At 45.6% G+C, this 65851-nt stretch overlaps 2 protein-coding genes across 2 annotated transcripts; both read right to left on the bottom strand.

The window, feature by feature from the left end:
- Positions 1 to 21729: 21729 nt before the first annotated feature.
- Positions 21730 to 23694, bottom strand: LOC307233826 (E3 ubiquitin-protein ligase TRIM39-like; the record flags this gene model as incomplete). Its single annotated transcript, XM_080005260.1, has 1 exon — positions 21730 to 23694. One exon carries the CDS (start codon positions 23692 to 23694, stop codon positions 22063 to 22065), a length of 1632 nt encoding a protein of 543 aa, XP_079861386.1. The 3' UTR covers positions 21730 to 22062.
- Positions 23695 to 54710: 31016 nt separating this feature from the next.
- LOC307233520 (E3 ubiquitin-protein ligase TRIM39-like) lies at positions 54711 to 56342 on the bottom strand (the record flags this gene model as incomplete). Its single annotated transcript, XM_080004858.1, has 1 exon — positions 54711 to 56342. One exon carries the CDS (start codon positions 56340 to 56342, stop codon positions 54711 to 54713), a length of 1632 nt encoding a protein of 543 aa, XP_079860984.1.
- Positions 56343 to 65851: the final 9509 nt, after the last annotated feature.

Here is a 65851-nt window from a genome sequence, read left to right as displayed (position 1 = left end):
AGTCCCGCTTAATGTTACCCCTAATGCAGGAAAGTGGAGGTCCTCCGGTGTACCGACCGTACGGGCTGAGTGACCTCCAGGCCCTAGCGGACAAATTACCGCCCCTACACGAGGGGGGCATGGTGTGGTTGGAAAAATTAAGCGGCCTAACGGCAGGCCACACCCTAGCCCTTGGCGATTACCGTGGGGTGGCGTCGCGGTGTATGACTCCGGGGGAGGCGCAAGAGATCGAACGCGACGCTAAAACCACGCATACGGCCGATCAGGAACCGTTACACATGATTGCCCTACCACTTAATGATGCCATACGTAAGCGGTTTCCCCCTACTGTGGCCCCCACCGTCCCTAAGTTTCCCTGGAAGGAAGGACGGTCCCCTAGAGAGCACCTGACGGCATGTAAGGACGAATGGACTCGTTTGACCGGTAGTCACCCTGAAAAGGACCGAAACTCGATCGAATGGTATCGGAGGGCGGTGTTAGAGGGGGCTGAGGGGACAGTAAAGGACGCCATGATGGCAAATCCTGACATCCCGGGATGCCCCTCTACGACCTGGGAAAGACATTTTGTACACCACATGCAGCGAGCGCTCGACTCCAAGGAGAAGGAGGCCGCTGCGGTTAAGGACCTGCAGCTGCAACTACTAAAATTAGAACTAGACAAGGCCCGACGGGATGCGACCGATAAAAAGAAGGCGGGGACCGCCAAACAAATGTCTGCGCAGGCCGGCCCACCGGGTCCAGCCACTCCTGATTTGCACCCGATCCCATTATGGGAGGAACAAGGCCCCTACCCTCCAGGGCCTCAAGGGCGTGGATGGGGCCAGGGGCGGGGCTATGGGGCTCGACCATGGGGACAGCGAGGTATGAGAGGGGAACCTTCGGGGCGTCCGATGCAAGACGGATGCTACGCGGGTGGAGAAAGAGGCCATTGGTCAAGGGAATGTCCATACCAAGGGCAGAAGCCCCAACACCCGCGGGGAATGCGTGGGTCCAGAGAACCTTACCGAGGGGGTCGAGTGGCCCCCAACCCACATCGGGCGCCTGGCCCTGCGGCAGGAGCCTTCCCGCTCCGGGATTATGGATGGGAAGACCCTGAGAACCAGCAGTGACACACCCCACAGAGAGAGCCAAGAGCAGGGGGCCAGGCAGACCCCATACTCCCGATGGAAGTGCTTGGCGAATCACTGCCGTTCTTGGTAGACACAGGGGCCACCCATTCAACTCTGAACCGGCCTCTGTCGCCTCACCATATGTCGCGCAACACCGTGAACGTTGTGGGTTTCTCTGGGATAGGACAACAACAGCCATTATCAACCAGACTGGGGAATCAACGGCTACTCCACCCGTATGTCATGTCTCCCCAAGTGCCCGTGAACCTCATGGGTCGTGATCTACTAATACGATTGGGGGCCAGCGTGTTGTGCTCTACAGATGGACTAATTGTGACTCTCCCTGATGGAATTGAACTGGCCTGCGGCCATGCCCTGACAGAACGGGGCCAGTGGCTATTGGCCTCCCCCGAACCCCAAATGGCAGATATCTACTGGGGTATAATTGTTACCCCCGGCAGACCCCATCCTGAAGGGATCCTCGCCCAGTACGCCCGGTGGAAACCCTGGATTTCTCTGCTGGCACCCGCCCCATGTCACATTATTCTACGATCGAGACCAAACCGAAGTATACGCGGATTTGTTCAGAGATATTGAGGATACTGAGTGGGAAATTGTCACTCACAATATTTACGTCGGTCCCCTAGGTGTCGCAACCGCGGTGGACCTCACGCCCGAGCAGGCAGTCTGGTATCAAATGGCTCCCACCGCGGTTCCCCATGTCTCCTTAGCAATACACCCCAACCATGACGCTAAGGACCTAGGGCCCATGACGAAGACCGCTGTGTCACTGACCGATTGGACTCAGACACAGATCCCCCAGGTGTGTTACTCCCCCTCGACCAAGATATATAGAATCTCACTCACAGGTCGCGATGCCGTCCGTCTAGAACACGACGAAGTAGCTCGTGACCACGGCTGTGAGAGAACTGACCACCCGAGGTTGGCACAGGCTCTGGAAACTTTGCCTCCCCACCTGTGGTCGACCGGACCGATGGACGTTGGCCTGGCTTCTTGCCCCCCGGTGACCTTTGAGGTGACCCCGGGGGGCCCCATTTGGCTCCCTCAGTACTCCAGGAAACCGGAGGCTGAAGCAGGGATAGCAGAGACGATAGAAGGACTAATAGCCTCTGGGGTGTTAGAACCCTCCACCTCTCCATGGAACACACCTATTCTCCCGGTGGAGAAAGCAGGAACAGGGAAATACCGCATGGCACATGATCTCCGCGCAATCAATAACATCCTCAAAACCCCGATCATACCGGTTCCGAACCCTTACACCGCGCTAAATAGTCTCAGTCCCACGCATAAGTATTTCACTTGCATTGACTTGGCCAATGCGTTTTTCTGTCTACCCCTAGTGCAGGGATGTCGGGATTTTTTCTAGTTCACCGACAAAGGTGAACAATTACCAGGATGCCACAGGGATTTGCGGCGTCCCCAGGCCTTTTTAATCAGGCCCTGCGCGAGGCACTGGACGAGTGCCCCCTCCCGGAGGGCTGCACGTTGATCCAGTATGTTGATGATCTCCTACTGGAGGAGACGCCGACTCCTGCTTAGCCGCCACGTTGACGGTTCTCCACCGATTGGCAGACACGGGGTTCAAAGTGAGCAAAACCAAACTACAAGGCGTCCGCCAAACGGTCACCTTCTTGGGCCGCGTGGTTTCCAAAACAGGCGCGGGCCTCACCACGAGTCATCGAGACTCCATTACATCACGCGCGCCCTCAGACGGTGAAACAAATGCTATCCTTCTTAGGATTGACAGGATATAGTCGCGCCTATATTCCAGATTACGCGGGCCGCACACGCCTGCTCCGTGCCCTCGTTAACGCACAAGGCATGCGCAAATTGCGGGCTCCGTTGGTCTGGACCGAACAGGCCGAAGAATCGTTTATCGCACTAAAACAGGCCCTCGCGTGCGCAACTGACCTGTCCGTTCCAGATTACACTCAGCCGTTTTTCCTCGATGTTTCTGAAACACCAGGCGTCGCTAACGGGGTGTTGTTTCAGAAAAAAGGGGGAGGGAGGAAAGTGCTAATGTACGCCAGCAGCATGCCCGACGAAACCGAGAAACGCCATCCACCGTGCACAAGACATGCCGCAGGTGTTGCGAAGATATTACAGAAAACCGCGCACCTGGTCATGGGCCACCCGCTAACAGTGATAACCACGCACAGCGTTGTGGCCTACGTGAATTCGGTAAAATTCACCCTCACCCCTCTAAGACAACACCGATTGAGCCGTTTTTTGACCGAACCAAACTTAGTGTTCACGCACGAGGGCATCAATATGGCAGACCACATGGATGTAGAGGGAGGAAAGCCCCACCATTGTGAGGCGCTGGTACAGACAGAGCTCAAAATACGACCCGACCTTGAGACTGACCCGATCCCCGACTCCGAACAACTGTTCACAGACGGCTGCTGTTACAAACACGACACCTACGGACTACAGGCGGGATACGCGGTAGTCCGACTGACCCCGACTGGACACGAGACGATACGATCAGTTAAAATGGAAGGGCAGCAATCGGCCCAGAGGGCGGAAGTCATGGGACTCATTGCGGCCCTGGAGTAGGCAGAGGGGAAAGCTGTGACCATTTATACCGATTCGGCCTACGCAGTAGGGGCAGCCCAGGTGGAGTTGACATTATGGAAACGGGGAGATTACCGCACAGCAGGCGGAAAACCCATCAGACATGCTCGTGAGATGCAGGACCTAGAAAAGGCTCTCCTCCTCCCACGAAAGGTGGCAGTGGTGAAATGCCGAGGGCATGGGGTAGGAAACAGTGAGGTAGCGAGAGGGAACAGGCAGGCAGACGCCGCGGCAAAGGCTGCAGCCGGCTACCACGTGACGTTTCAGATGGTGTGGGAGGATGGCCTCATGGGAGAAGAGTTAGACGAAGACACAGTTAGTGAGGCCCAAAAGGGGGCGACGGACCAGGAGAGGACATTGTGGACCCAAAGGGGAGCGACATGTGGGGGAGAATTGTGGAGAAGCCCGGATGGTCGGGTAGTGTTACCACCGGGACTCCAACAGAGTGTGGTGGGAGAAGCCCACGGATTGGGACATGTGGGAGCGGCTCAGGTGAAACGGAACCTTTGCCACTGGTGGCACCCCTATTTGGACGAAATAATCAAGGAGTATGTGCGGTCCTGCCCGGTGTGCACCATGTACAACCCCCGGCCGGGGATCCGGCCGGAAATGGGAAAGTTCCTGCTTCCCGAGTGCCCAGGGGGAGAAATCGTGATTGACTACACCGACATGATGGTCCCGGTGAGGGGACAGCGGTACCTCCTCGTGTGTGTGGATGCTCTGACCGGCTGGCCGGAAGCATGCCCCACCAAGAGGGAGGACAGCGCCACGGTGGTCAAGTTCCTCATAAATCAGTACATCCCCCGGCACGGGTTCCCGCGCAAAGTCCGAAGTGACAACGGGACCCATTTAAGAATAAAGACCTCCAGAGGGTGGAGGCGGCACTAGGTCCCAGACACGCGTTCGGGACGGTGTACCACCCACAGTCGCAGGGCAAAGTTGAAAGAATGAATCAGACACTAAAAAACAAAATTGGCCAAAATATGTGCACAGACCTCCCTCAACTGGGTGGACGCCCTCCCAATCGCGCTTATGTCCATACGGAGTTCACTTAATAGGGGAACCGGGTTCACGCCGTATGAGTTACTTACCGGGCGCCAGTTCCCTGGGCCCAGCGCAGCGCCAAAGTGGGGGGAGGAACTGGAAATGTTGCTAAGAAAAGCATACTTTAACGACCTGCGAGCCCTTGTTGCCAGTTTTGCCTCACAGGTGGAGGAGACGAAGGGAAGCCCAGGTGATTCCAAGCTCCACACGGCAGAGTGGGTCCTGCTAAGGGTCATCAAGCGAAAGTGGGCGGACCCCCGGTGGACGGGACCACATCGGGTCACCGAGCGCACCTCCCGCGCCGTCCGGCTCGAGGGAAAAGGGGACACGTGGTATCACTGGAGCCAGTGTGCCCCAGCCTTCAACCCGGGCAGCCAACGACAGATCCTCACAGCACCACAACACAGCCCGACCCCAGAGGAACGGGCGGCAGCCGCCCAATCGAGGCACTCACTGTTAGCTGCAAGGGTGATAGTGCTGGAAACCTCTCCCCTAGGTCATAGAGGAGCGAGGCGGGACGGTCACCATTCCCCGCCCAGAAGCAGACTGTCCAACTGCATGGAACCCCAGCTGCTTCTCCTTCTGAGTGGTTTATGGTCCATGGTGTGGTTGAGATCGAAACCGCGGCGGGGCCTGAGAAGGACGCGTGTTTGAATAAATATGGGGGGCTAGAGTTGAACTACACACAGGGGCACAAAACGACCTTTGTGTTTGATTTATGCATGGTTATTAATTGTGGGCCCCAACCATGGACCCAGGCAAAGAAGTGGCGGGGCTATAAACTGTATGCCTGTTTTGACTCCCGCGTACATCGCCAATGCGCGACAAGAGGCTATACGAGCGGGCCTTGGTGTAGAACCTAGAGCCAGGTGGTAGCGTATACCAGCGGTTCCTGGACCTCCACTAAAATGGCCAGGAAACTGGGAGGAGACATATGGGACAAATTAGAGCTACAACGAAATTACGACTGGATTTCGAATCCCGTGGCCCTTTCATTGGAGTGGGATGTTTCCCCCGCCCAGACCCCGTCCAATAGTAGTTTGTACCTGGTCTTAGGGGTGGAATTAACCGGAAAGGATACCATGGGGCTGATCAAAATCAATTTCTTGCCCCCTCAGCGCACCCCCAACACCCCTGAGGCTAGCAAAGATCATTTCATGCCCTGACCGGGCTCCAGCTCGAGCCGTGGCCATAATCGATGGTACTTTGAAACCCCTAGACGTGATTCAGATGTCCACCGGATACCGAGAGAGTAATCTCTGGTTGAGTTGGATGGCCCAGACGGCCCGAGAGCAGGGGCTGGGGAACTGCATAGCGTGTGCGGCGGCTCGACCTTACCTAGTCACGGATCCTGCGCTGTCAGGACGCCTGGGGATACGGTTGTATGCTCCGATTGACCCGCGAGGCGACTCCACCAAAGTGCAACACCTTAGCTAGACTATTCCCGCCCATGGACAACGAAACACTTTCGGGACCATTTACGCCCCATAAGGGCACAGGTAATTACACCTGTTTCAATTTGACCCACGACAAACCCCAGTTTCAACTAGGACAGATCCCGGAGGACTGGTGTAACACCACCCGAGCGGGAAATGGCGCTATCGGCCATTGGGCGCGGGGCGGCCTCTACTATTACTGCGGGGGTCAACGGCTGTTGACTCGTATCCCTAGTAAAGCGATAGGGATCTGTGCCATGGTTAGACTTGTGGCTCCTCTAACGTTGATAGGGGAAAGGACACGGCCCACAGGGCCCTCTAAAGGAAATGGGGACTTGACCACTCAAGGACGCGGGCACGTTCGCCGCAAACGAGATTCGGGTCAGTTTGACCTCACCCGCGGTTCCCCCACCTACATCGACGCCATCGGAATCCCCCGGGGAGTGCCCGATGAGTATAAGTTAGCCAACCAGGTGGCAACCGGGTTTGAAAATATCCCCATAATCTCTGCCTTATTCCCCGTGACTCCCAATAAGAATGTTGACCGCATTAACTACGTCCATTATAATGTCCAAAGACTGGCCAACCTCACCCGAGATGCCGTGACCGGACTGGCCTCCCAGTTGGACGCCACCTCCCTGATGGCCCTACAGAACCGTATGGCCCTTGATATGTTGTTGGCGGAGAAGGGCGGAGTATGTCACATGTTTGGGGAAGTCTGTTGTACGTTCATCCCCAACAATACGGCACCGGACGGGTCGGTGACCCGGGCGTTGGAGGGTCTGCGAACCCTAGCAGATACTATGAAGGAACACTCAGGGGTGGACAACCCTGTTAACCGCTGGTTGGACCGGTTGTTTGGGAAGTGGAAGAGGATACTTATGCCCATCTTAATGTCCGTGGCCACCTTCTTAGCTCTATTGATCACTTGCGGTTGTTGTTGCATCCCGTGCTGTCGTGCTCTCTGCATGCGCCTGATAATCACGGCAGTGGAAAAGAGGGACAGCACGGTCCCCCACGTACAGATAATGCCGTTGTTGGCCGAGAACTGGGTGGATGACTCCGAGAGAGAAGAGAACCCCCGCGTGGACGAGCAGATGATGTCGTTCTCGATCGAACCCCGGGTAGATGACTCCTATATGTATGAGCTGGAAAGACCTAATTTTAGATGTGACCCCTAGGAGGAAAAGGACATGTAAGCCGGAGTGTTTGTGGGTTTCTAGCGCACAATAGTCGGGTAAGGCTGTAAGAGTCTCCGACTGGGTGTGGATGAAAGTGGTGAAAATGACAACCGCCTTTAGTCGACCCGGGTTCAAGAGAGAAAGGTCAAAACAGCGGAGTAAGCACACCTCGCATGAGGTTAAGAGCAGAAAAACTGTGAGACCCAGTATCACACCCAGGGAGACACTGTTCCATAAGAAATCACCCGGTACTTTTTGTTTGCTCATTATATAAATGCTTAAGTTTAGTATAAGGTTAATAAATGTTTAAGTTTAGTATAAGGTTAACGAAAGTTTAATAATAAGTTTAGTATAAGGTAAAAGAGAGTTAGATCTGTGCAGTTCGTTGAAGATTTTGTTGTTAAACATGGTCCAGGTGGTGAGTGAATGCCATCCTCGCGTTCAGTAATATGGATGTTGGTAGGTTTTCCCACAAAGACAAATGGGGTTTTCCCTACCAATCACTCCTGGTGCCATGCATTGTCATGAATTGTGTAGTGTTTGTTGTACATGTCATTGCGATGTTGTATTTGTTTTCCCCATGGTTATTATATGTTGTAATTACTGTTTTAGAGTGACCTCATATTTACTGAGGTCAAAAGGGGGATTGTTGGATGTAGTATAGCGCTCAAAATGGCGGCTAATAGAAATAACAGGGCATTTTAATTAAAATGGTGCCCAACATATAAAATGTCTCTTTATGACATCTCTCATCTCTCAAAGCCGAGGCCTTCTCCGTGTTCCGCGGCCACAGAACGGGAGAGTCGGGGAAATCCAAAGGTGGAGGCGTCTGCCTAATGGTAAACAACCGCTGGTGTAACGCCAACAACACCAAATTCCTCTCCCACTCCTGCTCGCCGCACCTGGAACAGCTGACCATACTATGCCGTCCATTTTATCTCCCCCGGGAATTCAGCACGGTCATCATTACAGCCGTTTATATCCCACCGCAAGCGGACACCGACGCAGCTCTGTCGGATCTGTACGATGTGTTGTGCGGATTTCAGAACAGACATCCCGACGCGGCTGTGGTGGTGACTGGGGACTTTAACAGGGCCAACCTTAAAAAAGTTCTGCCGAATTTCCACCAACACATCACGTGTGCCACCAGGGGAGACAGAACTCTGGACCATTGTTACACTCCTTACAAGAACGGATACAAGCCCGTGTCGCTTCCTGCTTTCGGGAAATCAGATCACGCCGCGATCTCGCTGCTTCCTGTTTACAGGCCTCTGATCGCGCGGGATCTGGTGATGACGAGGGAAGTGAAGCGGTGGACGGACCAATCGGAGGCTGCGCTTCGGGACGCTCTGACTGACGTAGACTGGGACATGTTCCAAACAAGTTCAAGTGACGTCAACGAGTTTACGGAGGCTGTAGTGAGTTTTGTGGCTACGCTCGCGGATGAAATCGTTCCCACGGTGAAAGTACGGATATTTCCAAACCAGAAACCATGGGTTGATAAATCCATCCGCTGCGCTCTGAATGCGCGCACGGGCGCTTACAACGACGGTCTTGTATCTGGTAACATGGACAATTACAAAGCGGCGTCGTACAATCTGCGGAGGGCGGTGAGAGACGCTAAACGGACGTACAGAGAGACCGTGGAGCTGCAGATGGAGCGGGGGGACACAAGACGCTTATGGGAGGGGCTGCGAACAATAACAAACTACAAGAGCGGCTCCTCCCCAGCCACGAGTGTGGACGCCTCCCTGGCCAACCAACTGAACTCCTTTTATGCGCGGTTCGAGTCTGGCAGCAGCACCGCTAGCTCGCCGGCTAATTGGAGTTAGCGTAAGAGTTCCCCGCTGGGGACGAGCGCGCACTCTCAGTGTCTGTGCACGAGGTCAGGAGGGCTTTGATGCGGGTGAACACCAGGAAAGCTGCGGGCCCAGATGGCATATCTGGACGAGTACTGAAGACCTGTGCTAACCAGCTAGCTCCGGTGTTCACCACAATATTCAACATCTCCCTGGCTGAATCAGTGGTCCCGTCCTGCTTCAAGAGGTCCACCGTCGTTCCTGTCCCGAAGATCGCCTCTCCAACCTGCCTGAATGACTACCGTCCGGTGGCCCTCACCTCGGTGGTCATGAAGTGTTTCGAGAGGCTGATTAAGGATTACATCTGTGCCTCCCTCCCCCGCACCTTGGACCCGTTGCAGTTCACGTACCGGCAGAACAGATCCACGGATGACGCGGTCTCCCAGGTACTGCACACCACGCTCACGCACCTGGATGGCCAGAAGGGGGCCTATGTGAGAATGCTGTTCATCGAATATAGTTCAGCTTTCAACACCATAGTTCCCACCAGACTGGCTGTCAAGCTGATGGAGCTAGTGCACCTGGATCCTGGACTTCCTCACAGGCCGCCCCCAGGTGGTCAAGGTGGGGAAGTACATGTCAAGCTCCCTCACCCTGAATACAGGATCCCCCCCAGGGCTGCGTCCTCAGCCCCCTACTGTACTCCCTGTACACACATGACTGTGTGGCCAGGTCCAGCTCCAACACCATCATCAAGTTTGCTGACGACACCGTGGTCGTGGGCCTGATCACCGACTGCGATGAGAAGGCCTACCGCGAGGAGGTGGCTGACCTGTCACTCTGGTGCCAGGACAACAGCCTCCACCTGAACGTCAGCAAAACCAAGGAGCTGATTGTGGACTTTAGGCGTGGATCACAATCGAGGACGCACGCGCCCCTGTGGATTAATGGGACTTCTGTCGATAGGGTGAGCAGCTTCAGATATCTGGGAGTCCACATCACAGAGGACTTAACATGGACTGTTCACACAGACACTCTGGTGAGAAAGGCGAGGCAGCGTCTCTACCACCTCAGGCAGCTGAGGAAATTCCGGGTCTCGGTGAGGATCCTCAAGTCCTTCTACTCTGGAGCAGTGGAGAGCATCCTGACAGGCAACATCACTGCCTGGTTTGGGAACTGTACTGCCCAGGACAGGCGGGCCCTGCAGAGGGTGGTGCGTTCAGCTGAACGAACCACTGGAACTACCCTCCCCCCCTTGCAGGAGTTATACACCAGGAGGTGTAGTAGCAGAGCCCGTAGGATCATGAAGGATCCTCATCACCCCAACAACGGACTGTTTCAGCTGCTGCGGTCAGGCAAGCGCCTCCGCAGTCACGCAGCGAGAACAGAGAGACTGAGACTGAGTTTTTTCCCGCAAGCCATAAGAACTGTCAATGCTGACCTCACCAGGGGTCCTAACTGAGCCATGCACTAGGTTCCACTACCTACTGTACTGTATGTAGCATACTGTACCGCATACTGTGTCACTGTTCAGGGTTGTTCGTGATGCCGTATTGCTGCGCCGTACTGTTGTATACTGTGCTGTATTATCCCAAACACTACCTCACATTCACATTCACATGCCACTTTAATTCACATGCCACTTTAAATGCACATATCTGTATATACATAGCCATATTCCTTCAACCTATTCCATTTTATTTCAATTTACTTTTATTGTGTTTCATTCTATATATTTTTTATCTTATTCTATAAGTATTCCACTTACTGTATTACGTTTTAGGAGTCAGTTAGTCGGTCTATTAGAAAGGAATTTTCCACTTTTTATTTTATTTTATTTTTTAATTTTTTCCTAGGACATAGTGTGTGCTATCACCGGGTGCGTTGCATTACATTTCACTGCATATATGTATGGAAGTATGTATATGTATGTGACAAATAAAAATCTTGAATCTTGGATCTTGAATCATCCAAAAAGCCTTTATGACGACTTGCCAAATAACCTTTATGACGACTTGCCAAATAACCTTTATGATGACTGGCCTAGGAGGATATATATATAGGAGCGTGTCTAAAGACTCGAGCTCTCTCTCGCTTGGTCGCTCCTGCTTTGGGGTCGTCTCCTGGTCTTTGTCATTGTGCCAATAAAGGATCCATTCTGCATCGCATCCGTCTCCATCTGATTGAAGAATCTCTCGACATCAACAAACCTGGGAGGGATCGGTTTCCCAGATCCCAACAGTTCCTGGGAATATGGATTGATGAAAAGCTCTCATTTAATGTACATATTTCTAATCTAGTCAAGAAACTCAAAATGAAGATTGGCTTTTGTTTTAGAAATAAATCATGTTTCACATTCTCCGCAAAGAAAAAACCTGTGGAAGCCACTTTTCTGTCTGTGATGGATTATGGTGATATACTGTACATGCATGCGGTTCGGGTTAGGGTTAGGGTTAGACATCATTAACTATTCATAGACAGCAACACTGGTATATGTTCATCTATAAAGCTCTCCTGGGTAAGCTCCCAGAATACCTCAGTACCCTTCTCTCTGTCAGCTCTAGTAGTTACTATCTGCAGCCTCCAAGTGGCTGCTCTTGAAGGTTCCTCTGGCTTTGACAGACTTGGGCAAAACACAGTTTTCTTACCATGCGCCACGGTCATGGAATAATCTCCAAAAAACTCTTAAACTAAAAACATTCATATCTATTAATGATTTTAAGAGTATCATAAAGAATGCCGTGACAGAGAAATGTCATTGTTTTTCTTGAGGCCATTGTGCTTTAATCGCTGTCATTCTGTTTTATTGTTCATTTGTATATCATGTACGTGTTTTATATTGTTTATTTTGTATGGCTGCTACCTTGGCTAAGTCTCCCTTGTAAAAGAGATTTTTGATCTCAATGGGACTTCCTGGTTAAATAAAGGTAAAATTTAAAAAAAAAAGAGAATTGTTGGGGATAGAGAAGAGAGCGTTCCTGAGTTCTTCTCGAGTCCTGAGTTCTTCTAGAGTAGGTGGTTGCTTGCTCTGTCGAAAGTTTAGGAAGGTCAATATCATCAAGAAATTAGTGAATGTTTGATATATTAGATTCATTATCTGAGTAATACAGCTAATTATAAAAGTCTCTAAATATGTTATTGATGTCTTGCGGGGAGTATGTTATCCTACCCTGTGGATCTTTGATGGCATAAGTGTTTTTTCTCTATCGTGTTTCAATTGATTGGCAAGAAATGTACATGATTTGTCATTGAATTCAAAATAATTTGCTCTTGTTTGTTGCATGAGGAATTGTGTCTTTTGATGGATGATATTATCAAGTTGAGATGTAATTGTCCGGATCTCATTTCGGATTTGCTCAGTGGATGAGTGGGCTTGTTGGGGGTGCAACTCCTTTAGTCGTTGTTTGAGTTTATTTTGGCATTCTTGTCCTTTCTTTTTTTTGTGAGTGGACAATGAAATAATACGACACCTTGGAACTGCCTTAGCCGTTTCCCAGAGTAAGGATGGTGATATTTCTGGGGAGTCATTCGGTTCAATGAAGGAAGTCCATTCTCTGGAAAAAAAAACACAAACTGCCCTCACTAAAATAGTTAGTGATCTCAGGCTGAACGCTGATGCAAATAAGGTCTCGATCCTTGTCCTGCTAGACCTGAGCGCAGCATTTGATACAACTGACCATGACATCCCAATCAATCGTCTTGAAAGGCTGGTTGGTCTCTCTGGCAACGTGCTCAATTGGTTCAGAACATACATTATAGGGAGGAAGTTCTACGTTAAGCTGGGAGATCAAGTATCAGAGAAACATGACAGCAGCTTGGGAGTGGCGCAAGGAAGGTACCTTGGCCCTTTGCTTTTCTCACTATACATGCTGCCACTTGGGCACACCATTAGAGAGCACGATGTACGCTTCCATAGCTATGCCGATGACACACAGCTATACATCTCGGCAGAACCAAATGATGAGCAATAACTTCCTGAAACTAAATGAAAACAAAACTGAAATCCTTCTGATTGCCCCCCCCCCCCCAAAAAAAAGGGACATGCTATTTAAAAACCTGGGGAAACTGGCACCCTGGGTCAAACCTGAGGTTACAAGTTTGGGTGTCATTCTAGACTCTGACCTAAGCTTCAAGTCCCATATTAACAATATTGGGATTTCCCATATTGACGAAAGTTTCATTTTTTCACCTTAGAAATATAGCAAGAGCCAAAAGGATGCTGAAAAGCTGATTCACGCCTTTGTATCAAGCCGGCTTGACTACTGTAATGCACTTCTCACTGGCCTTCCCAAAGTAACTACTGAAAGGCTGCAGCTCATCTACTGCTGGCCTGTTAGAAGCACCGAGTAATACACAGAAGAGAATCGGGAGTGCAGCCTTCCAAACTTATGCCCCAAAGCTTTGGAATGCACTACCTATAGATATTAGGAAAGCCGGCTCGTTTGCCATCTTTAAAAGAAAACTAAAAACGCATGTATTCACTCTGGCGTACAACTAGAGCTCTCCTGCACTGCTACGTCCACTGCACTGCTACTTCCTACCGGCCGTACCGACTGTTTTACTGCTGTACCTACTGTACCTAGTAGGCCTACCTAGACTTTTATTGTTTTATCAGCACTTTGTAACTCTACGGTTCTCTAGTTGTTTTTCCCTAACGTGTGTCATCACCTTGTGTCGCAGCTGTGGAGAGACAGGGCCAGTAGACATCGACTGCGGAAACTGTGCTTTGGCTTGTTTTTAATCTTCTAATTCTTATTAATGTTTTTGATTTTGAATCTTCTAATTCTTATGATTAATGGCTTGATTTGAATCTTTTATTCCTTATTATTATCTGATTAATGTTTTTCAGTTTCATTGTTGGTTAAATCTTTTACTCTGTAATGCGCTGTTGTACAGCACTTTGAGTTGCATTTATTGTTGGAAAGGTGCGATATAAATACATTTTTACTTACTTACTAACCATGAGCTGTCCTAGCATTAGCCGTATTAGCATGAGCCGTGTTAGAATTAGCCGCATTAGCATTAGCCGTCTTAGCAAAAGCCGCCTTAGCATTAGCCATATTAGCATAAGCCTTCTTAGTCTTAGCCGTCTTAGCATTAGCCGTATTAGCATTAGCCGTCTAAGCATGAGCCCTCTTAGAATTAGCCAACTAACTTTGAGCCCTCCTAGCATTAGCCGTATTAGCCTGAGCCGTATTAACATTAGCCGTCTTAGCACACAGCTGAGGTTGCTGTGTAGTGTATCACTGCTCGTATTGTAATATTGCAACTTGGACTACTGGATTGACTCTGTACATTTCACTGCTATTTGCTGATCTGCCAACAAGCTTGTGTTCCAGACACACCCCCTATTCAGGTAAGTCCTCTCTTATGTGGGCGTGCTCTTAGCCAGGTGCAACCCTAATCACACGAGCAGCTGTATTCTATCACCTATTTATGGTCCTGCCCTTGAAGCGTTAGCTTCAAGCGTTGGCCCATTTGTAGTCGCTCTGTGTAAAGACGCACGTCTACCTCTGCACGTCAACCGAAGCAAGGACACCGAACAAGGCAAACCTGCCTTCTTTCTCTCACTCCATACAAAATGTGCTACTACCGCATCCCTACAACTTCAAGGTCACCCAGAAAGCGTCGTTATACCATACGGCGATGCAATCCGGGTAACCTCAGGTCCCTGCAGCAAACATCTTCTGCAAAGACCTCCTTCTCTGTTGGCTTGTGGAATTGTCGATCTGCAGTTAACAAGGCAGACTTCATTTCTGGTCATGCCAACCAACTCTCCTTAGAGCTCCTTGCTCTCACTGAGACATGGATTAAACCGGAAGATAGCGCAACCCCGGCTGCACTCTCCACTAACTACTCATTCTCCCACACATCCAGACCATCTGGCCGTGGTGGTGGGACTGGCCTGCTAATTTCCAACACATGGAAATTTAATCCACTGCTGCCTTTAAACAACTTTGCCTCCTTTGAATATCACGCCGTCTTGGTGACTGCTCCGGTGAAAGCCTATGTGGTCGTCATCTACCGTCCACCAGGACAACTAGGTGACTTCCTACATGAGCTTGACACCCTGCTGTCATCAATCCCTGAGCACGAGTGTCCCATGCTCGTCCTCGGAGACATGAACATCCACTTGGACAGTGCGAGCTCGGCTGACTTCCTGTCTTTGGTTCGCTCGTTCGACCTAAGACAGATCCCGACTCCACCGACTCACAAGGCTGGCAAAGAGCTTGATCTCATTCTTGCTCGGAGCTGTACCACCGACACCCTATGGGTCACTCCTCTTCATCTCTCTGACCACTTCTTCATCCACTTCAATGTCCAGCTACCAAAACAACCCCCCACTTCCCCACCCATGGTTACTATCCGCAGCAATCTCCGCAACTTGTCTCCCACCCACTTCTCCTCTGTGCTCTCCTCTTCTCTTCCACCCCACGGCACTTTCTCCTCTCTGCAGGTTAATGATGCCACTGACTCCCTCTGCTCCACCTTGAGCTCATGTCTGAATAGCCTGTGTCCACTATCCACCAGACCTGCTCGTTCAACCCAGTCGCACCCTTGGCTGACTGACACCCTCCGGACAACGCGCACCGACCTCAGAGCAGCCGAGAGGAAATGGCACAAATCCAAAACAACTGAGGATCTTGCTAGCTACCAGACACTGCTGTCCTCCTTCTCCTCCAGCATCACTGCTGCCAAGAAGGCCTTCTTCAACGATAGGATCAACGGTGCCACAGACACACGTAAGTTATTCGCCACCTTCAAGTCTCTGCTTTACCCTCCACCACCTCCCCCAGCTACTAACCTCACTGCCGACTGCCTTGCCTCCTTTTTTACTAACAAAGTGGCAGCAATCAGCAGCCAATTCACTAAACAACTTTCTCACAACCTGTCTTCTCCAGCCCTAGGCTCATCGTTCCCTGGTTTCACCCCCTTCGCTGAAAGTGAGGTATCTAAACTACTAACATGTAGCCGTCCCACTACCTGTCCGCTAGATCCGATCCCATCCAACCTCCTTCAAGCCATATCACCGACTATCACCCCGGCAATCACACATGTGATTAATTCTTCCCTAACTTCCGGCACTTTCCCTTCCGCTTTCAAAGCGGCTCGGGTCGCACCACTGCTCAAAAAACCCTCACTCGATCCCAATCAAGTAGGAAACTATCGGCCGGTCTCTCTCCTCCCATTCCTTTCCAAAACCTTAGAGAGGGCGGTCTCTAGACAGGTTACAGAGTACCTGTCAAGAAACAACCTTCTTGATACACTTCAATCTGGCTTCAAAAGTGGTCACTCCACTGAAACAGCCCTGTTGTCTGTGACAGAGGCCTTAAAAACTGCTAGAGCTGCTGCCAAATCCTCGGTCCTCATTCTGCTAGACTTATCAGCTGCTTTTGACACTGTCAATCATTGCATACTCCTGTCCATACTCTCAAGCATGGGCATAATGGGCAGTGCACTTTCCTGGTTCGAATCTTACCTTACTGGGCGCTCGTTCAGTGTGACATGGCGAGGCCAGCTGTCTGTGCCTCATAATCTCACCACAGGGGTGCCCCAAGGCTCGGTGCTAGGACCCCTCCTCTTTGCCATATACACCACCTCACTGGGCCCGATCATCCGCTCACATGGCTTTTCATATCACTGCTATGCGGATGATACTCAACTCTATCTGTCCTTCCCGCCAGACGACCCTACTATCTCGACGCGGATCTCGGATTGTCTCGCTGACATATCCACATGGATGAAGGATTATCATCTTCAACTAAATCTGGCGAAAACGGAACTGCTGGTCTTCCCGGCCAAACAAGGTATTTATCACAACATTGATATTAAAATCAACTCTCTATCTCTTGTTCCTACCAAGGCTGCAAGGAATCTTGGTGTCATTATTGATGACCAACTGACATTCTCGGACCATGTTGCCGCAGTCTCCCGGTCCTGCCGCTTCGCACTACTCAACATCCGAAAAGTCAGGCCGTACCTGACCCAATATGCCACTCAACTGCTGGTACAAACCTTGGTGATGTCCCGTCTCGACTACTGCAACGCCCTCTTAACAGGCTTGCCGGCCTGTGCGGTGAAGCCACTTCAGATGACACAGAATGCGGCGGCGCGACTGGTGTTCAACCAGCCAAAGAGGGCACATGTCACTCCGCTGCTCATCGAGCTCCACTGGTTACCTGTAGCCGCTCACATCAAGTTCAAGTCTCTTGTGCTGCCTACAGAGTGATTGCTGGGAATGCTCCCACCTACTTAAATGCTCTTGTAAGAGCACATGTTGCCCCCCGGATGCTGCGCTCGTCAAATGAGCGTCGCCTGGCTCTGCCGGCCATACAGCCACGGCAACCCAGGCTATTCTCATTTGTAGTTCCACGTTGGTGGAACGAGCTGCCAAAAATGACCAGAGCGGGGACCTCCCTCTCTGTCTTTAAGAAGCACCTGAAGACCCAGCTCTTCAGTGAGTACCTCCTGTCCTAATCTACAATTACTTTGCACCACCTTGCAGTATTTATTGTTACACCAATGTTGTTGTTACACTAATCTCTGTCGCAATGTAGCTGAATGTTATTCTCCCTTGTAAGTCGCTTTGGATAAAAGCGTCTGCCAAATGACTAAATGTAAATGTAAATGTAAATGTCTTAGCATGAGCCACCTTAGCATGAGCCACCTTAGCATTAGCTGTCCTAGCATGAGCCGTCTTAGAATTAGCCGTTGTTAGAAATAATATGACGCCTCTGGTTGGAAACAGTTCTTTGTGACCAGTCGCTCACACATTGTTTCCAGTACGTTTCCTATTGCGTGCATGTTGCTCATGCTGTTTGCACGTACATAGGTCTTTGTGATCCATTTATCCTTTGAGGACCCGCTGAGGGGAGACTTCATAAGGGTCGAGAAAAGAGAGAGAGGGGGTTGAGACCTAGCGAACTGACCCTGCTCGATAGCTCTGTCAGGGAGACAAGGGATTAGACCCAGAGACTCTGTTATACTTTTTGATTCTGCTTGACAATAAATATGACCGACTCCTAGAGTCCTGTTACGTCTTCTGATTGACGCTCCTACCCATCAACGAGCACGCGGAGAACCTCGAAGGTAATTATCATACTTGAATCCATAGTAATTGATTAAAACAGGTTAAGACAACTGAACAACTTGGTGATGCTTCGAGGAGGATATATCTTTTTCTCCGAACACTAACACTAGCACAGCTGGCCTAGCATTAGCCGTCTTAGCATTAGCTGTATTAGCATTAGCCGTATTAGCCGTATTAGCATGAGCCGTCTTAGCATTAGCTCTCTTAGCATTAGCTCTCTTAGAATTAGCCTTCTAACCATGAGCTGTCCTAGCATTAGCCGTCCTAGCCTGAGCCGTCTAACCATGAGCTGTCCTAGCATTAGGCGTGTTAGCATTAGCCGTAGTAGCGTTAGCCGTCTCACCATGAGACATCCTAGAATGAGCCATATTAGCATTACCATGAGCTGCCCTAGCATAAGCCGTATTAGATTGAGCCGAATTAGCATTAGCCATTTTAGGATGAGCCGTGTTAGCATTGGCCGTATTAGCATGAGCCGTCAAACCATGAGTTGTCCTAGCATTAGCCGTGTTAGCATGAACCGTATTAGCATTAGCCGTAGTAGCGTTAACCGTCTTATTAAGAGCCGTCTTAGCATTAGCCGTCTCACCATGAGACATCCCAGCATGAGCAATCTTAGCATTAGCCATTTTAGCATTAGCAATGCTACCATGAGCTGTCCTAGCATTATCCGTATTAAGAAAGAGCCGTCTTAGCATTAGCCGTGTTAGCATGAGCCGGATTAGCATTAGCCGTCTAACCATGGGCTGTCCTAGCGTTAGCCAAATTAGCATGAGCTGTATTAGCATTTGCCGTATTAGCAATAGCCGTATAAGCATGAGCCGTATTTGCATGAGCTGTCTTAGAATTAGCCGTCTAACATGATCTGTTTTAGCATTAGCGGTCTAACCGTGAGCTGAATTAGCATTAGCCGTATTATCATTAGCCGTATTAGCAATAGCCGTATAAGCATGAGCCGTATTAGCATGAGCTGTCTTAGATTTAGCCGTCTTAGCATCAGCTGTCCTAGCATTAGCCGTATTAGCATGAGCCGTATTAAAATTAGTTGTCTTTGCATTAGCCGTCTAACCATGGGCTGTCCTAGCGTTAGCCAAATTAGCATGAGCTGTATTAGCATTTGCCGTATTAGCATTAGCCGTATAAGCATGAGCTGTCTTAGAATTAGCCGTCTAACATGAGCTGTTTTAGCATTAGCGGTCTAACCGTGAGCTGAATTAGCATTAGCCGTATTAGCATTAGCCGTCTAACCATGGGCTGTCCTAGCGTTAGCCAAATTAGCATGAGCTGTATTAGCATTTGCCGTATTAGCATTAGCCGTATAAGCATGAGCCGTATTAGCATGAGCTGTCTTAGAATTAGCCGTCTAACAGAGCTGTTTTAGCATTAGCGGTCTATCCGTGAGCTGAATTAGCATTAGCCGTATTATCATTAGCCGTATTAGCAATAGCCGTATAAGCATGAGCCGTATTAGCATGAGCTGTCTTGGAATTAGCCGTCTTAGCATCAGCTGTCCTAGCATTAGCCGAATTAGCATTAGCCGTATTAGCATGAGCCGTATTAAAATTAGTTGTCTTTGCATTAGCCGTCTAACCATGGGCTGTCCTAGCGTTAGCCAAATTAGCATGAGCTGTATTAGCATTTCCCGTATTAGTATTAGCCGTATAAGCATGAGCCGTATTAGCATGAGCTGTCTTAGAATTAGCCGTCTAACATGAGCTGTATTAGCATTTGCCGTATTAGCATTAGCCGTATAAGCATGAGCCGTTTTAGAAAGAGCCGTCTAAGCATGAGCCGTCTTAGAATTAGCATTAGTTGTTTTAGCATTAGCGGTCTAACCGTGAGCTGAATTAGCATTTGCAATATTATCATTAGCCGTCTGGGCATTAGCCGTCTAACCATGAGCTGAATTAGCATTAGTTGTTTTAGCATTAGCAGTCTAACCATGAGCTTAATTAGCATTAGGCGTCTTAGCATTAACCGGGTAACCATGAGCTGAATTAGCATTAGCCGTATTAGCATTGGTTGCTTTAACATTAGCCGTCGAACCATGAGCTGAATTAGCATTAGCCGTATTAGCATTAGCCGTCTTAGCATTAGCCGGGTAACCATGAGCTGAATTAGCATTAGCCGTATTAGCATTAGTTGCTTTAACATTAGCAGTCCAACCTTGGGCTGATTTAGCATTAGCCGTATTAGCATTAGCCGTCTCACCATGGGCTGTCCTAGCGTTAGCCAAATTAGCATGAGCTGTATTAGCATTTGCCGTATTAGCAATAGCCGTATAAGCATGAGCCGTATTAGCATGAGCTGTCTTAGAATTAGCCGTCTAACATGAGCTGTATTAGCATTAGCCGTATAAGCATGAGCCGTATTAGCATTAGCCGTTTTAGAAAGAGCCGTCTTAGCATGAGCCGTCTTAGAATTAGCATTAGTTGTTTTAGCATTAGCGGTCTAACCGTGAGCTGAATTAGCATTAGCCGTATTATCATTAGCCGTCTTGGCATTAGCCGTCTAACCATGAGCTGAATTAGCATTAGTTGTTTTAGCATTAGCAGTCTGACCATGAGCTTAATTAGCATTAGCCGTATTAGCATTAGGCGTCCTAGCATTAGCCGGGTAACCATGAGCTGAATTAGCATTAGCCGTATTAGCATTGGTTGCTTTAACATTAGCCGTCTAACCATGAGCTGAATTAGCATTAGTTGTTTTAGCATTAGCAGTCTTACCATGAGCTGAATTAGCATTAGCCGTATTAGCATTGGTTGCTTTAACATTAGCCGTCTAACCATGAGCTGAATTAGCATTAGTTGTTTTAGCATTAGCAGTCTAACCATGGGCTGAATTAGCATTAGCCGTATTTGCATTAGCCGTCTTAGCATTAGCCGGGTAACCATGAGCTGAATTAGCATTAGCCGTATTAGCATTGGTTGCTTTAACATTAGCCGTCTAACCATGAGCTCAATTAGCATCAGTTGTTTTAGCATTAGCAGTCTGACCATGAGCTGAATTAGCATTAGTTGTTTTAGCATTAGCAGTCGAACCATGGGCTGAATTAGCATTAGCCGTCTTAGCATTAGCCGGGTAACCATGAGCTGAATTAGCATTAGCCGTATTAGCATTAGTTGCTTTAACATTAGCCGTCTAACCATGAGCTGAATTAGCATTAGTTGTTTTAGCATTAGCAGTCTAACCATGGGCTGAATTAGCATTAGCCGTATTAGCATTAGCTGTCTTAGCATTAGCCGGGTAACCATGAGCTGAATTAGCATTAGCCGTATTAGTATTAGTTGCTTTAACATTAGCAGTCTAACCTTGGGCTGAATTAGCATTAGCCGTATTAGCATTAGCCGTCTTAGCATTAGCCGTCTAACCATGAGCTGAATTAGCATTAGCATTAGGTGAGATGAGGAGACGATTCCATTCGTAGTTTGAAGCCTTTATTGTTCAAACCAAAAAGCAAATGTCCACAGTGAAGCACAAAGAAACCAACGTCATCAAGTCCAAAAACAGTTCTGTTCACATCAAACTAAACATTTAAAAAGAAGCTTTTACGATGGAAACAAGAGAAAAACACCAAAAAAGGGAGAAATGGAGGAAAAAAAGAATGATGTCCATGTTATTTTTACAAACATTATAAGTGATGACATCAAAGTAAAGAACACCTCACACAACATGTTGTAAATGTTTGTCATGTCACTCACTCATTGTAGTGGCTGCAAGTGGCTCTGGATGAAAGCATCTGAACAATGGAGATCAAAGTGTAAAGATACAAATGTGCTGTGGCTGGATGAGAGCTCATTGTTTTCACCTCAGAGCTGTGATCCTCAGTGACGCTTTATTGGAATAAACTAAACCTGGGTTAAACGCTGGATAGATCTTCTCGGTGAATGTGCAGCCTGTGAAGGAGTAGATATGATCCTTTGCCTCCACATGGTAGAAGGAAACTAGCCCTTCCTCATAGTCTACAAACACCCCAACTTTGGACACATTTTGTTTCCAGGATAGTTTAACCCCAGAAGAAGTTATTTTATCTCCATATATAAACCAGCAGCCATCTTCAGTGCTGAGAGATAAACCTTCCTTCCTCTTGACTGACTCTTTCAACACTCCTAAACGCCAGTCCTTCCCTTCCACCTCAACCTCATAATAAAATCTCCCTGAAGTGAAACCTTCTCTTCCCAGAACAAAACTACAATAATTAAATCGTTTTGGATTATCAGGGAGCTGCTGAGGTTTGTCTCCATGTGTCACTTGTTTGCCATCACCAGACACTATCAGCCGTGGATGTGCTGTATCAGGGTCCAGGGTCACATCCACTGTGTACAGCTGCTGCATCAGCCTCAGTCTGACATCTATCGCTGAGTTTTCCAGATCTTCCTCGACCAGAATTCTCTGCACCTCCTGAGCGATTGTCTTCTCCAACTGTGCTACGGCCAATCCAAGCCTCGGCCGATGGAGATGAGTGCGTACGGGTATATCAGACAAGTCCTTGGCATGTGGAGAGGAGAAGACGGATGGGAGGCGCTGGAGGAGCTGGAGGTGGTCCTCAGCGTGTGAGAGATGCTCCATCTCGCTGCTCCTCCGCTGGAGCTCTGTGATTTCCTGCTCCAGCTCTGTGATGCACTCTTCAGCCTGTTTCTCTGCTGCTTTTTGCTTCTCTTCGATGGCTGAGATCAGCTCATCCTGCTTCGTCCGGACGGAGGCCATCAAAGCGGCGACGGCCTCCGCCCACTCCGCTATCTCTTTCTCTGCGACTGTCTTACCCTCCTCCACCGAGCGCTCGATCTCTTTCACCTTCCGTCGTCGTTCTTCTATCATCTCCTGATATTCCGGTATCCTCTTCCCCAGCTGGACCTTGCGGCGCTCGTACTCTTCTTCTACGGGCACCGTTTCGTGACCCTTGTGTTCCGTGCACATGACGCAGACACAGAGCTGCTCAGTCCTGCAGTAGAGATCTAAAAGCTTATCGTGTTTCTTACAGATCCTGTCCTCCAGGTTCTCTACAGGGTTGATCAGCTTGTGTCTCTTCAGGGCTGCCACCCTCTGATGGGGCTCCAGGTGAGTCTCACAAAAAGAGGCTGAACACACCAGGCAGGACTTCAGGGCCTTGAGCTTGGTGCCTGGACAGAAGTCACAGAGCACCGCCCCTTCCTCTTGGTTGTGGTGGTTGGAACCGGCAGCTTTAACATGAACAGCCATCTTGAAATGAGCAGCCACCACCTCAGATATTAAAGTATTGACACAGACATCGGGTCTTTTTTCAAATGACTTTTTACACATTGGGCAATTATACTCTTCACATTCGTCCCAATATTTGGTGACACAGGCCTTGCAGAAGTTGTGTCCACATGAAATGGTAACAGGTTCGGCAAACACGTCCAGACAGATGGAACATATGAACTGTTCCGGGTCCAGGAGATCGGTGGCTGAGGCCATGGCTGGAGGAGAGGAGAGAGGAGAGAATGACACAGAGACATGGGGAGCAGATGACAACAAGAGCAAAGCTTATTTTTGTTTCCGTGGTTTAGAACCAGGAGCTCATTCACAAGGTCACCGACTTCAACCTTTCAAACATATATTTGGTGGTGAATTGTGTTGTCAGAACAGTCTTTTTTCAAAAAATACTCAAACTACATGATGACTGACATGAAATGGAACAGGATTTGACCATTTTACTAAAATGACTGCAAGAATAAAACACTTCCCCCTCCACCCTACTGCTTGTTTCTGTTGATGATCTCAATGAACGTCACAAGTTTATGCTCCACAAAGCTCCCAAAAACCCTCTGCTCAACACGTCACTTGATCAAATATTTTCATTAAAAAAAAACAACGACCGACCAAGAATCACAGACATTTAAGACAGAACTGACCTGTATCCTTCGTGTGACTGTGAAAGAGAAACTGGATTCTTTTAAGTTTCATTTCCTTGAAAGTGAGAAGCACCACCTACATAGCTCCACCTTTTACTGACAGTCAGCCCACCCCAGCAGCCAAAAAACAAATAAGATTGATTTAATATATCAAAGTTGTTCTTATTATTACAATGTATTATCAATATTATTATTATTATGATTTCATTATTGTTATTAGTAATTTGAATTTATTATTATGCTTATGCTTTTTTATTATTATTATTATTACAATACTTATATATTAACTTAAAATAATACTACTATCGGTAAACTGGTAAATAAAATTATAAGAGAAATAACAAATTCTTTAGCAAACATCACTGACATCATCATTGATCATAACTAGAGCTGTCAAACGATTAAAATCATTGACAGCGATGACAGGTGTGAGATTAATGACATGTTTTTGTTTGGCCAGGGCTACATTCATAGAGTAAGAGGACGAAGTCATATCAATATTGGATCATATTGAATTATTTTAAGTTCAATTTCTGTGACAACCGACCAAGAATCAGACAATTAAGACAGAACTGACCTGTATCCTTCGTGTGACTGTGAAAGAGAAACTGGATTCTTTTAAGTTTCATTTCCTTGAAAGTGAGAAGCACCACCTACATAGCTCCACCTTTTACTGACAGTCAGCCCACCCCAGCAGCCAAAAAACAAATAAGATTGATTTCATATATCAAAGTTATTATTATTACAATGTATTATTATTTCAATGTATTATTACGATTATTATTTAATTATTATTTCATTATTTTTATTAGTCATTTGTATTTCTTATTATGATTATGCTTATTATTCTTATTCTTATCATTATCATTTTATTATTATTGCAATACTTATATATTTACTTATAAAACTACTATTAGTAAACTGGTAAATAAAAAAGTATTAGAGAAATGACAAATTCTTTAGCAAATAACACTGACATCATCATTGATCATAACTAGAGCTGTCAAACGATTAAAATCATTGACAGCGATGACAGGTGTGAGATTAATGACATGTTTTTGTTTGGCCAGGGCTACATTCATAGAGTAAGAGGACAAAGTCATATCAATTATCTTAACAATCCAGCAGGTGACAGTAAAGTGCAGTAAGTCTACAAAACAACATTTAGGGTCAGGCATATTCTTTGGCTCTTTAATGCTTTTTGGTTCTTCCCAAATACATTTAATATATGATCCCATTTCTTTTTCTCCAACTAAAAATTGGGCTTTGGATGTGATCAAATTTCCTTTAAATGTGACAAGAACAGATGGAAGTGGTACCATCTGTGGATGATGTTAAATGAAACCTCTTTCATCTTATTGGTTAATGAGTATTTTTCCGTTGGAGTCCAAACTCTCTTCCGGCAAGTATCTATCCCAGTGTTCCGGAATGCATGTACATACGGGACGGACACAATGTCATTCTGGAACAAGGAACCAACTTTGCTGTTTTTACATAAAGGTTCAATAGATATTTGTATTTATTTTGTTCTTTTAAAGGCAAGGCTCTTTGCAGCCATTGACTTTTTCCAGAGTTTTTTTCTAGAATAAGAGTGAAATTCAAAGAACACCTTCTTGTTTGGTCTTTAGTAATAAAACATTCCCAGGTGGGTAACCCAATCTTTGACTGGAATAGAACAAATTGAATGCATGTTACCTAGTAATTCACACTTATTGACATTTAGACAAAGAGCAGATGCTTTAGAAAATACATGGACTCCATCAAGTGAACTGTTGTCTCTGTGTTGTCACGATGAGCTGCACTGAGGCCTCACAGCAAGTTCAACTGTTCTCCACTCAACCCTCCAAGGAACAGGCAGATTGTTGCATCTGGCAGCTTTTCAATGCAGGAAGGTGAAAGGGAAAACATACAAGGTAAAAAACACATCAATCACCATAGGAATTGGATTCCAACAGGAAGGTAATAAAGGTAAGTATGATGTTAGTTATTTTCAGGGTGACACGGTAAGTATAAAAGACATAACTACACAACAACAATTATTTCCCCGCTACAGGTAACGTTCAAACAAGTATTTCACAGTAACTAAAACATTTTCTCCATAGAACATAAATCCTTTGTCAGAGGCTTATATCACTTGCATATGTTCATTAAAATACTCTTGGAAATACTGCAGACTTTACCTACGCTAAAGCCAGGAATGGAGGCATTTAGCATTCCAAGTTACAACAACACATTGACACATTTTCACCGTATAATGTCATTTTCCACATTGCAAAGACAAGAGCGTTGTTGTCAATTACAAATGTAAACCTTCACACAAAGATGTACTTAATTCAAACAGCGGTCGGAGTTAAAACCACTGACATAAATAAAGTTAGAAGAACTGACTTTGCAGAGAACGCAAAAAATGACCCTGTATTTCAAGAATAAACTCGGAATTCCGAGTTCGTAGCCGACTCGAGAATAAACTCGAAAGAACCTTTCGAGAATAAATTCGGAATTCCAATTCGGGGGGAAGCCCCGGCCATTCCACACCCCGAGTTTTCAGGCCCTAGCCCCCGGGGCCGGGGGCAGAGGTGGAACCGATTGAAACCTGTGTCTATCGCAGGGTCATTAGACCCGGGACTGAGACCAGGGATTTTCCTTTCCCACTGATGACAAATGGCAGATGTTGGCAGGTGTTACCAGCTTTTTGGTGCAGTGGGAAAGGGGTATTAGTTCTAGCTGTCTTGCTTGCAGTTGTGCATTAGATGCAAATCAATATGAACTGTCTGTAAACACATCCTCCGGCCTGACCACACTCCCTATGAATGAAATAACTTCAATGAAATCATATTTTCTGACAGATGGCCTGCCCTCCATTCACTCGCATTGTTGTGGTTAAATCTTAACCAAGTTGTTCTGGCAACATCTTGGTTCAGATCATTGTTCAAGAGTTGCTAAACAAGGTCAACAAAGTTGGAGTGACAAATGTATTGGTTTTGCCTGCAAAAAGTGACAGATTTCAGTTTGAAAAGTCTGCGATGATCGCAACAGTGACAGAAAGAAGGAATGATGTTGAAAGCCTTTTCATTTTTGCGACAGGGAAATCACTTCCGGAACTCTTTATTTGGACACAGTTGACGTCAATTGGCAATAAATTGATGACTCACTTACTTGTGCGTGAGTGTGTGCTGCTTGCATGGCAACAGCTGTTACAAATCTAGTGCATGGGAGTGGATGAAGGGCGACGGGGGTTCGTATCAGGGCTGTGATACTGGGAAACGCCTCGCCCACATGGCCCCGCCTCCTTTCTGGCAAGTTCACCAGTTAAGAGACAATTTTTGTCAATCAAATTACCCAACAAAGAAAAACATGTTGGCGGCGGCGACATCTTTTCTTCTCTTCAGTTTTTCTTTTGCTGAGCAAGCTGAGCATTGTACAGCACGTCCAGGTGTGGGTGCAGTCCATAAGCTGGTGAGCTGTATGTCATACGTGGCATTGCCCTGCCAGGTGTGATGTATGTAGTCTGAAGAGATATGAGTGATGTCAATATCACATTTCTTTACACTTTTTTAATTTGTTTTTACAGTATAAGAGCACCTCTACAAGCTGCCCTAGCAGGCCAGGACCGCAAGCTTCTCTCTCTCTCTCTCTCTCTCTTTTTTGTTCATGAATTCAAATGTTCATTTGACTTGAAAGTGATTGTTGGTTCTAGAGTTGCTCTTCTCCCCTAAAACCATTTTTGGGGTTTTTGTATATAGTTTGTGTGACGTCTTCAATAAATCTTTCAAAAGAAAAAACATTGCTTACATTTCTTGAATTGCCCCACTCCCACTCGCCTACAGCCTCATTCCTTTGAGAGTGTGACAGAGAGAGGGCCCAGCCTGCTGCAGAGCCACACCTCTAATGGCCCCCACCAGGGGGTCGTGCATTTTCAGCTTGTGGCTCATTTCACACCTTGGGTCAAATAATATAAAGTTGTGATAAAACCTTGTTTTTATCTATTTAGAAATCAGATTTGATCAACTATTTTGACTTCATTGAACAACATGAACAACTTTTGTGTTGACAAAACAGTTTAATATATTCTCGTGTGTTGCTATGACAACATTTCTGGCGGCAACACAAAATACAAAAACATACTCTTTATGTCTTGTGTGTTTTAGATCCTCCCAAAAGCTGCATAATGATACTGACAAAACTTGATGGCACATCAATGTAGCTGTGATTTTCCCTCAAATAGATATATCAAGCACTTTGGAGTCAGAGTGTGTTAAGTTGATTATATTTAGATAAATATCAGACCACACCAAAATCACACTCATCATGCTTCTCTGACTACAGCTTGGTCTTCAGAGGGTTAATGGCCTTTTCACTGTAAACAGGCCGCCATCGTTCTCCTTTTCCTTTGCACACAAAATACAATGAACCTAAACGAATAAAAGAAATAAATCATCATTTTGCTGTCCAGTTTAAGGTGGGACGTGAGATAGAAGCAGTTTGTTGTTTTGTTTGACGTTTTCTCAGGTTCCGGTTTCGTTTGCATTTGAACAACAACGGGTGCAGTTGTTTTTAGTTATGGCGGAAGGTGCAGTGCTTTGTCTTTACCACGCGGTGGCGGCAGCGAGATTGCAGCGAGGCTCGGGGCAGGAAGTGGCGTCTCTGAAAGGCTTCATCGATCACAAGAGTGACAAGCATTTTGGATATTCCTTTTGAGAAAGGGGAAGAAAAAAGGACAATGAGGAAATGGCAGCAAAGATGGGACGGGGCCAATAAGGGACGAACACACTACCATTCTGTGTGAAGCTCCGTCTCTTTGAGACACAACTACGCAACTTCAAATGTTGCAAACTTCCCCACGCTGTCCGAAATCAAATTTGCTTTTCCAAAAGGCCAAGCTTTCTGCTCAAAAGGGGAAATGTGTGTCTGTGATCACGTCTCTCATGACAGAATTCAGTCAGCGCATCCAAGATTTTACCATCATCGAGGAAGAAATCAAGCTGTTCTCGACTCCCTTCCTGATGGATGCAGAAGAAGTGGAAGAGAGTCTGCAATTAGAACTTATCGAAATGCAGTGTGATAATTCTCTGGAGAAGCAACATCAGCTCTTCTCTCTTCCCGACTTCTAGTGGAGCTTGGAAGAGGCCGAGTTTCCTCCGATGAGACGCCACGCAAAAAGAATGATGAGTCTGTTCGGCTCAACATACATATGTGAGCAAACATTTTCTCTTTTAACTCTGAACAAAAGCAGATTGAGAACCAAAATGACCGACGGTCATCTCTGCGATGTCCTTCGCAACCACCAAACTTACTCCTGACCTGCCGGCCATCCTTCAGATCAAAACACAGCATCACTGCTTCCACTGAGCGCAACGCAATCCCCATTATAGGTGAGTTAAAAATATATGACACAGTATTCATGTGTTAATAATCCCAATTACTTTATCAATTCAGTCAATTAAAGTTGATAACATTTTCCAACAAAAATTAGTTGATGTGTTAACAAGCCCAATAACTTATTTGCATAACAAGCTTGAAATATACCCATCCCCTTTTCCCCTTATTTGTCCCCCTTTATACAGGGCTGTGAAGAGGGATCACCATCCTGACCAACAAGCGATCTAGGGCTGCTGTTTGGAGAATGTGCTGCCAATCATTTTTGTAACTAAATGAATGAAAAGTCATTAATAGAAAGCTGAGATGTAGGCTGTTTTTTTTCTTTAAGCATATTCAATTATCAAGCATAATTTACCTACATTTGATTGATTTTTCTAACTTTAATACACTAGAGGTGAGGCGATATAGCTCACCTCTAGTGAGTGGCCCAGCCCTTTGCCTATTTTTCTGTATGTGGCCCTCAGTGAAAAACATTTGGATACTCCTGGTCTAGACCAAGCAGGCATGCCCCCAGAATATCAACCAGCCACACTCCATGCATCTCTGAACACACCTCCAACAGCTCTGGGTCTGTGGATCAGCTGGGAGCCTGGGGGCAGACAGAGGCGGGGGTAGAACCTGTGGCCGCCCAGACGCAGGGTTGCAGAGCTCTCCGCTCCATCCGAAGCCCTGTTCCATCACAGAAATTCCACTCCACCTCTTGGGCTCGCTCACTCAGCAGTGTTCCACATCTGGACTCCTTCAGGGCTGGGGCTAGTGGGCTCACTGCTCAGACCTGTTAGCGTTGTTGAAGAAAGCTGGTGTGGAGGCCGTGGCAGTCGTTGGACTGGGAGGTTGGTGAGTAACGAGGCTCGGGCTATGCATGGCGAGGGGGCTAGAGCACTGTAGGACAGCTGGGCTGGGGTCAGGTTGTACGTCATAACCGTGCGGCGCGGGGCAGGTAGGCTGCTATAGGGGCTCATTTGGCCGTATTAGCTGGGGGAAATAACCTTAGCGGCACCAGCGTCTGAGGGCCCCCCACGCACGGGGGTTAACTATCAGTCACCGTCTTTCTCTCTTTGGTTACCATTTCACCCTATGTAGCCATGAGCCACTCCCTAAACATCTTTCTGTCGCGTTTGGCGGCAACTTTTGTCTTTCAGCGGGTGGTACTTTAACGCTGGTTTTACCTCAGAGCAATACGACGGTGACGCTGTGGCGACTTGGGAGACCATGGCTGTTTTCAGTTCCCAGCTCCATCTCGGCACACCTCTGTTCCGCAGCTTACATTGCCCCCCCGGCCAATTACCAAGTATTTAGTACATCCTGGACACCTCCCCACCAATCAAACGAAGCCAAGAACACAACAACCACCCAATAAACCTGAACCCCCCCCTCCAGCGACTTTCACCACGGTTGGAAACACACACAGCGTTGCAATATAAACACCATGTCAGCTTAACATCAAATAATAGCATGCACAGCATGTGGATTAACATTTCACTCAAGCAAAATACCAACAAACAAACAAAATACCTTTTTGGCTGCATGCTAGAAGGAGGGAAGTAGACTTTGAATCTTCCTTGAAACCATTGACATCCTCCCCTGACGATTCACATCTTATATTCAAGTCCTTCCAACCAGTTAACTTTTCACCCACACATCCACCAAGTTGGTGCTCGCCGCTTCTGACTGCAATAGAGTAAGCGTCGCACGTCGCCTTCAAAATAAAAGTAATACTAAATTAGGCAATATATAAATAAATGACAGCAACTTAAATCAATACTCAATTACAAATTGGTTTAAAAAAAGTAAACAAATATTGTAGGCATACAAACTATGACAAATGTAACCAATATAATGTCAACAATTACACTCCCACCAAATCATACAAACCTTAATGTGGGATTTCCCTAAATGAAATGTTGTCGCATGTAAACACTTCAACTTTTCAATAAAACATTTCCTGTTATTAACCGGACGATGTCATTCACCTTCAAGTTCCTTCTATTCTTGTGCCACTTTTGTCTTGGTTGTAAGTTCAAAAGATATTCTTTCTTCCATCAAGTCCAAAATTCATTAGCCAAACGCTGTACTCGGTGCCGCCTCTTTTGGAGATAAAGCTCTTTTCTGACAAATTGTCCAGGAGGGGGCAGAACGGTTGTGGACTTCATTATAAGAATGTGATTCGGAGATAAGGGTTCTGGTCAGGATGGGTCATTCAAATGTTCAGCGGTTAATGATGACCATAACCTCCTACAAGAATGTCCTTAGAGAGCTGCTGTGAAGGTTTTTGTGCTGATTGCAAGCACAAAGCAAATTGTTTTGAAAAATGTGTTCCAGATAAGTAATTCCTTGTCTTTTCCAAGACCTAAAGATTATTGGTCTGTTTTTAACCAGAAAATCCTGGTTGTGCCAGATTGGCATGAATTTGTTTGGAGATAGAGAGCGACCACTGTGTTTGAGGAATTTCCACCAGGCTCACAGAGTTGTTGCGATAAATGGGTTTTTACAGCAATTATGTTTCCTTATTGATTAAGTAAGGAATGCTAGATCAGATATTATAACTCCTGACATTCTGTTTGTTCAATGTCACGCCATCCATGGCCCAGTCGTTGCTCTGGTTGTAACCTCTTAATTTTAAATTGACGATGTTTTGCTAGATAGTAGTATCGAAAGTTTGGGGCTGCTAGGCCTCCACAGTCTTTGTTTTTCTGTAGTGTTGCTAGTTTAATTCTCGGTTTCTTGTATACCCAATAAAACGTATTGACTATTGAATCTAGAGTATTAAACCAATGTACTGTTGGTTGCACTGGGGTCATTGAAAATATAGAGTTTATTTTTGGGAGTATATTCATTTTCACTGCTGCTATCCTACCAATTAGTGAGATGGGTAGGTTGTTCCATCGAATTAGGTCTTCTCCAATGGATTTGAGCAATGGAGTGAAGTTAAGGTTAAACGAATCTGACAGATTGGCAGACATATCAATATCAAGGTATCTAATATTGCCCGTTGTGATGGTTAAGGGAAGTTTCTGAGTTGCAGCATTGCAGTCCCCCCCACTTAGTGGTAAGTCCGTGGCTTTAGTCAAATTTATTGAATAGTCTGAGATAGCTGAGAATTTAGATATAAGATTGAACAACTCCGGTTGGGATGATATTGGGTTCCGTACGTACAACAAGACATTGTTTGCATTCAAACTGATTTTGTGAACAGAGTTTCCTGTTTGTATGCCTACGATATTACTGTTTTAATGGATGGCCGCTGCGAGGGGTTCAATAAAGATGGCGAATAGTAAAGGGGAGAGCGGTCATCCTTGTCTTGTGCCGCATTGTAGATTGAAACGCTGTGAAGTGTAACCATTAGTGAGGACAGAAGCAGATGGGGAGTTGCAGAGGACTCTGATCCATTGAATGAGTGACTCTCCAAAACCAAATTTGTTGAGGATTGAAATGAGATATGTGCAATTATCTCTGTCAAATGCTTTTTCGGCATCTACATGGGCAATAATAGTATTTAAGTAGTTCCTTTGAGATATGCTGATCAGATTGAATAAATGGTGCATATTGCTGGATTGAGTGTCTGCTTTTGACAAACACTGTTTGGTCTGGGAGAATTATAAATGGAATCACTTTTTTGAATTCCGTTGGTTAGTGATTTACTTATAATCTTAAGGTCGCAATTAATAAGGCTTATGGGTCTATCACTGGAGGTGAGGGTTGGGTCCTTATTGGGTTTGAGCAAAACCAAAATGAGAGTGGTATTCATGTGCGGAGGCATGGTGGAGGTTGATTAAATCTCTGTTAGCATTCTGATGTATAATGGGGATATAAGTGGCCAGAAGTGTTTATCGAATTCCACTGGGTAGCCATCTGATCCAGGTGATTTATTGTTGGGCATAGAGAAGAGAGCGTTCCTGAGTTCTTCTAGAGTAGGTGGTTGATTTAACGTGGTAGCCTGCTCTGTCGAAAGATTAGGAAGGTCAATATCATCAAGAAATTAGTGAATTTTTGATATATTAGATTCATTATCTGAGTAATACAGCTAATTATAAAAGTCTCTAAATATGTTATTGATGTCTTGAGGGGAGTATGTTATCCTACCCTGCGGATCATTGATGGCTGTAATAAGTGTTTTTTCTCTATCGTGTTTCAATTGCTTGCCGAGAAATTTACCTGATTTCTCATTGAATTCAAAATAATTTTCTCTTGTTCATTGCATGAGGAATTGTGTCTTTTGATGGATGATATTATCAAATTGAGATGCAATCGTCCAGATCTCATGACATTTTGAGTGGGCTTGTTGGGAATGCAACTCCTTTAGTCGTTGTTCATGTTTATTTTGGCATTCTTGTCCTTTTTTTTTCTTGTGAGTGGAGAATGAAATAATACTACCTCTTGGAACTGCCTTAGCCGTTTCCCAGAGTAAAGATGGTGATATTTCTGGGGAGTCATTCAGTTCAATGAAGGAAGTCCATTCTCTGGAAAATAAATGGTTAAATTCTTTATTTGTGAGGCGTTAAACTGCCACCTGGCGGGAGGGTTCCAGTTTGTTTCATTTATGAGGTTGAAACTAATCGGCCTGTGATCAGAAATTACAATGGGGTGGATTTCAAGATTAGTGGGCTTTTGGACATTGCGGCTTTCCTTGTCAAGAAAAGGTCGATTCTACAGAAACTTTGGTGGGGTGGTGAATCATATGTGTATTCTCTAGAATGTTGGTTATTTGATCACCAACAATCCCCAAGAGCAAGATCACTCACATATTGTTTTATAGCGCCGACGAACGCCAGGATTTGTGAATATTTCTGGCTTGAGAACGGTCTAAACTTGGATCCAGTACTGTGTTGAAGTCTCCTCCAAATATGATAAATGATTGAGAGAATTCTAAGAGTTTTAAAAATATGTTGTGAAAGAAATTTGGGTCATCCTCATTGAATAAATATTAGCTATGGTTAATTTTACCTAAAATTCCATTACTCATTATGTAACGCCCTTCTGGGTCTGATATTGTGGTTTTATTTTGATATGGGATACTTTTATTGATCAATATAGAAACACCTCTTTTTTAGATTTTTTTTTGCGTATGATGCAGAAAACATCTGATTAAACCCACTTAGCTCTGAGTTCGAGGTGCTCGGATGCAGTGAGGTGAGTTTCTTGCAGTAGACAGAAGCTGGGGTTCATCCTGGTGAGGTGACTTAGAATTTTGCTACGTTAGCAGGTGAGCGCAAGCCATTCACATTCCACCTCACAAACTTAATGGGTGTCATTGAAGTTAGTTAGGGGGTGATGGTACAGTGCATCCAAGGCAATAGCTATACTTCCTTTCCCATGCTTTCCCCTAGATAAGTCTGGGATTTCCTCCTTTACATTCCTTTTTACTGTCCTAGTATTGCAGGAAGCTTGTAGGGATACATATCTCCATAAACAAATGGCAAGTAGACAATGATAAACATTGAACATTGCAGGATTAGACAAACTGTACATATAGTAAGAGACAGAATAGAGTAAGAATGATGGGAGAAGTGGGGAGAGAGGGATTAGGGAGGTTAAATGACAAGAGAAGTAGGGAGGGGGGATTAGGAGGGTGAGATGATGAGAGTGAGCAATATTTAAAATGCTGACAAAGATAGCATGCTAATTTCTACATCTTGCAGGATTTAATTACCAGAATTACAAGCATACATACATAATGATCAAAATAACCAGGTTGTGGTGGAGGAGTCTCGGAATAACAGACCTTCTATATATGTGACCCACCACAGCAAAAGCCGCCATCTCGCGCATTTCTAAAATCGCCAGGAGCAGCCAAATAAATTGAAAAAAACTTTCTTGAAGGAAAATTAGATTTTTCCAGGATCGGGTTGCTTTGTTTTTTTTTTTTATCTCTCAACGTATTTTCAAAACCGAGTTTGATTCATAAATAGTAGAAAAATGTTTAACCATGGAGTTAAATATTCCCTTAGAATACATGGGGAAATGCAGTTCACTTACAGAGATGCTGAACAGCACTGAATGATGCAGATCGATCCTTTACTTTAAAGTGACCATCCAGGTGAAGATCATTCCTCCATAATCCATGTGATGTGAAGTCACAATGTGAAACCGTTTTGATAGAGTTCAGCCTTTAAATATTACGTGTTTTATACATACACGGAGACAACGTTGTGGAGGGGGCGTGTCACTGACGTCATCTTCACTTCCGGAAACAAGACGAGGCTCCGGTTTTACTTTGAAAACTCTGTTTCATTAGGAGAAGCGGGTGGAGGAAGATCTAAATCATATTGCGGACCTTAATCTGACCATTGCGATAGATCCAAGTCAGTTTAAGCAGCGCGCGCTAGACTTAATTTTCCACGATGATAGTTAGTTCTCCGACAGCGACTGAATCTGATATTACTCCGGACCTGGAGAACAGTTCAAACAGCGGATTTCATCCCGAATGTGATGATAAAACAGAATATTTTCAAGAACCACCGGAAAATAAATTACACTTTAAAAAACATTATTCTTACTGTTAAATAAAAGCTTTTTTCCAAAACAAAAATACGTTCAACGTTCCCTCAAAACACAAGAACAAAGCAGTGATTGGCCCATTCAGCAGTATGTTAAGTAGCCATGTGGCTCTGGCTACCCCATTTGCATTCTGGGAGCTAAGTGAATGAAGCCAAGTCTTGGCAAAACTTTCAAGGTGATTATCTCAGAAACACAGTTTGCCACACCCTTGTCATTAACAAGTCATAGCTTTAAAAATATTTGCTTGATTTGCACAAGTGACACCTTGTTTGGAAGCTCTGATTCTTCTCTAAAAAAGACAAAAGCCCCCAAATGACCCTAAAATATGCGGTGGGTCACATATAGTTTATCAACAACCATCGATACGCATTAACCCTTCTGCCGGTTCTCCTTCAGGATGGGGTACAGCACCCTTCCGTCGGTCGTTGATCTCACGGGGGAAATGGTCATTCATGCCCAGCGTGGTTCCTTTCAGCTCCCGTCCTTTGCTTTTAACCAGCTCCTTGTGCTTGAAGTGTTCAAACTTGGCAATGATGGAGCAGGGTCCTCCACTTTGGTTTCGCGCATTATACCCTTTTTTAAATGCATATATATTAATATTATTTGCAATTCGCTTTGTTATCTGTCTGAGTTGGAGCGGATTGCCGGTGTGTTAGTCAGTGTAGCAGGGCGCCCCATTGTTGGATCTTTACTCACTTCCGTCTTCTCACAAAATCACAGCATCCTCCCGTTCTCAGAAGCTCTAATCTACTGTTCTTGTCTTGTTGTTAGCTAGTTTCGGTCTTTCCTCTTTGAACGTTAATGGAATTTCGTAGTGACCATTGCCTTTTTGTGTGATGTTTTCTCTTAACTTTGACAAGAACTTGAGATCTTGAGACACAGGCTCACCTTCTACAGCTCATTATGAGAAGTCTGGTTCGAGGACTCTTGATGATGTCTGAGGAAGTAATTTCCTTTACTTTGGTACAGCGCACATAGATCACATAGTCAGTTTGAGATTGACAAAAGGCTCCACACCTGGTGTCACTTGTCTCACTACTATGCGATGGCTGATTCCAATGGCGTCGCCGTAGTCTACCCAAGGCTCCTTGTAGCCAACAATACTCCATCCAAGGTCTGTATGCTGCGCATAAGGCTGATTTTCTTTGCCAGATACAACTTCCCTTGGAAATAGGGCTTGTGAACCGTTGTACCCAATGTGCAGACCTACTTTAAAGTCCTGCAAGTTTGGCATGACGCAGGACGTCTGGCAGTCGGTTATCTCTCCACCTGCCTATCAAACTGTCTGTGAGTCGTCTCAGGAGCAGCGGTCGGAGCCCGTCGCAGAAGTCCATTTTGAGGATGGTCTCGAACGTGGATTCCTCACCACCATCGAATGAAGCAGGACAAACGTGTCCTGAGAAGGACGTGCAAACGTCCATTGCGCGATGATAAAAATCAGTGACTGATTCGTCTAGCTTTTGGTAGCAGTCTCTGATCTTTCCGAGGTCGAATTTGGAAGTTGTGTTCGATGGATCTGAGCACTGATTCAACCCATATTTCCCACAGGCCAGTAACGTCCCAAGCCGCGGTGCGTGGTCGGAGCAGGTCTGGGTCGTTGTTGTGGCAATTTCTGTAATAAAGGATCGTGAACAAATTTGTTGTTGTGTGTATATTTATTTTAGAAGGACAGAGTTAGTCTTTGCAAAGAGAGGAGAGGGAGAGAGCGAATGGCAGGACGCAGCCTGTAGTTGAGCTCACCCCGTCCTGCTGGATATAGGAAGAGCATGCGTATATATGTGGTGCGATGTGTAAGGCACTTAGGGTGGAGTGATGTACTACCGCATCTGTGCGATGTGCTTGCCCTATCTATGTGATATACTGCCCTGTCTATGTGACGTGCCTCCCTATCTGTGATGTACTGCCCATGTCTATGTGACGTGCCTCCCTATCTGTGTGACGTACTGCACTGTCTGTTGATGACCTGTAGGTCACTGCCTTAGACCATGGGCCTTTGTGTGTTCCGAAAGTGGGTCACAGGTGTTCCTTGTTTATGGGAATAGAGAGTCCTTGCTTGGGATGCATGCTGTTAAGATAGTGCTTGACAAACATGCTATTGTAGAAAAGGAAAAGTAGGATTTTGCCTATACAATTACAATTATCTTGGAGGTGCTCTAGATGGGACCAAGCTTTTGCAGATTCATTGGTTGGTATGAAAGTTCTGTTGGTTGGAATAAACTCACACGTGTAGATCGTGGTAAGGAAATCTTCCCACTGGAGTTAAAGCCTCGGACTTGGAGGTCATTTACTCTTTGAGAGCTTACTACTGTGGTTCTTGAAGTCACAGTAGACAGCTTTAACTTGACTTGGTCTTTGTTTGCTTCCAAAGCTTCAGCTACTTCACTTAGAACAAAAGTTGTGCCACTCTGAAAATCCAACAGAGCATATACAAGGACTTCTTGTGCTGGCTGAGTTGTGGATGAAAGCCAGACAGGAATTATTGCAGCTGTTTGCATGTTAGCTTCTTCACGTATTACTCTATTTGAAGTAGCGGCTGTGGTTGTTTCTTTGTGTTGTGTTGATTGATGTCTTTCTTTGTTCTTTTCTTGACTTGAACTTGGCTTTTCCTGACTTGGATTTTGCTTGTGGCTCAAACCCCAGGTGCAGGCACAAGACGCAGCCACAGGCGCCAGGCACAGGACCCCCATGCCCACCCACGACCCGTGTAAGGGCGAGGCCCGCCCCAACGCAGCTGACTAGACGCCCCACCTGGCGTATGCGCCAAGTGCCCATCCACGTAGCAGAGTGTGGTCAGCGCGGGGCACCTGGATGTTAGCCACCCCCCCACCCCCGCCAATGCCAGCAGGCAACTCAAACTTGAATCACTCGCACCCCTCCTGCCCCGCAGACCCTGGTCTGGTGGAGTGTTGTTCGGAGTAGGATTGGTGTGCGACTGTATGTGTTCTAAGCTAATATGAGTGGGATTAAAATTTCAGGACGGAAGAGAAGCACGCTGGAGCAGGAGCGTGACAGGCAAGATGGCAGCTGCCCACTACATCCCCACCCACATACGTAGCTTGCACCCCACCCATCCCGCAAGCCCTAGGCCTATTGTGTGGTGTATGTGCTGAGTATGAGTTTTGGCACTGGGAGAGATAGGCGAATCGCGAGCAGATCGATGTAGGGGTGCAGCAGGCCGGGGAGCCCCCAACCCGAGCCCGAAACCCTCAACCATGCCCCTAACCCGCAACCACGCCCCAAACCAACATAAGGACGCCAGCTGCAGGTACTCCCCAGGAGTACGCCCCCCGCCCCCGGAGACAGGCTAGCTCAACTCAGGAAATGGAGCGGGCGCCACCACTCTGCCCCCCTAACACCCCTGTGGGGCAGAGCCACCCGGGCACCCACCCAACCGCACAACCCCGGCAGACCAGGAGGACCCCCACATGCCCCAAAACACCACGACATTGCCCCGACTTAAGAAGACTCAAGTATTAAAAGATGAAGTTATGTCAGTGATAAAAGTAGCCCATATTTTATTATGGGATGATGTAATCTATTAATAACTGCAACCCTTGGGATGTGGTGAGATTCTTTCTTTTTCCAATTGAGTAATATTGTTTTCTTGGCAATTTTTAAGGCCATAAAAATGGGTTGGTGGTGTTTAAGTGGTGGGTCGACTGAGGAGAGGTCACGTAGAAGACATATAGACGGGGAGACTGGGATGCTGCGACCCAGAAGGGTTGATAGCTTCTTGGTGATGTTGGTCCAGAATGCGAGGATAGGTGGGCAGAGCCAGAAGGCATGAAAGTAGTCATCTCTGGTATTAAGGAAACAGTGAGAGCAAATGTCTTCATCCACAAAACCCATTTTGAACATTTTGTGTTCCGTGATATGAGCCCTGTTTAGAATCTTACATTGGATGAGTTGCATTTTGGAGTTGCGGGTCACAGAAAAGGTGTTTCCACAGGTTGATATCGGTGGGAACAGCAAAGTCTCTTTCCATTTCATTGTAGGTTAAGATAAAGTGTCATCTGCTTTGAATAAAAGTTTGTATATTCTGGAAAATTGATTTTTTAAGTGATCGATATTTGTGAGATCTTCAATCATTGGAGATGGTAGTAGGATGTTCGTCAATTTGATTTAAACTTTAAGTAGCTGACGGAATTGAAGGAAGCCATGGCCACCGATATTATACCTTTGGGTTAAGGTTGGGAAGGATATAAGGAAATTGTTTTCAAAAATGTGTTCCAGATGAGTAATTCCTTGTCTTTTCAAAAATCTAAATATTATTGGTCTGTTTTTAACCAGAAAATCTAGGTTGTGCCAGATTGGCGTGAATTTGTTGGAGATAGAGAGTGACCACTGAGTTTGAGGAATTTCCACCAGGATGACAGAGTTGTTGCGATAAATGGGTTTTTACAGCAATTATGTTTCCTTATTGATTCAGTAAGGAATGGTAGATCAGATAATGATAACTCCTGACATTCTGTTTGTTCAATGTCATGCCATTCATGGCCCAGTCATTGCTCTTGTTATAACCACTTAATTTTAAATAGACGATGGTTTGCTAGATAGTCGTAACTAAAGTTTGGGGCTTTGACTCTAGAGTATTAAACCAATGTACCGTTGGTTGCACTGGGGTCATTGAAAATATAGAGTTTATTTTTGAGAGTATATTCATTTTCACTGCTGCTATCCTACCAATTAGTGAGATGGGTAGGTTGTTCCATCGAATGAGGTCTTCTTTAATGGATTTGAGCAATGGAGTGAAGTTAAGGTTAAACAAATCTGACAAATTGGCAGACATATCAATATCAAGGTATCTAATATTGCCCATTGTGATGGTTAAGGGAAGTTTCTGAGTTGCAGCATTGCAGTGCCCCCCACTGAGCGGTAAGACCGTGGTTTTAGTCAAATTTATTGAATAACTGAGAATTTAGAGATAAGATTGAACACCTCCGGTTAGGATGATATTGGGTTCAGGACGTACAACAAGATATTGTCTGCATACAAACTGAGTTTGCGAACAGAGTTTCTTGTTTCTATGTCTACGATATTAATATTTTAACGGATGGCTGCCGCAAGGGGTACAATAAAGATGGCGAATAGTAAAGGGGAGAGCGGACATCCTTGTCTTGTGCCGCGTTGTAGAGTGAAACGCTGTGAAGTGTAACCATTGATGATGACAGAAGACGATGGGGAGTTGTAAAGGATTCTGATCCATTGAATGAGTGACTCTCCAAAGCCAAATTTGTTGAGGATTGAAAAGAGATATGTCCAATTAACTCTGTCCAATGCTTTTTCAGCATCTAAAGAGGCAATAATAGTATTTAAGTAGTTTCTTTGAGATATGCTGATCAGATTGAATAAACGACACGTTTTGCTGGATTGAGTGTCTGCTTTTGTATATGTATTTGTTGTGTATCACATGAGTACAGACACCGCAACAACACTCTGAGCTGGTTTCGCGAAACCCGAACTGATTCATCCCTTTGTCCTGATATCTTTTATAGTCGTGATGAGGTGTTTGCTCGTTTACATATCTCACCTCTTTTTATGTCAAGAAATAATCAGAAATATTTTTTGAGCCAATCGTAGTCTTATTTCTTTGTTTAGCTGTTCTCTGATGTTGCTTCTTAGCTGGCCAATCACAGCCTTTATCCCTCCTTCTTTTGAAGATGGCGTTCAATTTGTAGTTTTCTATAGGCTGCCAAAATAAAAAAAACAGAAAGACGGATATATGCTGACTGTCCAATCTTAGGGCTTGTCCTTACATGACCCCGGGAGCTGGTGTCCTCTGTGGCTTCATCTGGTGGTTTACAGAGTGTACTATTTTTCCAAAGGTATTTTTAAAGGATAGTTTTATATTAAATTTGGTGCTAAGTTGGGTTGTTCTTGCATCAATTTTTTTTCATACATATTGAGTGTTTTTTAGGTTGGGTGACTAGATTTATTCATAACAGGTTACTCATTAAACCACAACAGTTGGGTCTTTATTTGGTTTGAAAAACCGAAATGAGAGCAGTATTCATGTGCGGGGGCATGGTGAAGGTTGACTTAATCTTTGTAACCATTCTGATGAACAATGGGGATATAAGTGGCCAGAAGTGTTTATCGAATTCCACTGGGTAGCCATCTGATCCAGGTAATTTATTGTTGGGCATAGAGAAGAGAGCGTTCCTGAGTTCTTCTAGAGTAGGTGGTTGACCTAAGGTGGTAGCCTGCTCTGTCGAAAGGCGAAGAGCATAAGGCCTAAGGCTCTTAAATGGTTTAAAAATTACTTAACAGGTAGGATTTAGTGTGTCCAGGCAGAGGGCCATAAATCAGACTTTCATAAGCTAACTAAAGGTGTGCCCCAAGGTTCCTTTTTGGCTCCTATTTTATTTTCTATTTTTTATAAATTATTTAGGTAAAGACATTCAAGCTAAATTTCATCTGTATGCGGATGACACAATCGTCTATACATCTGCTCCCTCTGCAGCAAAGGCGATTGAAGAACTTCAGACTGTATTTCAGTCATTACAAAGAGCTTTGAAGGGTCTAAAATTGGCTTTAAATGCCCAGAAAACAAAGTTTATGATTTTATCAAAAGCTCGCTTGCAAAACTTTGAAAATCTAGGAATTTTTACATCTGATGGTACATTGATTGAAAGGGTGTCTTCTTATAAGTACCTGGCAATATGGATTGATGAAAAGCTCTCATTTAATGTACATATTTCTAATCTAGTCAAGAAACTCAAAATGAAGATTGGCTTTTGTTTTAGAAATAAATCATGTTTCACATTCTCCGCAAAGAAAAAACCTGTGGAAGCCACCTTTCTGTCTGTGATGGATTATGGTGATATACTGTACATGCATGCGGTTCGGGTTAGGGTTCGGGTTAGACATTATTAACTATTCATAGACAGCAACACTGGTATATGTTCATCTATAAAGCTCTCCTGGGTAAGCTCCCAGAATACCTCAGTACCCTTCTCTCTGTCAGCTCTAGTAGTTACTATCTGCAGCCTCCAAGTGGCTGCTCTTGAAGGTTCCTCTGGCTTTGACAGACTTTGGCAAAACAGCATTTTCTTACCATGCGCCATGGTCATGGAATAATCTCCAAAAAGCTCTTAAACTAAAAACATTCATATCTATTAATGATTTTAAGAGTATCATAAAGAATGCCGTGACGGAGGAATGTCATTGTTTTTCTTGAGCCCATTGTGCTTGAATCGCTGTCATTCTGTTTTATTGTTCATTTGTATATCATGTACGTTTTTATATTGTTTACTTTGTATGGCTGCTACCTTGGCTAAGTCTCCCTTATAAAAGGGAGGCGGCGCGACTGGTGTTCAACCAGCCAAAGAGGGCACATGTCACTCCGCTGTTCGGCGGCAGGCCAGCGGCGGCTGCAGGGGCCGGTGGCACCTCGGCGGCAGGCCGGTGGCACCTCGGTGGCAGGCCGGCGGCAGCAGGGGCCAGCGGCACCTCAACGGCAGTGCTGCAGAGGCCGGCGGCACCTCGGCAGGAGCGATTGCAGAGGCTGGCGGCACCTCACGGTAGCGGCTGCAGGGGCTGGCGGCACCTCGGCGGCAGTGGCTGGCGGCAGACCGGGACCAGCGGCAGGAACCAGGTGGGTCTCGGGTGAGGCACCCGGCAGCGGAAACTGGGGAGTGCCCGCCAGTGGAGACTGGGGAGCGGCGGGCCGCGGACAACCTTGGGTACCCCTTGGGCCGCGTCCTCTCCCGGGGGATCTCCGAGGGTCCCAAGAGAAAACGCGAAGCACAACCCCCAGAAGGGGGACTGCTCGGGATCCTCGGAAGCAGGAGGGGACCAGGCAGATACCGGCCTAGCAGGCTTAGGCCTGGGGGCTTGACCAAGGGACAGCTCCAGCTTAACAACCCCACATCGTATATACGAGGGTGAGGGCGGGGTGCGAGCAGTCCGGGGAGCCTGCTGGCGACCAGCAGGCTTACCGCTAGGGGTCCGTGTTTGAATAATTGTAAGTCGCTTTGGATAAAAGCGTCTGCTAAATGTAATGTAATGTAAAGGAAGGAAGACCCAGCAGAGCGGCTGGTTTGAGGCAGCAGGGGGCCTGGACAAGGTGGGAGCAGGCGGTGGACCGGAAAGTCACTTGGACGGACCTCAGGAAGGCTGAGCCACACCGCATCACATTCCTGATTCGGGCAGTGTATGATGTCCTGCCTAGCCCGGTGAACCTCTTCTCCTTGGGAAAGGTCGAGACCCCGAACTGCCCATTGTGCTCAGCAAGGGGAACATTGGAGCACATACTTCCGGCACTTTCCCTTCCGCTTTCAAAGCGGCTCGGTCACACCACTGCTCAAAAAACCCTCACTCGATCCCAATCAAGTAGAAAACTATCGGCCGGTCTCTCTCCTCCCATTCCTTTCCAAAACCTTAGAGAGGGCGGTCTCTATACAGGTTACAGAGTACCTGTCAAGAAACAACCTTCTTGATACACTTCAATCTGGCTTCAAAAGTGGCGGCTCCACCGAAACAGCCCTGTTGTCTGCGACAGAGGCCTTAAAAACTGCTAGAGCTGCTGCCAAATCCTCGGTTCTCATTCTGCTAGACTTATCAGCTGCTTTTGACACTGTCAATCATAGCATACTCCTGTCCATACTCTCAAGCATGGGCATAACGGGCAGTGCACTTTCCTGGTTCGAATCTTACCTTACTGGGCGCTCGTTCAGTGTGACATGGCGAGGCCAGCTGTCTGTGCCTCACAACCTCACCACAGGGGTGCCCCAAGGCTCGGTGCTAGGACCCCTCCTCTTTGCCATATACACCACCTCACTGGGCCCGATCATCCGCTCACATGGCTTTTCATATCACTGCTATGCGGATGATACTCAACTCTATCTGTCCTTCCCGCCCGACGACCCTACTGTCTCGACGCGGATCTCGGATTGTCTCGCTGACATATCCACATGGATGAAGGATTATCATCTTCAACTAAATCTGGCGAAAACGGAACTGCTGGTCTTCCCGGCCAAACAAGGTATTTATCACAACATTGATATTAAAATCGACTTTCTATCTCTTGTTCCTACCAAGGCTGCAAGGAATCTTGGTGTCATTATTGATGACCAACTGACATTCTCGGACCATGTTGCCGCCGTCTCCCAGTCCTGCCGCTTCGCACTACTCAACATCCGAAAAGTCAGGCCGTACCTGATCCAATATGCCACTCAACTGCTGGTACAAACCTTGGTGATGTCCCGTCTCGACTACTCGGCGGCGCGACTGGTGTTCAACCAGCCAAAGAGGGCACATGTCACTCCGCTGCTCATCGAGCTCCACTGGTTACCTGTAGCCGCCCGCATCAAGTTCAAGTCTCTTATGCTGGCCTACAGAGTGATTGCTGGGAATGCTCCCGCCTACTTAAATGCTCTTGTAAGAGCACATGTTGCCCCCCGGATGCTGCACTCGTCAAATGAGCGTCGCCTGGCTCTGCCGGCCATACAGCCACGCAATCCAGGCTATTCTCATTTGTAGTTCCACGTTGGTGGAACGAGCTGCCAAAAATGACCAGAGCGGGGACCTCCCTCTCTGTCTTTAAAAAGCACTTGAAGACCCAGCTCTTCAGTGAGTACCTCCTGTCCTAACCTTGCAGTATTTATTGTTACACGAATGTTGTTGTTACACTAATCTCTGTCGCAATGTAGCTTGAATGTTATTCTCCCTTGTAAGTCGCTTTGGATAAAAGCGTCTGCTAAATGACTAAATTTAAATGTAAATGTAACCAATCAGAAATAGCCGGACTGACCCTTGGTATCGACCCTTGCACGCCCCTGACTCACGAACAATCAATCTCCGACATCCCTTCCGTGTTGCTACATGGAATGTGCAAACACTTCAACACACAGGACACGCTACTCTTCTATCTCGTGAACTGTCACGTTACAACATCTCCATCGTGGGACTCTGCAAATCACGCTGGCACGATAGCGGTGAGGAGAAAGAGGGAGACCACAGCTACATCTGGAGCGGCTGAAATGATAACAGAGGGCTATATGGTGTCGCCCTAGCAATGCCATGCTATGTTAGGAAATACCTAATAGGATGGACCCCAGTCAGCGAACACACGGCAAGTTAACAGTCATTGTTGCCTATGCACCAACAGAGGTCGCAGACGAGCGGGCAAAGAACGCTTTCTTTGATCAACTACATCTGGCCATCCAGCAGATACACCCTCATGACATCACTATTGTGCTAGCAGTCTTCAACGCCACCGTCTCCTCTGCTTCACGGGACTCGCAGACCAAAAACATCATTGGCCCAGAATCTCCAGATCCCATCACCAACACCAACGGTGACCGCCTCCAGCATCTATGCAGTGCTGGGGCCCTATCTATTGTAGACACGTGGTTCCCCAGGAAGAACATACACAAATGGACATGGTATAGCAATGATGGCAAAACGCGCAAGGCCTTAGATCACGTCATCATCTCCAGTCGCTGGAAATCCAGTGTTACCAACTGCCGTGTGTATCGTGGAGCCCAGCTAGGCAACACGGACCACCGATTATTGGTTGCCCAGTTGAGACTGAAGTTAAAGGCTGTTCCATCATCACGGGCACCACCTCGACTGAGATCCTCTCATCTCCAGGATCCAACCATCACCTCAGTGTTTACCCGCTCCATCTCCAACTGGTATAATGCCCTGGCCAAAGAAGAACTCACCAACTGGAACCTTTTTGTGTCCACAATTAACCAGGCAGCTGCTGACTCCATCCGACGCCCTCACCATACACCTAGGCGCCCCTGGATAACACCGACAACGCTAGAAATCATAGAGCTCCGTTGAGCAGCACGTCTTAGGGGCGACATGACTGAATACCGTCGCCAAAATTGCATACGCAACACCGCGATACGAGAAGACAGGGAGAGATTCTGGCAAGGAGAAGCAGAATGCCTGGAGTCTGCCGCCGAAAATAACAACTTCACCCAAGTGTATCGAACCCTGAGGCGAGTGAAATCAGGCCCCCAACAGAAGGCAGTCCAGGTAAAAGACGCACAGGGTATCATATTGAACTCCGAGGATGAATGCATCAGCCGCTGGAAGGAACACTTCAGTGACCTTCTGCATCACCCCGCACCCCAAACCGACCCCACTCTCACCATTTAATCTGAAAATGCCAGCGCAAATGACAACTGCAGCATAGACCCCGTCACCAAAGTAGAGGTCGTGCAAGCTCTGACCAAACTGAGAAAGGACAGAGCCTCTGGTATCTGCAACATCACAGCTGAAATGATGAAATTGGGTGGTGACAACACCATTGACTGGCTCACCGAAATCATCAATCATGTCTGGATAACTGAGCACCCCCCGGAAGACTGGACCAGGGGTATCATCCTCCCCTTCTGGAAACATAAGGGTGATACAATGGTCTGCAGCAACCACAGAGGTATCACACTCCTGTCTATCCCAGGCAAGATCTTCACTCGCATACTTCTCACCCGGGCCCTTTCGGCCATTAGAAGCGAAAGACGCCCCCAACAGGCGGGCTTCATGCCAAACCGCTCCACAACTGACCAGATCTCTGCCCTCCGCCTCATCATTGAGAAGGTACACGAGTTCCGCCACAACAGACATCTCTACATTGCCTATCTTGATCTTAAGGCAGCTTTTGACACCGTGGACCACTCCTCCCTCTGGAAGATCCTCACCATCCTTGGAGCTCCAAGAAAGATTACCTCTCTCTTCCAACAGCTCTACAGCGATGCCGAAAGCTGTGTGCGTGTCGATGGCACAAACTCTACCCGGTTCCCAATCAACAGCGGACTGAGGCAGGGATGCGTAGCTGCACCAGACCTTTTTAACTGCATCATCAACCACCTGATGGAAAGGATAGGTGCACGTTACACCCAAGGCAGTTACACCCTCACAGATCTGGAATACGCGGACGACACCACACTATTCTGCTCCACTCTTGCCCAGTTAAAAGAATCCTTGGAAATCTACCAAGAGGAAGCCAACAAACTGGTCTGAAGGTAAGCTGGCCCAAAACAAAATTAATGCACATTGGAGATGCCGCCCCCCCTCCGCTGCATATCAGTGGAGAGGAAGTTGAGTTTGTGACCTCCTTCACCTACCTCGGGTCCATCATCATCAACGATGGCAACATTTCACCAGAAATAAACCGGAGACATGCCCTGGCAGCCAGTGCCATGGAAACACCCAACAGCCCCCTGCGTCCCACCTGGCAGCACAGCATCGGATGCGCTGGTATGGCCATGTCAAAAGGCTCCCCTCAGAACAGCCTACTCACGCAATCCTCCACTTCCAACCTAAAGCTGCCGACTGGAAACGCTCCCGCGGTGCCCCCCGCACCCGATGGATTGATGCCGTCACTAGGGACCTACACTAAATGGACCTGTCACTTGTTGAAGCCGAGTCCCTAGCACTGGACCGACCCAAAAGGAGAAGATTGGTGAAACTGATTGGCTCTACACATGGCGTCGCCCCCGTCGCCGAGCAGGGCGGTGTTGTGTTGCGGGCCCACTTTCATTTATTCACGCCGTGGAGTGCGATCGGGGGCGCACTCGAAGGAACGTGCCGTGCAGGTTTGGAGCGGCCTCCACGTTTCAGAAACTTCGACATGGATAAATAATAATATAATATAATAATCATAACAACAAAAATAAAAATAAATTATTATTATATACTACTACTACTACTACTACTAATAATAATAATAATAATAACAATAATAATAATAAAAAAAATAAAAAATAATAATAATAATAACTTTTTCTGCTGACCTCCTGGGCCTACGGGAACCACGGACCCCCATTTGGGAACCCTGCAATAGGCCACAAGCTGCCAGAATCCACTCACCTTCGCCTTCCCACACACTGAGCCATCAGTGGAGTAGTTACCTCCATCTACTGGAGAGAACTTTTACAGCCTCCACCCCCCTCTCACCAAAGCAGGGTGGGGCGTGATTCATTTTAAATCACATGTCTTAATGCATCAGGCCACACAAAGAATCCTGTATTCAAGGAAACAGTCATCGCTTTTCTCATCATATTCAGCTCCAGACTTGCTGGATTTGACAACAAATAGTCAATTGCAATTATGCCGCTTGACCATGTTGTTTTGAGAATAGTATGGGAGAATTATGACAGAAAATATATTTTTAAATACCTTGCTGTGAGTGTCTCTATCCACATGTACGGGTTTAGGGAGGGAGACGTGGTCGTTCTGGCAGTGGAGCGCCGACATGGCGAGGATTGAATTAATAATGAAAACACAAAGGCTTGCTGGCAAAACAGGAAGATCAAATGGAGGGCATAATTGGAGTCTGTTTGGCGTCATGCACCACACACTACCCCCGAAAGACAAAACAACATGTATGAAAACTCTCCCAGCCGGGTCCGACCCATCGGCCTCTTTAGTGCAGACGGGTCGGTAAAGCTGCGCCGTCACGGAGCCAAGCCAGCCCCGCCCCTTGCAGGCGTGGCTCAACCACGCCATCTCGTCTGCCACAGTTGCCTTATCTTTGAAAGCCAGAAATCATGGGATTTAAAATGGCTGGCTTGATTACCATGAACATGTATTAAATATTAGGGCCGCTTCATCCCAGTCTCACTTTTTCAAGAACATTGTTACCGTAATGCATTAAAGATAATTAGCAATAAACAATACCAAAGAGGGGGGGTGATTCCAAGAATAACCATTTTGGCTTAATGAGGTGTAGGGATTACAGCAAAATTTTACTTTCATATGCAAATTCTTCATCAGATGAAATGTGCATTCTTTGTTGTGGTCATGGCCTTCAAAGAAAGACTGCAATATTACTAATGCGGATGGAAGCAAGGTTGTTAATGAATTGTTTTTGTTAATGCCTTCATTCACTGGCTAGGTCGGACCACAACACACGGTTGTTTTACTGCAACTGTACCAAATGGCATCCTGACAATTACACCCTTCTACTGTTCTTGGAGACGCCACCCAGCCAGTGAAGAGGGTTTTGTCCATTTGTCATTTCCAATTCAAGAGATAAATGCCTTGATCTCATTGATCCCGACCCCACACAGTCAGAAATCTCTCTTCCTTCTGCCCTTTTGATCTTCTTTATCCCCCTTGTTCAGTCTTTCCTGCTTCCCCCAAAACCCAGGAAGCATGCTGAACTTATGGGGTAAAAATAATAAAGATGAAAAACAAGGATTTTAAGAAATTGGGAGGTGAGATGAGGATCAAAGACAATTCTATTCATAGTTTGAAGCCTTTATTGTTCAAAAACCAAATCTCCACAGTGAAGCTAATATGTGGAAGCGACAGGTAAAGCACAAAGAAACCAGCGGCATAAAGTCCAAAAACAGTTCTGTTCACATCAAACAAAACATTTAAAAATAAGCTTTTACGATGGAAAAAAGAGAAAATCACAGAAAGGGAGAAATGGGAAAGATAGAATGATGTCAGTGTTATCTTTACAAAACGTACCTTTGAAAATATCGAGCAGTTTTCACAGACACAAAAACTGTTGAAAAATGTTGTTTAAAGAGTACCTCACACAGTATGTTTTAAATGTTTGTAATTTCATTAACTCATTTTAGTGGCTGTAAGTCGCTCTGGATAAAAGCATCTGATAAAGGTATATAAAACTGTAAACTGTTTTAGCCACTGAGGTGTCTTGGAATGTGTGGCGTCCCAAGACAGTACCCATTGTATAAGATAATGATTAACAGACGGTGCCAGGGGTCACAAGAGAGAGAGAGAGAGACCATTGTCAGGGGTCCCAGTGATATGGGAGGTGAAATGTGAAGGGTGACCTATGTAGGGGAATCAGATGGTCAACATTGTCTCTGGTCAAGCATAACAGCACCTGCCCGAGTTTCATTCGACAGAGAATCCATCCGGCTCGGTTCTCTCCTGGACGTCCATGGCAAGTCTGGTCTAATGCTGTTCTTTTGTAATGAATCTATTATTTCACTCAAGTCAGCGTCAGCGGTCACTCCTTCTTCATCAACACATCAAATTCATCAAGAAGCTACAAAGTGACATCACAAACAGGATCTGTTGGGCCTCACCTGCTGATGCTGCCTGCTCCAGCGAATTTCCACTTTAAAACCTTAGGGTGAGTGCTATCTCAAAAATTGAGCTGTGTGTGGTTCTTGGAGCGGTAGTGTTTTGTGCAGACAGGCTGCACTGACAAGAGCAGATTGTGCGGAGATAGAGATGATGTGTTGATGTGTGAAGTGAGTTTCTAAATTTGGGTTTATTAAGTTGTAAAAAACGTAAATAAGGGGAATAAGAGAATAATAAACAAAGAGAAAGAGAATTAAGTTGTGAAGTAAAGAGTTACAAGTTAAAGGCTTAAAAGATGAAAAATAAAGTTTGAGAAAAAATGGGGAAAAGCAGGGCTGAACCAGCCTAGGAGAATGAGTGCACATTGAACATGCATGCTGAAAGAATCTGAATAAAAAGATAATTTCTTAAAAGTTTGGCCAAAGCGAAAATTTAAAAGTCTGGCCAAAGTGAAAATCTTGATGAAATTAGAAAAGTATAAATGAGTCGACGTTAAAAGTATAAAGTTAAGCGCTGTTGAAGTTATTGGAGAATCAGATGTGCTGCCGGGGAGACATGGCTTTTTCCATTAGGGGTGTGAGTGTGCCGCGGCTAAAGAGGTGTGAAGAAATTTGTGTATTGTTTGTGTATATGTATAAATGATATATAGAATATATGGGTTATTAAATAGGTATACATATGTGGTGAGCAGTTGAATAATAAAACATAAAGAGAAACATTTCTTGCCCCTTAAGTGATAAATATATATGAGCCTGTTTACGGACTTTGTAAAGCTGATGATAAGGATTATGAGCCTTTTTCTTTAAGGACGTTTGATAAATATATATGAGCCTTTTTCTTTCAAGGACGTTTTGTACATTTGATCAAGGATATGGGCTGACGCAGCATATACACGAACCCACCCACCGATATGGGAACACATTAGACCTACTGATAACAGCAGGGTTAGATATTGAGAACGTGCCGGTGCAACAAATGCCCATTTCCCGACCATTATTGCGTGTTCTATGAGACAAAACTTATTTCTCCAAAATAATTTCAGAAAATACAGGTAACCACAGAGTGCTTTTCTCCACTATCAATCGGCTGATAAATGCGCCCCCCCCATCTCCACCACAGCAGTCAGCCGGGAAGTGTGAGGAGTTTGCGCTCTTCTTTGAGGATAAAATAACCATGATCAGAGCGAGCATCACCCCTGACGTAAACTTAGACGAGATCAGTCAATCTCACAGAAAAGAAGTAACCATGAAGGATTTCGCCTGCATTACACTGTCAGACCTCTGCAAGACTGTTGACGAATGTAGCTCAGCCACCTCCTGCCTTGACCCTGTACCAACGGCATTCTTAAAGCGGGTATTTGATAGTGTCGCGAGTCACATCCTGATGATCATAAACATGTCACTTCAAACTGGCATCTTTCCAGACGCCTTCAAAACAGCTGTGGTGAAACCGCTACTAAAGAAGGCCAATCTAGATGTGAACGAATTGAAAAACTATAGGCCAATATCCAATCTTCCCTTCGTCAGTAAGGTACTCGAGAAGATAGTTTCAGTACAAATAAACTCTTTTCTCAAAGAACATAACATAATGGAAGAATTACAGTCAGGCTTTAGAACAAATCACAGCACACAAACTGCCCTCACTAAAATAGTTAGTGATCTCAGGCTGAACGCTGATGCAAACAAGGTCTCGATCCTTGTCCTGCTAGACCTGAGCGCAGCATTTGATACAACTGACCATGACATCCCAATCAATCGTTTTGAAAGGCTGGTTGGTCTCTCCGGCAACGTGCTCAATTGGTTCAGAACATTCATTATAGGGAGGAAGTTCTACGTTAAGCTGGGAGATCAAGTATCAGAGAAACATGACAGCAGCTTGGGAGTGGCGCAAGGAAGGTACCTTGGCCCTTTGCTTTTCTCACTATACATGCTGCCACTTGGGCACACCATTAGAGAGCACGATGTACGCTTCCATAGCTATGCCGATGACACACAGCTATACATCTCGGCAGAACCAAATGATGAGCAATAACTTCCTGAAGCTAAATGAAAACAAAACTGAAATCCTTCTGATTGCCCCCCCACCCAAAAAAAAGGGACATGCTACTTAAAAACCTGGGGAAACTGGCACCCTGGGTCAAACCTGAGGCTACAAGTTTGGGTGTCATTCTAGACTCTGACCAAAGCTTCAAGTCCCATATTAACAAGGTGAGGAAAGTTTCATTTTTTCACCTTAGAAATATACAAGAGCCAAAAGGATGCTGAAAAGCTGATTCACGCCTTTGTATCAAGCCGGCTTGACTACTGTAATGCACTTCTCACTGGCCTTCCCAAAGTAACTACTGAAAGGCTGCAGCTCATCTACTGCTGGCCTGTTAGAAGCACCGCGTTATACACAGAAGAGAATCGGGAGTGCAGCCTTCCAAACTTATGCCCCAAAGCTTTGGAATGCACTACCTATAGATATTAGGAAAGCCGGCTCGTTTGCCATCTTTAAAAGAAAACTAAAAACGCATGTATTCACTCTGGCGTACAACTAGAGCTCTCCTGCACTGCTGCGTCCACTGCACTGCTACTTCCTACCGGCCGTACCTACTGTTTTACTGCTGTACCTACTGTACCTAGTAGGCCTACCTAGACTTTTATTGTTTTATCAGCACTTTGTAACTCTACGGTTCTCTAGTTGTTTTTCCCTAACGTGTGTCATCACCTTGTGTCGCAGCTGTGGAGAGACAGGGCCAGTAGACATCGACTGCGGAAACTGTGCTTTGGCATGTTTTTAATCTTCTAATTCTTATTAATGTTTTTGATTTTGAATCTTCTAATTCTTATGATTAATGGCTTGATTTGAATCTTTTATTCCTTATTATTATCTGATTAATTGTGTTTGAGTTTCATTGTTGGTTAAATCTTTTACTCTGTAATGCGCTGTTGTACAGCACTTTGAGTTGCATTTATTGTTGGAAAGGTGCGACATAAATACATTTTTACTTACTTACTAACCATGAGCTGTCCTAGCATTAGCCGTATTAGCATGAGCCGTGTTAGAATTAGTCGCATTAGCATTAGCCGTCTTAGCAAAAGCCGCCTTAGCATTAGCCATATTAGCATAAGCCTTCTTAGTCTTAGCCGTCTTAGCATTAGCCGTATTAGCATTAGCCGTCTAAGCATGAGCCCTCTTAGAATTAGCCAACTAACTTTGAGCCCTCCTAGCATTAGCCGTATTAGCCTGAGCCGTATTAACATTAGCCGTCTTAGCATAAGCTGTCTTAGCATGAGCCACCTTAGCATGAGCCACCTTAGCATTAGCTGTCCTAGCATGAGCCGTTTTAGAATTAGCCGTTGTTAGAAATAATATGACGCCTCTGGTTGGAAACAGTTCTTTGTGACCAGTCGCTCACACATTGTTTCCAGTACGTTTCCTATTGCGTGCATGTTGCTCATGCTGTTTGCACGTACATAAGTCTTTGTGATCCATTTATCCTTTGAGGACCTGCTGAGGGGAGACTTTATATGTGATGACATCAAAGTAAAGAACACCTCACACAATATGTTGTAAATGTTTGTCATGTCACTCACTCATTGTAGTGGCTGCAAGTGGCTCTGGATAAAAGCATCTGAACAATGGAGATCAAAGTGTAAAGATACAAATGTGCTGTGGCTGGATGAGAGCTCATTGTTTTCACCTCAGAGCTGTGATCCTCAGTGACGCTTTATTGTAATAAACTAAACTTGGGTTAAACACTGGATAGATCTTCTTGGTGAATGTGCAGCCTGTGAAGGAGTAGATATGATCCTTTGCCTCCACATGGTAGAAGGAAACTAGCCCTTCCTTGTAGTCTACAAACACCCCAACTTTGGACACATTTTGTTTCCAGGATAGTTTAACCCCTGAAGAAGTTGTTTTATTTCCATATATAAACCAGTAGCCAGCTTCAGTGCTGAGAGATAAACCTTCCTTCCTGTTGACTGACTCTTTGAACACTCCTAAACACCAGTCCTTCCCTTCCACCTCAACCTCATAATAGAATCTCCCTGAAGTGAAACCTTCTCTTCCCAGAACAAAACTACAATAATCAAATCGTTTTGGATTATCAGGGAGCTGCTGATATTTGTCTCCAAGTGTCACTTGTTTGCCATCACCAGACACTATCAGCCGTGGATGTGCTGTATCAGGGTCCAGGGTCACATCCACTGTGTACAGCTGCTGCATCAGCCTCAGTCTGACATCTATCGCTAAGTTTTCCAGATCTTCCTGGACCAGAATTCTCTGCACCTCCTGAGCGATTGTCTTCTCCAACTGTGCTACGGCGAATCCAAGCCTCGGCCGATGGAGATGAGTGCGTACGGGTATATCAGACAAGTCCTTGGCATGTGGAGAGGAGAAGACGGATGGGAGGCGCTGGAGGAGCTGGAGGTGGTCCTCAGCGTGTGAGAGATGTTCCATCTCGCTGCTCCTCCGCTGGAGCTCTGTGATTTCCTGCTCCAGCTCTGTGATGCACTCTTCAGCCTGTTTCTCTGCTGCTTTTTGCTTCTCCTCGATGGCTGAGATCAGCTCAGCCTGCTTCGTCCGGACGGAGGCCATCAAAGCGGCGACGGCCTCCGCCCACTCCGCTATCTCTTTCTCTGCGACTGTCTTACCCTCCTCCACCGAGCGCTCGATCTCTTCCACCTTCCGTCGTCGTTCTTCTATCATCTCCTGATATTCCGGTATCCTCTTCCCCAGCTGGACCTTGCGGCGCTCGTACTCTTCCTCTACGGGCACCGTTTCGTGACCCTTGTGTTCAGTGCACATGACGCAAACACAGAGCTGCTCAGTCCTGCAGTAGAGATCTAAAAGCTTATCGTGTTTCTTACAGATCCTGTCCTCCAGGTTCTCTACAGGGTTGATCAGCTTGTGTCTCTTCAGGGCTGCCACCCTCTGATGGGGCTCCAGGTGAGTCTCACAAAAAGAGGCTGAACACACCAGGCAGGACTTCAGGGCCTTGAGCTTGGTGCCTGGACAGAAGTCACAGAGCACCGCCCCTTCCTCTTGGTTGTGGTGGTTGGAACCGGCAGCTTTAACATGAACAGCCATCTTGAAATGAGCAGCCACCACCTCAGATATTAAAGTATTGACACAGACATCGGGTCTTTTTTCAAATGACTTTTTACACATTGGGCAATTATACTCTTCACATTCGTCCCAATATTTGGTGACACAGGCCTTGCAGAAGTTGTGTCCACATGAAAGTGAAACAGGTTCGGCAAACACGTCCAGACAGATGGAACATATGAACTGTTCCGGGTCCAGGAGATCGGTGGCTGAGGCCATGGCTGGAGGAGAGGAGAGAGGAGAGAATGACACAGAGACATGGGGAGCAGATGACAACAAGAGCAAAGCTTATTTTTGTTTCCGTGGTTTAGAACCAGGAGCTCATTCACAAGGTCACCAACTTCAACCTTTCAAACATATATTTGGTGGTGAATTGTGTTGTCAGAACAGTCTTTTTTCAAAAAATACTCAAACTACATGATGACTGACATGAAATGCAACAGGATTTGACCATTTTACTAAAATGACTGCAAGAATAAAACACTTCCCCCTCCACCCTACTGCTTGTTTCTGTTGATGATCTCAATGAACGTCACAAGTTTATGCTCCACAAAGCTCCCAAAAACCCTCTGCTCAACACCTCACTTGACAATTAAACATTCTTCTTCTTCTTCTTCTTGTATCAAATATTTTCATTAAAAAAAACGACGACCGATCAGGAATCAGACATTTAAGACAGAACTGACCTGTATCCTTCGTGTGACTGTGGAAGAGAAACTGGATTCTTTTAAGTTTCATTTCCTTGAAAGTGAGAAGCACCACCTACATAGCTCCACCTTTTACTGACAGTCAGCCCACCCCAGCAGCCAAAAAACAAATAAGATTTATTTAATATATCAAAGTTGTTCTTATTATTACAATGTATTATTATTTCAATGTATTATTACGATTATTATTTAATTATAATTTCATTATAGTTATTAGACATTTGTATTTCTTATTATGATTATGCTTATTATTATTATTCTTATCATTATCATTTTATTATTATTGCAATACTTATATATTTACTTATAAAACTACTATTAGTAAACTGTTAAATAAAAAAGTATTAGAGAAATGAATGACAAATTCTTTAGCAAATAACACTGACATCATCATTGATCATAACTAGAGCTGTCAAACGATTAAAATCATTGACAGCGATGACAGGTGTGAGATTAATGACATGTTTTTGTTTGGCCAGGGCTACATTCATAGAGTAAAAGGACAAAGTCATATCAATTATCTTAACAATCCAGCAGGTGACAGTAAAGTGCAGTAAGTCTACAAAACAACATTTAGGGTCAGGCATATTCTTTGGCTCTTTAATGCTTTTTGGTTCTTCCCAAATACATTTAATATATGATCCCATTTCTTTTTCTCCAACTAAAAATTGGGCTTTGGATGTGATCAAATTTCCTTTAAATGTGACAAGAACAGATGGAAGTGGTACCATCTGCGGATGATGTTAAATTAAACCTCTTTCATCTTATTGGTTAATGAGTATTTTTCCGTTGGAGTCCAAACTCTCTTCCGGCAAGTATCTATCCCAGTGTTCCGGAATGCATGTCCATACGGGACGGACACAATGTCATCCTGGAACAAGGAACCAACTTTGCTGTTTTTACATAAAGGCTCAATAGATATTTGTATTTATCTTGATCTTTTAAAGACAAGGCTCTTTGCAGCCATTGACTTTTCCAGAGTTTTTTTCTAGAATACGAGTGAAATTCAAAGAACACCTTCTTGTTTGGTCTTTAGTAATAAAACATTCCCAGGTGGGTAACCCAATCTTTGACTGGAATAGAACAAATTGAATGCATGTCACCTAGTAATTCACACTTATTGACATTTAGACAAAGAGCAGATGCTTTAGAAAATACATGGACTCCATCAAGTGAACTGTTGTCTCTGTGTTGTCACGATGAGCTGCACTGAGGCCTCACAGCAAGTTCAACTGTTCTCCACTCAACCCTCCAAGGAACAGGCAGATTGTTGCATCTGGCAGCTTTTCAATGCAGGAAGGTGAAAGGGAAAACATACAAGGTAAAAAACACATCAATCACCATAGGAATTGGATTCCAACAGGAAGGTAATAAAGGTAAGTATGATGTTAGTTATTTTCAGGGTGACACGGTAAGTATAAAAGACATAACTACACAACAACAATTATTTCCCCGCTACAGGTAACGTTCAAACAAGTATTTCACAGTAACTAAAACATTTTCTCCATAGAACATAAATCCTTTGTCAGAGGCTTATATCACTTGCATATGTTCATTAAAATACTCTTGGAAATACTGCAGACTTTACCTACACTAAAGCCAGGAATGGAGGCATTTAGCATTCCAAGTTACAACAACACATTGACACATTTTCACCGTATAATGTCATTTTCCACATTGCAAAGACAAGAGCGTTGTTGTCAATTACAAATGTAAACCTTCACACAAAGATGTACTTAATTCAAACAGCGGTCGGAGTTAAAACCACTGATATAAATAAAGTTAGAAGAACTGACTTTGCAGAGAACGCAAAAAATGGGCCTGTATTTCCAGAATAAACTCGGAATTCCGAGTTCGTAGCCGACTCGAGAATAAACTCGAAAGAACCTTTCGAGAATAAATTCGGAATTCCAATTCGGGGGGAAGCCCCGGCCATTCCACACCCCGAGTTTGGAGGCCCTAGCCCCCGGGGCCGGGCCGCTGCTTCCCATCAATGTCCACGGAGATCCCGGGCCATGTCCCCGGGCGACCGGCCCAAAACCTAGTCTATTATTATTATATGTCAGCGCTTCTAACGCTGGTGGAAAAAGAACCACTTTTTCACAATTATTGACTGTATATAGAACCACCACATTCAACATGGCAGCTTAAACCGTTTTCACACCAATTTTTTTATTTTTAACCCGGGTAAACCCTTTCCCGTTGCTAGGAGAAATGCTGTTTATTTCAGATGCTCCATGCTGCCGGTGGGCACTCGCACACCGGTCCTTCGACGCCGGGGAGCGGCTTGGGGCGGTGCTGGAGTGACTAGGAGCCCGGCGGGGGGCATAGGGGTTCCCCGCTGTCCTCCCCACGGTGCGATCACCTCACTCAAAACATTTCATGGTCCCCCATGCGCAAAAAAAGTCCAACTTCTGATTTTGATTTTGGATTCTTAAAGGGATATTAAATGATGGAATGATACACAGATACTCCTGTCTATTTATGTGCCAGCGTCCAGAATTTCAACGTGCGTCACATCGTGCAGCTAAAGGGGCCAAAATGAGCGTCTGGACCCGGGTGTCCTACTCACATCAGAGCCGATCAGAGGTGGAACCGATTGAAACCTGTGTCTATCGCAGGGTCATTTGACCCGGGACTGAGACCAGGGATTTTCCTTTCCCACTGATGACAAATGGCAGATGTTGGCAGGTGTTACCAGGTTTTTGGTGCAGTGGGAAAGGGGTATTAGTTCTAGCTGTCTTGCTTGCAGTTGTGCATTACACACAAATCAATATGAACTGTCTATAAACTCATCCTCCGGCCTGACCACACTCCCTATGAATAGCATGAAATAACTTCAATAAAATCATATTTTCTGACAGATGGCCTGCCCTCCATTCCCTTGCATTGTTGTGGTTAAATCTTAACCAAGTTGTTCTGGCAACATCTTGGTTCAGATCATTGTTCAAGAGTTGCTAAACAAGGTCAACAAAGTTGGAGTGACAAATGTATTGGTTTTGCCTGCAAAAAGTGACAGATTTCAGTTTGAAAAGTCTGCGATGATCGCAACAGTGACAGAAAGAAGGAATGATGTTGAAAGCCTTTTCATTTTTGCGACAGGGAAATCACTTCTGGAACTCTTTATTTGGACACAGTTGACGTCAATTGTCAATAAATTGATGACTCACTTACTTGTGTGTGAGTGTGTGCTGCTTGCATGGCAACAGCTGTTACAAATCTAGTGCATGGGAGTGGATGAAGGGCGACGGGGGTTAGTATCAGGTCTGTGATACTGGGAAACGCCTCGCCCACATGGCCCCGCCTCCTTTCTGGCAAGTTCACCAGTTAAGAGACAATTTTTGTCAATCAAATTACCCAAAAAAGAAAAACATGTTGGCGGCGGCGACGTCTTTTCTTCTCTTCAGTTTTTCTTTTGCTGAGCAAGCTGAGCATTGTAGAGCACGTCCAGGTGTGAGTGCAGTCCATAAGCTGGTGAGCTGTATGTCATATGTGGCATTGCCCTGCCAGGTGTGATGTATGTAGTCTGTAGAGATATGTGTGATGTCAATATCACATTTCTTTACACTTTTTAAATTTGTTTTTACAGTATGAGAGCACCTCTACAGGCTGTCACAGGAAATCATCTTGCACCTACACCAGCTAGCAGGCCAGGACCGCAATCTTCACTCTCTCTCTCTCTTTTTTATTCATGAATTCAACTGTTCATTTGACTTGAACGTGATTGTTGGTTCTAGAGTTGCTCTTCTCACCTAAAACCATTTTTGGGGGTTTTTGTATATAGTTTGTGTGACGTCTTCAATAAATCTTTCAAAAGTAAAAACATTGCTTACATTTCTTGCATTGCCCCACTCCCACTCGCCTACAGCCTCATTCCTTTGAGAGTGTGACAGAGAGAGGGCCCAGCCTGCTGCAGAGCCACACCTCTGATGGCCCCCACCAGGGGGTCGTGCATTTTCAGCTCGTGGCTCATTTCACACCTTGGGTCAAATAATATAAAGTTGTGATAAAACCTTGTTTTTAACTATTTATAAATCAGATTTGATCAACTATTTTGACTTCATTGAACAACATGAACAACTTTTGTGTTGACAAAACAGTTTGTTAATATATTCTCGTGTGTTGCTATGACAACATTTCTGGCGGCAACACAAAATACAAAAACATACTCTTTATGTCTTGTGTGTTTTAGATCTATCTAAAAGCTGCATAATGATACTGACAAAACTATTGATGGCACATCAATGTAGCTGTGATTATCCCTCAAATAGATATATCAAGCACTTTGGAGTCAGAGTGTGTTAAGTTGATTATATTTAGATAAATATCAGACCACACCAAAATCACACTCATCACGCTTCTCTGACTACAGCTTGGTCTTCAGAGGGTTAATGACATTTTCACTGTAAACAAGCCGCCATCGTTCTCCTTTTCCTTTGCACACAAAATACAATAAACCTAAACGAATAAAAGAAATAAATCATCATTTTGCTGTCCAGTTTAAGGTGGGACGTGAGATAGAAGCAGTTTGTTGTTTTGTTTGACGTTTTCTCAGGTTCCAGTTTCGTTTGCACGGGTGCAGTTGCTGTTTTTAGTTATGGCGGAAGGTGCAGTGCTTTGTCTTTACCACGCGGTGGCGGCAGCGAGTTTGCAGCGAGGCTCGGGGCAGGAAGCAGCGTCTCTAAAAGGCTTCATCGCTCACAAGTGACAAGCATTTTGGATATTCCTTTTGAGAAAGGGGAAGAAAAAAGGACAATGAGGAAATGGCAGCAAAGATGGCATGAGGCCAATAAGGGACGAACACACTACAAAGTTGTGAAATCCATAAAGGCCCAGGATGTAAGGAGGGGAAACAGGAGGGAGCAAGTCAGTTGAACGAGGTTAAGGTTTGATCACACAGGACTCAACAAGACACTGTTCCTGGTGAGGAGAAATATGTCAGAAGAATGCTCTCATTGCAAAAGCACAGACAATGTCAAACATATACTCATGGAATGCAATAAGTACAAGGAAGAGAGGGAACGGCTCCTCCTGCAGTAAGGATTAGGGAGACAGGTAGAGAATGGAACCGAGAGGGAATACTGGGAACAACGGGAAAGCTGGGATTTAATTTTTTAAGGATACAAGGTTTTTGCTGCTGTAACTGTGGAAATTTCCCCATTGTGGGAATAATAAAGGTTTATCTTATCTTGTTGAGGTGTACACTATTTCTCCACTTCATAATGTAATGTCAATATCATTTCCACATACAACGGTACAGTAGGTGGCGGTATGCACCTTCAAAGCCCAAGATCACAATCCACCATCAAACAAAGAAGATGAAGATGAAGATGAAGAGTCCTTTTTACCAGTTGAAATACATTTAAAGGGCCAATAAAACTCACAAAATGCAGTTTTGCACTTGTCTTAAAGTGATTGCAGCTCCTAGTTTGTGACTGAAAGGTTGTTTATGACTCAAAATGACTTGGTGTCATTCATAAGGGTTATATTTGACAGATTACAGCCACCCAGTGGACGGCAATCACTTTTTGGCACCACACCGGTCTGCCGTCATGCTCTCGTCCACTAATATGACTTCCGGTTTGCCGCCTCCCGTCTGCTGGGTTCCATGTGAATGCAGCGTCACACAGCAGGCGGTGCAGGACCAGGGCTAAGAAGATTATTAAGGATCCCCACCATCCCAACGATGGACTGTTCCAGTGGCTACGATCAGGCAAACGCCTCCGCAGCCACAAGACCAGAGCAGAGAGACTCAGAAAGAGCTTCTTCCTCCAAGCCATAAGCACACTGAACTCTGTCACAAACTAGGACTCACCTCATAAATACTGTGTCCACCTCACTGCTGTAATACTTGCACACATTTATATTCCTCTATATTTGTTATTATTCTCAGTTCCCAAACATTGCACAAAAAATATTGCACAATGTAAATGATTATATACATTTATATACATATCGTTGCAGTGGATCCAGTATCTTTTTCTTTTTGATGCTTTATATAGATTTGTATTTATGATTTACCTTATTCATACTTTCATTCTCATTTTTTATTTTTATCTTGTTTATCAAAGGATCGGAACATTTTTTTACCACCAGGAAAAACAACAGAATGCCTTGAAATTTCTTCACTTTGACAAGACTTAAATCTTCTATCTGCCGCAAAACCTCTACTATCTGATGTCGATGCTGAATGCGGGGACCTACTCTCCCATTCTGATGTGCCCTGGCTAAGTCGCGGCTCCGTGCTGCAGCGGTTTTATTCCCTGAGGTCAGAAAATCGACCAGTTTTTGAAAGAGAAGGAGCGACCTCCTAAAGAGCTGAGTGATGTCCCACATCATGAAGACCTTCGAGAGGCTCGTCCTGGAGCAGCTAAGGCCTATGGTCAGGCCTTTCACTGATCCACTGCAGTTTGCCTACCAGCCCCGCCTGGGAGTTGAGGACAGCATCATCTACCTGCTGAACAGAGTCTACACTCATCTGGACAAGCCGGCGAGCACTGTGAGAGTCATGTTCTTTGATTTCTCCAGTGCTTTCAACACCATCCGTCCGGCTCTTCTGGGTGAGAACATGGCTGAGATGCTGGTGGAGGCCCCCATCGTGTCCTGGATTGTTGATTACCTGACGGGCAGACCACAGTATGTACGCCTACAGAACTGTGTGTCTGACAGAGTAGTCAGCAACACTGGGGCCCCACAGGGGACTGTCCTCTCTCCATTCCTCTTCACCCTCTTCACCTCAGACTTCAACTATTGCACTGAGTCCTGCCACCTTCAGAAGTTTTCTGATGACTCAGCAATAGTTGGTTGTATTAAAAAGTGTGATGAGAGTGAATACAGGACTGTTGTGGGCAACTTTGTCACTTGGAGTGAGTTGAACCATCTGCTGCTCAATGTGAGTAAGACAAAGGAGCTCATAGTGGATCTGAGGAGGGCAAAAACACCCGTGACCCCTGTTTCCATCCAGGGGGTCCCTGTGGACACTGTGGAGGAGTACAAGTACCTGGGGGTGTACTTCAATAACAAGTTGGACTGGACCAGAAACACCGAGGCAGTCTACAAAAAGGGCCAAAGCCGACTCTATTTCCTACGGAGGCTGAGGTCCTTTAACATCTGCCGGACGATGCTGAGGATGTTCTATGAGTCTGTTGTGGCCAGTACGATCTTCTTCGCTGTCACATGCTGGGGCAGTGGGCTGGGGGTCGCAGACAACAACAGACTAAACAAACTAATCAGGAGGGCCGGTGATGTCGTAGGAGAGGAGCAGGACACCCTGATGACTGTGGCAGAGAGGAGGATACTGTCCAGGCTTCAGTCCATCTTGGACAATGTCTCACACCCTCTCTACGACACACTGGCCCAGCAGAGGAGCACCTTCAGCAGAAGACTCCTCTTACCCAGATGCACCACAGAGCGCCACAGGAAATCATTCCTGCCAGAGGGCATCAATCTCTACAAAGCCTCCCTCAGAGAGTCAGACACCCCCTCTCTGTAACCTGACCTCAAAACACGGACTTCCACTTCTGCACCTTCTTCTTTTTGCACATTTTAACTGCACATTTTACACTTTATCATGTGTATATAGATATGTTTATATATATATTTATATATAAATATGTTTCTTAATAATTATTATATGTTGTATGTAAATATGTTGTATGTAGATTTGGAGCTGTAACAAAAGTAATTTCCCCCTGGGATTATTAAAGTATTTCTGATTCTGATTCTGATTCTGACCCTCTATGGTTGGCAGCCCTGGCTTTGTTACTTGATCTTACTGATCATTTAAACACACTGAACAAGAGCCTACAAGGCAAAGACCAGCTTGTACCACAACTTTATGCGCACATGAAAGCATTCTGTGTGAAGCTCTGTCTCTTTGAGACACAACTACGCAACTTCAATGTTGCAAACTTCCCCACGCTGTCCGAAATCAAATTTGCTTTTCCAAAAGGCCAAGCTTTCTGCTAAAAAGCGGAAATGTGTTTCTGTGATCACATCTCTCATGACAGAATTCAGTCAGCGCATCCAAGATTTTTCTATCATCGAGAAAGAAATCAAGCTGTTCTTGACTCCCTTCCTGATGGATGCAGAAGAAGTGGAAGAGAGTCTGCAATTAGAACTTATTGAAATGCAGTGTGATAATTCTCTGGAGAAGCAACATCAGCTTCTCTCTCTTACCGACTTCTACCGGAGCTTGGAAGAGGCCGAGTTTCCTCCGATGAGACGCCACGCAAAAAGAATGATGAGTCTGTTCGGCTCAACATACATATGTGAGCAAACATTTTCTCTTTTAACTCTGAACAAAAGCAGATTGAGAACCAAAATGACCGACGGCCATCTCTGCGATGTCCTTCGCATCTCAACCACCAAACTTACTCCTGACCTGCCGGCCATCCTTCAGGCCAAAGCACAGCTTCACTGCTTCCACTGAGCGCAACGCTGTTCCCATTATAGGTGAGTTAAAAATATATGACACAGTATTCATGTGTTAATAATCCCAATTACTTCATCAATTCAGTCAATTAAAGTTGATAACATTTTCCAACAAACATTAGTTGATGTGTTAACAAGTCCAATAACTTATTTGCATAACAAGCTTGAAATATACCCATCCCCTTTTCCCCTTATTTGTCCCCCTTTATACAGGGCTGTGAAGGGGGATCACCATCCTGACTAACAAGCGATCTGAGGCTGCTGTTTTGAGAATGTGCTGCCAATCATTTTTGTAACTAAATGAATGAAAAGTCATTAATAGAAAGCTGAGATGTAGGCTGTTTTTTTTCTTTAAGCATATTCAATTATCAAGCATAATGTACCTACATTTGACTGATTTTGCTAACTTCAATACACTAGAGGTGAGGCGATATAGCTCACCTCTAGTAAGTGGCCCAGCCCTTTGCCTATTTTTCTGTATGTGGCCCTCAGCGAAAAACATTTGGACACTCCTGGTCTAGACCAAGCAGGCATGCCCCCAGAATATCAGCCAGCCACACTCCATGCAGGTAGGTGGGGTGGGCTCTC

The sequence above is a fragment of the Zeus faber genome (genome assembly GCF_960531495.2).
Source record: "Zeus faber genome assembly, chromosome: 8".
In the NCBI taxonomy this organism is placed as follows: domain Eukaryota; kingdom Metazoa; phylum Chordata; class Actinopteri; order Zeiformes; family Zeidae; genus Zeus; species Zeus faber.
The sequence above is the reverse complement of the archived record's forward strand: the minus strand, read 5'-3'. Positions and strand labels throughout refer to the sequence as shown.